Here is a 72,089-nt window from a genome sequence, read left to right on the forward strand (position 1 = left end):
TGGGCAATCTTCAAAGAGCCGAGGGAAATATGGTCACAAAGGAGTGTCAGGTGCTACAGATCGCAATATACATAATGGTCCAACAATAGTACTCGACCCAATCTTTCAGAGCACTAACTAAGGAGGATCAATCATACCGTTAGTCGTACTACCTGACTACCCTATCATACACGTCAGTAATCTCCCCGAGTGCTATTCTCAGTGTACTGTAGCAGCAAGACGACCGATGACTTATCTAAGGTGAGGTTTCAGGTGAACCTAGGGGGCTTCCGATATACCCAGAGGGTACGTGGAAGTGTAGTCCGTGCGCAGTTCTGTCTAATGCGCTACTACTCGAAGGAGTACCCACATGGGTTACAAGGGAGTCCAACAAGCGTGACCACCTCTTGTATTTCCTATGTGCATGCCTCCCCAAATCCACAGGTTTATGCGCTCAATGACAAATCCTGTGGTTTAAAGATGTCAGAACACGTCTCTAGCCTAAAAATAATTCTGCAAAAATGGAGGTACCACCAGCTCTGGAAAGTGCTCTGATACCACTTGTTATGCTCTTGACCTGCGAGAAATTCCAGAATACCAAATATGCAAAGAAATACTACCGAGAAAATAGAATAAAATGAGAAAAACAACAAGAATTTTATTATTCAAAGATAAAATCAATGTTCACTTGCTTCTTCGAGGGGGCAACCTCCAGTAGAGCAGAGCTCGATTACAAAATAAAACTCGATGATCTTTCCCTTCTAACTACGACTATTTATAGCTAAATGACCTTCAACAACTTAACGACTAGTGGTCCTTTGCATAACATGGGTTAACCACTTTATTTATTACTTATCGCTCGTTTGCAACTAACTGTGGTCCCTTTCTTAAATGTGGGTCAACCACTTACAATTATTAATACAGGTTTTATTGATTCTTTAACTAACTATGACTACGACTCGACCCTATTGGGTTTATTACATAAATAAAGGGGTTAGGGTTGGACCCTAACACAAGATGGTAAGAGATTTCCTCATTTCCAAGAACTCTGTTCGAGCCATAAATTTTGCCCAACAGATTCATCCACCGCCCTTCAAATTCCCAAGGAAAATTAGGTAGTCTTAAGGCAGGACGAAAACCTTGAATCGCAAGCCCTATGCACTGAAGAAGGAGAAGGTACTTTGCACCAATTTAACAACATTCACGAAATCCCAAGAAAAAATTAGTGGATGCTAGTGGATGTTGGAAGGGAAATATGAGAAGCTGCACGACATCCCTAACTCCCCTAAAGTCCTCTTGACTTCACTCCTTGACCCTTTTTGAATCAGTTTATAGCATATAATCCTCTGCACAATTTTTCTATATGTTTTGGCATGCATCCACGATAATATTTGCGAAGAGATCATCTGGTGCATTGCTTGCAATATTGTTACAAAAATTCTTAAAATCACCGCTCTTATTATAATAGTTGGAAAAATTATGATTGTCGTAACGTAAGATGCACAAGTCTGCTTGAATGAACCAAGAGTGAGGAAATTAAATCTCCCCTGCTCTGGACAAACCCATAAGAAATTTCAATAATCCAGCTGCACCATAGATAATGGAGCTCTGTATCACTGAAACGACAACAAAATGTGGACTCCACGTCCCTCAAAACCTTCCAAGATGGTAAGAGCTTTCCTCGTTTCCAAGAACTTTGTTAGATCCATAAATTTTACCCAACAGATGCATCCACTGCCCTTCGAATCCCTGAGGAAAATCACGTAGTCTCAAGGCAAGACAAAAAACTTGAATCACAAGCCCTAAGCAGTGAAGAAGGAAATATGGATGTTGTAAGGGAAATATGGCAAGTTGTACAACAACCCTAACTCCCCTAAAGTCAGCCCGGCTTCACTGCTTGACGCTGTACCTTGTCTTTGTCTTCGTCCTTGGAAGAGGAAGTTTCATGGTGGTTGCGTGAGACATTACCATTTACAGTGGTTGGATTATCTTGAAAATTTACATGTCCGAGTCCTAACAAGTGATGAAATGTCAGAATGACAAAACTACCCTACAGAGAAACCCTTGTGTTCACCAAAGTCATGCGAATTCTACTCTTCACTCAAACTTGTATAATATATCAGTTTCTAAAAATTAATGGGATATATAAGCTTCTAGAAATCTTGATTTTAATATTATAAAATACATACTTGCAAATTTGTTGTATACCTTGTCCAATATTAATATTAGTCTCTCGAAATCCTTATTTTAATTTTATAAAATACAAAATCACAAACTCACTAGATGCCTCAATCAATATCAATATTTTTTACATGCTTCAATCAATATTAACATCCACTTTCCATTTTATAGATTTTTTTAGGTGCCTCCCATCCATTCAATAAAAAATATATAAAGAAAAAAATTATTCTATTTATTTTTAAATTATTTCCATTCCTTCGATGTACCTTTGCAGCTGGGCAATTGATAATAATAACAATGGAGTACTGACCATGTTAAAGTGGATCTGTACTCAACGTTCCGCTGGAGGTTACAGCTCTGCGTGGACAAATCAGAACCGAAGAGCATATTAACTCAAATATTTTTAACCCTCACATTTTAATGTATCTGGTCTTCCATGGAAGCCGAAAAACCACAGCTCCCTTTTTCGTCCGTGCGGTGTTGAACACCATTTTAAGCCCCTTATCCTCTTCACCATACGAATGGCTTCATGTTTCGTGGCGAGCCCGGCCTTCTTCAGGCGTTCGGACGCCCACTACCTCACGCTTGCTTCATCAAATCTGAGTTTCTCCCATTCACTCGCTCATTCCAATCTCTCCAAAGGCCTCTGGTTCAATTCCCCTGAAGGAAAAAAACTCGGTCCCTTCTTCACGGTGAAATGTCAGAAGGAGAAGAAGCAGCGGAAACAGTCTCTGCAGAGAGGGATTATCAAGAGGGCACAAATCAAATCTCTCGATATCATACTCAGACGAGAAGCTGCCATGGCCAACATAGACAAAAAGGCAGGACCCAAAATGTCAAGGAAGCTCTTGCCAAGGACTGTCCTTGAAGCTCTCACAGGAAGGATTGATGGCAATCATTGGGAATCTGCTCTTAAGGTAGGTAAGCATTAAGGTAGGTAAGCATTATATGTTATTTTATTAAATTTATTTCTGGTTGTTGAGAGTAATGATGGAGATTTTTTTATTTAAATTTAATTCTAACAAATGACATGATAATTTTTGATGTAAACTTTGATGTAATGGCAAGACATTATTAACATGAAAACCAAAAATACTGTGCATATTTACTAAATGGTCTAGCACAACCCATATAAATCCAAGTCTGATATGAGTAGTACAGAATGATCTAAACTCGGGTCTGATATGAGTTGCAAATTTCGTCGCTGCATATCACAAATTCTGCCATTCGATACATTTGTCCTTTGTATGAATTTGATATTCATTCTTGAGCTTTGCAACCTCGTAGTGCATATCCCACCTGGGTTTACAGTGTCCATATTCAATGCACCATTATACACATTGCAACAATCAAATATTAAGTGTTGATGGATTTCCCACCTCACCCGGGCTGTAAAGAACCTGCTCGTTTACTTTATGCATAATAAATTATAATAAATTGGACGTGTAATATCAATATTATTGTAGAATCATTTTATTTGGCCTATAAACAATTTCGGATGAGGCAATGCGCCTGAAACAAGATAGAGACTCTGTTATTAAAAAAGATTATTAATCCAAATCCTCCAAGGATGATGATCTGGAGAGTCCTCCGTGTCACCGGGATTTCCATGAGTAAAATTTTTAAGTGGCTAGTTCATGTTATTGAAAATTTGTAAATTGTTGGTCCGATCACAGTAGTGCCAGTAACGTGATGGCCAAACTAAACATATTTGAGCAGGCTGGTTAATCCATGGTGATTGAAAATTTATGAGCCATTGGCACATCACATTAGTACCAGCAGAGTCGAGGCCAACCTAAATGTTGAGCTGACCAGGTTGTGAAGGAGTGCCGAGAGGCCCCTGCCACAGTTAGCCTCGACGCCCTGAACTGGTCTCTGGATGACAAGCATCCCACAGGCTGAGAAGGCACAGCAGCAGGAGTTCCATTGCCTGAATCTCCAATGGAGGGATGGAAAAGGCCTGATAAGGTTCATCCTCCATCAAGTAACTTGATCTCGGCTGCTTAATTTATTGCTCTGATCCTGTTGTTGATTTTGTGTTTTTTGTACTTGCTATGACGACACTCTTAAAATTTGGACCCTTGAACATTTCTTCTCACAGCAGGAGGCACTATAATGATTTTGGATTTGATTTGGTAGCTAGAAAGGTTTTGAGTTAGTTATTGTGGCTTTTAATGCCCTGAAGGCTAGCGTTACCGGTGGTTGCCACTGCAGTCCACTTATTTTTTTGTTTTAAAAAATGTTCATGAACATATTGTGAATTATTGATGGTTAAAGGAAGCATTTTGTACAACGCAGTCTGTGTGGACCTTCCAAACAAATACTGAGAGCATGACTACCTTGTAAACACGGACTTATATTTAAAACCTGAGTTACATCTGAACCATGAATGCACATGGTTATCAACTTTAAGGAAAATGAACATTGATACTTTGCACGAACATGTAAGTTATAAGGAACGCGTAACATTTTGGAGATATGTGCATTTATTATTTGTGTATTTCTTTGCTTGTCATTGAGTTCGCAATGGCAATCAATGAACGCCTAACTAAAATTCACGACATTAGTCAAATCATTGAGCCAAGTATGTACAGATTTCTGAACTTCAAGAGTTCACCCTTTGAAATTTGAATTTGTCTTTGTTTTTCCTTAGGTTATGCTTCATTGTTAAACCTCGCGTCTTTACGATGGATAACACTAGCTCGATCCAATTGAATAATTGCAGTTTTCCCTGAAATTCGATCTTTGTCAGAATCTAATGGTTAACAATAGAAGCTTGAGGGATGATATCATTGCCAAGTTGGGAATGAGTAACAACACACATATTTTATAACTCACAGCTGCATATATTCAATAGGAGGCGACTTTTCATTTCACGTTCTATGAGGGACTCTTGGTCTTCCTTAAGGCTCTTCGTTTCATATACCTTTGCATTATGTACAGTGATAATAATACAATAACCCCGAAGGATTATGTGTCTTCCCCCTTTTAAGTTGAAGCGGTGTTGTGAGTCTAAGCATCATTCTGAACTTTTCAATCTTTTTTCTTCCAAGTGCTTTGGTGAAGCTGTTAGTAATTTGCTTGTTTATGGAACAATGTCTTAAATGGATAGTTTTCACATCTACATGATATTGAATTAGATGGTACTTTGTGTTGATGTGCTTGGTTCGATCATGAAATCTAGGATTCTTTCCCAACTTGATTGTAGAATTATTGTCAGCCAGAAGGAGTAGAATTCAATCGTTTCTCCTACAAATCTTCAAGTATTTTCCTAAGCCACACAATCTCCTTTGTTTCTTTTGCAATTGCCACATATTTTGCCTTTGTTATGGAGTCTTCTGGAAGTTGCTGTTTGTGTGACCTCCAGGAGACAACTACTAATCCAAGATTCATGAGATAGCTTGAAGTTGATGCTCCATTTTGTTTATCCCCATCAAAGTTTAAAACAAAATATCCAATCAGGCTGAAGTCATCCATTTGTGAATACTTGAGTCCAAGGTCTTGAGTTCCCTTCAAGTATTTCAAAACTTTTTTGTAGCAAACCAATGTCCTTCACAAGGGTTTTGCATAAACTTGGAAAGAATTTGAAAAACAAATGAAATATTTGGTTTAGTGGTTGTAAGGTAGATAAGACTTCCCACAAATTGTTTGTATTTGATTGCATCCTCAAATTCATTTCCTTCTTTTATTATGAACCTCAAATTTTGTTCCATTGGAGTTGAAATGGGTTATACTTAGCCATGCCAAACCTATTTAACAATTCTCCAATGTACTTCTTTTGGGAGATGCATATGTACTTTGGTTGTTGAGTCGATTCAATGCCTAAGTAGTAGTGAAGATGTCCCAAATCTATCATCTCAAAGCCTTTCTTTAATTTTCTTTATGGATGCAATATAAATTTCATTCTTCCCTGTCATCAACAAATCATGTACATACACTACAAGATATACAACAAATTTGCCAACTTTTTTGACAAATGGAGTTGTATCATCAAGATTAAAGTGCTTGAAACTCAATTTTAAAAGACGCAAAGTGAACTTTCCATACCAAGCTTGCGGTGCTTGTTTCAAACCATATAAGGATTTGATGAGTTTACATATAAGCCCATTGCTTCATTCCTGAAGGCAAGAGTTCACCATCAAGTTGAGCAATATAGAAGTAACCAACATCTACCTTGCTATGAATCCTAATAGGAATGGGGTCCTTGTCAATCAAAACGAAATACCTACTTGGTATTCTCTTTTTGGTTTTTGGATCCATTGCCTCTTGGCAATTGTTTGTCTCTTGTTAGTGCTTTTGATATGAATGACATCAAACCCTAGAATGGAGTAAGGGATAATGAAAAACCCTAGTTTTTATACCCTAGCTATCATTTTATGAGGGAATAAAATCATTGAGGAGAGCTTAACATGAAGGATCACTCAAGGGATTGTCACACAAATCTTGAAGGGTAATGCACACAATACTTTGCCAAGATTTCATAGAAAAATATTCAATAAAAACTAGCACATAGAAACCCTAACAATAACCATTCCATGCAATAGCCATAAAAATATTCAACAACATAGAATACTTACAAGAAAATGCATGAACCAATCCTTTATTATTCCAAAATGATGTCTCCAAAGCAAGAGAATGTCTCCATAAGCAAATACTCCACAAAAGATCACATCTCCACAAGATACAAGTCTATTTCAGCTAGGTCGAAATCTTTTAAAGAGGCCGAATTGATCCACAAGTGATGATGAAAAGACAAATGAGGTGACCTCTATTTATATGAGGTCTACCTCAACTAATTTATGACTAATGAAGCCCCTAAATCAAGTTTGACATAAAATAACCTTGGGTTACAAGCCAACCCACTAGCTAAGTGACAAAATAAGCCATAAATTCCCACACGTGTGAGCCGTAGCCTCCAAAAGTGTTGATGTCATGCCCTTTTAGGGCTCCAAATGCCATGTCAAGGTGTGATGAGGTGTGAAAATGTGTCATAGTGCTAGAATCATCCAAAATTTGAGGAAGGTCCCTTAAATCCTCCTCAGGGTCCAAAATCTAGTTGGCGTGCCATCATGTCAGCTCCATGGGTCTTCAATTGTCAAAATAGGGCCTCCTCTATCCAACGTTAGGGCTTCTCCAAGTGCAACAAGCCCTCCCTAGACCCTCAATGGGAGGCCATCCTCATCGGGCTTTGAATCAAGTTCTGCCCAATAGGTTGTGTGAAGGCTAACCTGGGGGCATTCTGGGTCCAGTGGTGTCATCATGAAGAATCCTCTATTCCAAGTCAAGTAGACCAACGTCTTAGGTCATGAGGGTAATCTGCGACATGTACATCTATTCAAGTCATTAGGAGGCCCAACTCTTCCAATGTTGCATCTGCTAAGCCATCTATCTCTTTGAAGAGGCCTGGGTACCTATGGAGTGGGTGCCCTCAAGGCTTGGGTTGCTGTGGACCACTTGACAAAAACAACATGAACTCAAGTGAAAAAAACCATCCATCAAAGACTAAGATCATATATGCATCTAAGTGGACCAAACTTGAATGTTAAGGGCATATAATACTTCAAACAAGGATCACCTTCCAATATCTAACTAGACCAAGTCTCGTAAAGGTGATCCCTACCTTGATAGAGGTGGCTAATGATCAACCCTTTAGGTGATTTCAACCCTAAAGGGGAAGTGAAAGTTTGAGGTCAACCCCTCAACCAATAATGTTAGTGTAAATATATGATAATGGAGGGTAAAAGGCTTCATGGCCAAGTTCCATGGTCAAGGGGACCAACTGATGGGGTGGGTGTCCACATCCTAAATGTATAAATGAAAGGAGGGAGCAATTGCGGAGGCATGAGTTACCCTACTCAACTTGCTTTTCCACCCCTCTTGTGCACCTTTTACTTCTTCTTGATAATGCTTTGTATTACAACATATAGCTCAAGGGTTAGAGCTTGCTCTTAGTTGTAGCATTTATATTACCCTTTAGATGAGATAATTTATTGCTCATTAGGGTTGGGACATGCTAGGGTTCCTTTTGATGTGAAGGAGCATCATGTGCTCAGGAACCGGGTGATGGCTAATGAGGAGGGTAGAGCTCATGCTAGACCTTTTCCCACATGCTAGCTTATGTCCTTGGCCACCTTTTGCATTTTGATTTTACTCTTTTTCTTTTGTTGTGGCCATGATATGCTTTTTGACCCTTCTCAAAGAGTATGGACATGAGGGTGCCAAATCCCAATGAACCAATGACAAGTTAGACCCGAAGAATGGATGTGGTATATGGGGCTTGTAATGTGGCATGGAAAGTGTCAAGTATGGTATAGGGGACAATGAACACACTATCTCAATCTGGGTTTTCCAAGTAGTGCCCCTCCTATAACCCTAAGGCCTCAAGGGAGGTCCCATTGGACTAGGGCTAAAGATTAATCCCCTTGGTAAGGTGAGAGAACATATTTACAGTCAAGATCGGTCAATCTTCTAGATCACCCCTTTATCCATACTAAATGCCCAAAACAAACAAGTATAAGCACCTAATTGCAAAATGATCAAAGTACCTTTTGAATAGCAACCCACCTTCATCCAAGTGGTAATGCCAGATGGTGAGAGGCACATGGCTAATGCAAATGGCGGAGGCACATGGCATATCATCATCAAATAATGGCTGTCAGGGGATGCTAGCTGGCTTGTCCAACTGGTTGTAAATGTAGGAGAAAAAAGTTCTCCTATGGGGTTACCCATTTCGGTGGGTAACATAGCCAACATCATTATATCAATATCATACTTCTTACCCCTATGACTAATCATGAGAGAAAACAAGGAAGCATTACAATCATCTATATCATAATACTCACATGCTATATCACAAGGGTGGGAGGTGGGAAAATAAATGAACCATAGATCAATTTTGCTACCACAAGAAGGGACTGAGGGTGATGAGGGAGAATCCAAAATTTTCCTACACTTGCTAATTCTTTTTTGCAACTTGAATATGGAGTAATCGATGCTTTCAACAATTCCCAATAGCTATCTCGGGTATACAACTCTCATTAATGTCCCTAGGGACATGCTGCGAGTGGTATGAGGAGGAAGATGGCTGGAGGACAAGATGTCTACAACCATGTTGCTTGTCACAACAATCAAGTTCAAAGGGTCAACCAATGTCAGCTCATCGTGTTCAAAGCTAATGTGACCTGAACCTGACTGACGGATGACGACATGAGAATTTAAGGATGGCTCAAATACATTAACAATCATATCTTTTGAATCATTATAGAATCTTCATATTTCGAGAAGAACCATAGTCCTTTGTCTTCAAGTGGGGGAATTGGCTTTTCCTCCAAATTAGGTTGACATAAGCAAAGAAAGCACACGCTTCTTTTTCTTCGTGACTGCTCTCAATGTTACATCTAGGGTTGTCTTGGTCAAACATGAATAAAAGTCCTTTTTCAAAGAAATCAAGGGGTTGAGGATACTGTCCAATTCTTGCTATGTCATGGATGCCAACAGACTAATCAAGAAGGCCATCAAGCTCCTCCTAGGCATTGGTGAAATCTTCTCTGATACGTTGAAAATCATCATAATGAAACATGTAGAAGAGGCTCTTCCATTCATTAGGATAGCATTCATGATTTAATGCAAATAGGATTGCCTCTTGTTGATCTTCAACAATAGGCTCATCATTATTCTGGAATTTTGTGGTACTCTCCTCTTCTTTGCTACCACAGGGCACTTCATATTCATAGTCAGTCCCCTAATATGAAACCCAAAACTCCTTCATAGATTCATCATTTGCATGGCCATCTGAAGGACAATAATATTCCACATTTGTGGATTGTTTAGGATCACCCCATTCCTTCTTTGGTATTTCAAGCTCTGGAATTTCGTTGGGAGTGGAGTAACATTGTTGGTTGCTCTGAGAGTTGCAATGCCTTTCCCGCACAACATCACATAAAGTGTTCACTGCATAGTACTTGCAAATAAGTTCTTTGAGGGTGTCACTAAGATTTTCTTGATACTCATTCAACACCTCATCATATTCCTTCCTTCGCTCACTACACAAGTTTAATAGGAAATTTGCCTCAAAGCAATCCTCGGTCAATTGCCTGCAAAGCTTCTTGTATTTATTTACATTTTCTTGAAGTACTTGGAAGTTTTCTTGATTCAAAACCTCACTAATTCCTGGGTCATTATGATGAAGATCAGTTATGGCTTCTTTTTGCCAGGCTACATCTTCATTCTCAATGTTGGCTTCACCTAGGTTTATTTTCGAAGAGCTTAAATGACCATTTCCTTGCCAAGGCTAGTTTATGGCATCCGTGTACATATGAGATCCTATACCATCTTCCAACTAATGTGTTAATTTGGTAGCTTTGTGACAAATTCCAATCATTGGACTAGATTCCTCTTTCCGAGAGGACTGTTACCCACCATTTTGTGGGTGATATCCTTAGGAGAATTTTTTTCTCCAAGATGTTCCTCAGCCGACAGCCAACAACCCCTTGCAACCACCAACTAGCTCGTTGTGCCACTTCTCTACCACCTAAGCTAGCCATGTGGTCCCTCAACCATCTGTCATAAACATATGTTTGAAGGTGGGCCTCCCTAATTTAAAGGTATGCCTTGTCATTTGGTAATTGGGTATTGTAGTTTTCTTATCATGGACACTTCTGGGCATGGATTAATGGGGGAATTTGGCTAAAAGAATGGGTTAGGTATGTGCCTTTGTCCCCTAGACCCATTTTGATATTAACCTTGCATTCTAGTCCTGTGGAATCTCTTTTAACGACCATTTGGCTTTAGGGATGGTATTTCATGGAAAACCTTGATTTTGGTTGCGTGGTTCTGCTCCCTTATCCGCTTATATTACCCACTTTCCACTCATTATTACCCCATTCATCATTTCTCCCACCTGGGTCCACATTCTTCCATTGGGTCCACATAGGGTTAGCTGGCCCCTTCCCCTTGCCCACATCTTGGGTCATGGCCTGGAATGATGCCTAGAGGTTGATACAACTAAAAAGAAAGATAAAAGCATATTTGGCCACATTCATCAGGAAAATGTACCACAAAATGCAAAAGATGGCCGGGACAAACACATTTAGCACGTGGGCAAAAGCCAATACATGAGCTCTACCCCATCATCATGACCATCACCTTGGTTCCTACAGGTTCTATGAACCTCCTTCATCATATAGGAACCCATGATTGTCCCAATCCCTGGTGGGCAATGAACCACCCTACCTTAAAAGGGGGTATTCACTGCTATATCTTATGTAGCATGCTCTTACCCCTTGAGCCCTGAACAGTTAATCAAAGAAAATCATAAAAAGCAAAAGGCATATAAAGAAAGGTGGAAAAATCAAGGCCAAGGCACCTCATGTACCACAATTTCTCCCTCCTATACATTATAAACCCAAGTGTGGGCTTCCTTTTTATTAGCTACCCTTGTACCCCAACATGTGACGCAGGGTTGTCCCTTCTCATCCCCTACTTCATTCACCTATCTGTCACATGCCACCACCTTTTGAAGGATGTACCTTGAACATATTGCTCCCTTTAGAAGTATAAACCATCTAATAAGATACTTGGTTAACCCTATTTCGAGTTTAGGAGACATTGGCATATCCCGAAGCCCATTATGGAAGGGCCGACCATTATGAAGTCCCCACCTGTGGTCTATGATTGGTAAGCTCATTTACTCGATTTCTCTAATGACTTGTTGTACTGGAAGGCTAGGGGACGCATTGGATCTTATGCAGGATTGCAGATGGTCTCCATCTTGGGTTTGGTCTCCCTATACGGGGTCCTAATCCTCCAGAGGGCTACATTGGCACATGTAGGGTGTGTGTTGAGAGCCATGGGCCTCCACAGCAGTAGATAGCACTCCATGGATCCCCGAGGATGATTAGAGATGCTTGAGATACTCCCATTGGACGAGTATGATGCACCTAGTTCACCATTGCCCAACCGACCCCAGAGCTATACCATGCACTTGAGAGCTGAACCAAGACTTGTAAGATGATGTGGCATCCCCTACACCATCATCAAAGCCTTTACAGACGATCTACAAGCATCCTCGACTCATTTGGAGACTGATGAAATTATTATTGTACCCCCCCACCCATTGGGAGCACCACAGGTTTTATTGTTTGGAGAACAAGGGGCCAACCCTTGTCCATAACTTTGGAGGGTCCTACTCTTCATTATGGCACCCATGGACCTCATTAGGCCTCTTAGAGGGCCCTACGACATGCATAGATTATTATTTGACCTCTTGAGAGGCTTATTCTTTCATTTGTGAGCTAGTTTGGTGGGGTTGTCACCAAAAGTTAGAATATTATAACATTATTTTATTTTTGGGGCTTATGTAGGCCAAGGAGGCTAATTCGAACTCCTCATTAGTGCATAAATACAAGTGACATGAGTTCATTTGTTCATCATCACTTTGGATTGGATCTTTTCTCTCTCTTGAGATTTTCGCATTTTTTCTTAATGGATGAATTGGAGCTTTATGGATGAATTTTGATGTGTGGATTTTGTCTATCTTATCTTGGAGCTTCTCTCTTGTCAAATTGTGGATGGTTGGATATATTCTATTACATGTAAGTACATGATTTTAATGTTATTCTTGTTTTACTTTGTCACATACATTGGACTAAGATTTTCGCTATTCTTAGGGCTTATTACTGCATTCACTACTTTAAATTGTGGAATTTTGTCTCTATTATAGCATCTCTCAATTTATGGGCCATGTAATATGAACGAAATCTCTTAGGGGTAATTCTATCAATGAATTGATCTTGATAAGCCATCACCTTTTGCACATCAAAGTATAAAAGCTGTAAGATTGCCTCTCTTTGACCTAGAAGGCTAGCGAAGTAGTCTAGAGGCCTCCTTGACCAAGAACCAAAGTTCCTCACTCATATTCATCATAGACTCCATTCTCCCAAGGCTAAGGCACTGATCTACCAAAAGGTGGTCACCTTAAACCAACTTCTTTCACCTTTTCCTAGGTCTAGCCAAATTGGCTCACCTAGGGCATCATTTTCTCGATGAGCTAGCCCCTCGAAAAGTTCGATCTCATAGCCCCTTTTGTGCTGGTGTTTTCTCAAGCCCTCCTCCAAATTTGAGGCCATTCTGACGATGGAGTCGTGAGAAAAGCCAAGCCCTATGGAAGGGGAGAGCTATGTGCTTGCTGCCAAGGAAGGTTTGAGCGTTGCATAGCTATTATCGCCACCAACAACGAAGATTTTGTTGATCCAAGCTTCAAGAACAGTGAGACAATTTCATTTCTTCCATTAACAGGTATGTTCAAATAAACCCCTATGTTAATGAATTTTTTGTTAGTTTTAGGATTGTTCTTGCTTGCCTATTTGCCTACAACCATTTTTTTTTGTTCCATTTTAAAAGATTTTCATGCCCATGAGCAAATGCAAGGGTTTTAAGTTTTTAACTTTTCTCCATATTTGGAGAGCAAACTCCATTTTTTTTGAGTTCATAGCTGCAGAGGCTATTTATTATGTATTAGGGGTTCATCTCTATAAAATTTCTTGATCTTAGAAATTAGTTTCTTATTGTGAACAGTGAGGTAGGTTTACCGTTTGCCTATTTCTATGTATGAATTTATGAAATGATGTGCTCAATATTGGATGTTGTGTAATGCCTTCGAAGTGAAATGTATTCCTCCTCTTATTGACAAATTTCCTGAAGCATGTAGCCATTGTTGAAACTGGACTGATAGGGAATAAGCAACAATTTAACAGATTTTACGCTACTACTTTCTGTGTATTGGAAGGGCTAGAAAAATGTCTCCTTGTGGGACAACGAAGGTCACACCACTGTTATATGTAAATATTTTTGATTTGATTTTAATCGGCAAGCAAATTTTGAATTTTATCATTTCAATTTGCTGAACAGAGTTATAGTATGTTATGATATTATAGAGATATGTGCGCACAGTGTTGTTTATTCATGTAGCCATGATTATCTACTTGGTGTTTCCCTTACAGATTTCTCTGATATTCGAGAGCAAACTGCATTTTTTTTTAAACTTTCAAATACACCCTCTTATTGTCATTTATGGTTTTTCATTGAATTTTCAATTCACATTGCAAAATTGCAAATAATGTAGCAAAAAAACTGTTTTGTAAAATGATGTGGTTATTACTTATTAAGTTATTAATTCCAATTTTTTTTTTGGTGCCCTAGGTTTGAGTTAGCCCACTACAAAATACAAATATGCCAAAAGCCTTGGACCCATTTTGGGAGTATGGGAACCCTGATGGTGGGACAAATCGTGCATATCTTACATGCAAATTGTGTGGGACCAGGATGACAGGTGGGGTTACATGACTGGAATACCATCTTGCTAGACTCTGTGGACATGATGTTGGGATTTGTACAGTTTTTAGTCCGGAGCTTATACAAAAAGCTCGAGGCAATTGATGAAAAAGACAGAAAGAAGGAAGAGGCAGAAAGAAACAAAGCTGAACGTGCAAGTAGATCTTTCGGGATATCTTCTCCTGATTTTGATGTTGAGGGTAGTGGGAGGGGCTCCACAGCTGGCACATCATCACCTACTACTGCTAGTGTGAGGTCATCATTTTTTGTTCCACGAACAGGACATGGAGCACAACTTGGCATAAAATCGCTTGTTAAAAAAAAGGGAGAAGCAAGAAGCAGATAGAGTCATGGGGAGGTGTATTTTCTGGAGCGACTTACCTCTCAGCATCACCAAAACCAATCCATTTTGGTAGCCAATGTGTGATGCTATTGCTGTTGTGGGCCCAGGGTACAAAAGTGCCACATATGAGGAGTTGCGGGGGCCAATTCTTCAAGCAGAAAAGTAGGGCATCAACTCTAGATTGGCGGAGTTGAAAAAGACATGGGAAGTTATTGGATGCACAGTGATGTCTGATGGTTGAACAGATAGGAAGGGCAGGACCCTTCTAAATTTCTTGGTACATTGTCCTAAAGGTACCATGTTTATTAAATCGTTGGATGCATTAGAACATATCAAAGATGCAGCAATGATATGTGAGTTGTTAGATGGGTTCATTCGGGAGATTGGTGTGCAGAATGTGGTGCAAGTCATAACAGACAATGCAACTAATTATGTGTTTGTCGCCAAGATGCTTATGGAGAGGCATCCCACAGTGTTCTGGACTCCGTGTGTAGCACATTGTCTCGATTTGTTGCTTGAGGATATGGGGAAACTCTCCTTCATCAAGGAGGCGGTTGATATGGCTAGGAGTGTCCCCAAGTTTATTTATAACCATGCTTTTGTTCTTAGCCTCATGAGGAGGTTCACTAGAAACAAGGAATTGCGGTGTCCTGCGATCACACGTTTTGCCACAAACTTTATTACTCTTCAGTCTTTGCTTCGATGTCAATTCGAGTTGAAGCAAATGTTTGTGTCTGATGATTGGTGTAATTGTAGATACAACATGAGACATGATGGGAAATCCATTGCAAAAAATGGTGTACTCTGAGACGTTTTGGCGTGGAGTAGAAGAAGCATGCACAGTTAGTGAACCTATAGTAAAGGTTTTCAGATTGGTGGATGGGGAGAAACCTGCGATGGCTTATTTGTATGAGGGCATGGATAGGGCCAAGGAGGCCATTCGTTCTTATTATGCAGACAAGGGTTCTGTTGGCCTTGATAGGCAGATGATGTTATGGGATGTGATTGATAGTCGGTGGACAGGGATGCTTCATCGACCCATTCATGCAGCAACACTCTTCCTCAACCCCGCATTTTCATACAAATGCGGCTTTGATTTTGATGGTGAGGTGATGGAAGGGCTCCATTCCTGTATTCAGAGGATGGTACCTGATCCTGAGCTTCGTAGCAAAATCAATCACGAGATACAATATTATCGGGATTGTGTTGGCCTATTTGGCTTTGATGATGCTATTAGGGAAAGGACCCTCTTCATGCCACGTAAGTGACAAGTCATCACTCATTAGAAATTAGAATTTTCAATTTAGAATTTCCTTACTTATAATTCTATTTTTTTTTTAAATTCAATTATGTAACTTTTATTTGAAAGTTTAATTATGTTTTAAGTTTTTGAATTTTTTATTTCATTATTTTGTTGTAGATATTTAGTGGCGAAGCTATGGTGCAAGGGTTCCAAATTTTATAGAAATTGGCCATATGAATCTTGAGTCAAACATGTAGCTCTTTAGGGTGTGAGCGCAATTGGAGTGTATTTGAGAAAATACACGCAAAAAAGCGCAACGGGTATAACTTTGAGCTCCAGCCTTCAGTTGAGAAATTACACTTATTGTAATTTTTAATTTTTATTTTATGACTTTAAACTTTCAAGTGTCAAGACTCAAGAGTCAAGAGTCAAGACTTATTAGTTTTTTTGACACTCTTACAGGTTGGAGTTCGCACACCTCAATGATTTAGTATATGTGCATTACAACATCTGACTTCGAGTGAGGCAAATAGAATCACCAATGGATCTAGATGCCATTTCCTTAGACAATATTGATGTATTGTCCCAGTGGAGGGTGGAATATGAGGAGCCCATCTTGGAGGAGTCACCTTCATGGTTAGAGCCAATGGTAGATGATCCATTAGAACAGGGGCAGCAAGAGGAGGAGGACTCGGAGGAGCAGCAACACTCGGAGGAGGAGCAGGAGGAGGAGGAGGAGGACACTGTGGGAGCATCAACATCAACACCATCTGCTATAGATATAGGAGAGCATAGCCCCATACCTAGCACTCATTATTTGACATTAGGTGCAGAGGCAGGGTCAAGGCCGTCTACTGCTAGGGGCAGGCCGGGCAAACAGCTCATCATGTTTTCCCGTAAAAGGGGGAGAGGGCAGTGATTTCAGATAGATAGCTGCTAGTTTTATTTGTTATGCTACATATAACTGATGATGATGAGATACTTTTATATCTGTGATGTTATTTTGTATTGGTTCTCCACATTTGAGTCCTTGAATGGACAATTATCAGGGATCAACAGGATTTGATATCGCCTTTGATGTATCATTTCTATTTGACATCATATATATCAGTGCTTTCTTCATATTTATGTGCCAATGTGTTTATTTCATGTTGTTATTGCTTTATATGTTTAAAAATCTGAAAAAAAATGAATATATTATGCATTTTTTATGCTTGCCGATATTTTGCCGATATTTTCGCCGATAAGATATTTTCTGGACCCTCGCCGATATTTTGCCAATACCGATATTTTCAACACTAGTTGAGGTGACAGTGGGCTAAGTCTCCATTTGTTGCCCTTGGTCTAGCATTTGCCCTTTAGGGATCCCCTTTGGGTCCCTTGCTAGTTTGAGCGGTAACAAGGACCAAAATTGACATTTGAGGCACTGAATTTGGATAAGGAAAAATGTATTTTCGAAGTCAAGCCCACAATAACACATTTGATCAAGTTGGCCTAGAGGACAAATTGCCCCTCCTCCAACACCTATAAATACAAGTCAAGGAACCTCATTTGGAGACATCATGATCACATACTTCTCTTCTATTCTTGGGTTTGATACATCTAAAAATTGCAGGAGTTCTCTCACATGTTTGAGCAAGAGGAAGGAGAAAATTGCAGGAGGACGAAATCTGTTTTGACCAGCTGGCAGCACTTTGACTAAGTTTGACTTATGGAGGGCATGATTTGACTATTTTTTCCTTGGGTTTTTGGACTGTTTTGGAGGACCAAATTTCTTGGCACAAAAATCGAGATTTTTTGGGCACTTTCACTGTGGTTGACTTTAGACCTGCAACTAAGGTATCAACTGCCTTTGACTTTGACTAAGATTGAAGGAGATTTTTGGGACTGTTTTTGTGGCACTTTGACCAGCTGAGCAAGCCACATTCTTTGACTGTTGACCGAGTTCATTTGGAGGATTGTTGACCATTGACCGTTGACTACTTGCTGTTGTCGCTGACTTTGACCAGATTTGACTATTGGCTCATATTTTGGATGTTGATTGGTTGATTTGTTAGACAAGTCAAATCTTTGACTTTGATTTGTTTATGGATTTGGGTTCATTGTACTTTGCTGAACATTTTATGACAATCTAATAGAAGAAGAAATTCAAAGGGTTTTCCCCCTTGTGGGGTTTTTCCCTGGTCTTTGACCAAATCAGTGTCTCTTGTTGATGTTTTGATTGTCTCCTATTGTCATTGCATTTATTGTTCCATCTTCAGTTACTGTTGATTATTGGAAGAATTAATTATTGTTGAAAAAGATTGCTTAATGAAGGATTGAATTGGGCTAAAGTAATTGATATAGCATAGAGCAATGGAAAATTAACACAACATAGTGCGTACAAGTTTGAATATTTATGGATATCATCGTCACGACAAGCTTATATATTTCTTGCAAATTGCTTGTAACCATACAAACAAAAATGCTTCAGAACTGAAAATAAGTGCAATGTTGCACATTTTCATGATGGAGTTGCCAAGGTGAGCTTCAAATGCCTTTTCAGTGGTGCTTGCCTCAAATTGCAAGCATCAAGTCCTTAAAATATTCAAAAGAAACAAGGACTTCGTTCCTTCAATGCAGTTGTTAGATGAGCATATTTATCCTTGTTTATGGGATAAGCTCAATCAAGGAAATGAAGCTTATGTTAAATGGAGATAGAGGAGGAAGGCTTTCGTCAAATTTAGAGGTGCACTAAGTTTGGCAGAGGGATCTACAAGTGGGGCCAAGGCCCAGATTTAATTTTTTTATTATTTCTTGACTTAGGAAAATTTAAATTTTCCTATAGTCAAGAATTAGATCGATCTCAATTGTCCAAGGAGATTTAATCTCAGCCCTTCGTGGTAGTGGTGGGCCTAGGTCGACTTCTAGAGGGAAAAGGGTGCAAAACTTGGTCATTACACACTAGAGATCTTGGTGTTTAGCTCAACAAAGGAGAAGAGAGTTTTGTTTAGTGATTAGGGCTTCAGATCAATGCAGATACAGGGAGACAGTGAGGTTGTTACAGCCTCAAATCTTTTCTAGCAAGCGCAAACTTCTTCCAGGGGCTGCATTCAGTGTGCGGAAGGGGCTGTACAAGCCATACGAGTTTAGATAGTGCGCATAAGAGAGGTAAAGTTGGTGTAAAGTGCGCAGATATCTTGCACAAAGGATTAACAAAGGAAAAGGGAAGTTTTACCTTACAGTTGTAATCTGTAACAACTTTTGTCATGAAGAATCTAAATGCAGGAGCAAATTTCGGCAAACACCTCAAAAGGAGCAAACGCCATTAAATCCCAAGATATGGAGAAGGAAAGAATCTCAAACAGAAAGATGTGGTATAGCCTTGTATACAGAAGGACAAGAAAATCAGTGGTACATCGACAGTGGATGCTCCAAACACATGATAGGTGACAAAGAGAAACTTCACTAATATAATGCCTTAGAAAAGGAAGAGAATGTCTCATTTGGAAATGACGCTCCAATTGTCATAAAAGGTAAAGGTTCTGTTTTCTTGAAAGAAAAGGTTAAAGGTGGAAATGTTATGTATGTAGATGGTTTAAAGCATAACTCGTTGAGTGTCAGTCAAATGTGTGATCAAGGAAATGAAGTGGTGTTTTGATCAAACAGATGTGTTGTTCGTGAGCTTGATACAGGAGAGATCGTGATCAAAGGTACAAGAACTCCAAACAACTTATACATACTCAAAGGAGGACAACAACAGTGCTATCTAAGCAAAAATGATGAAAACTGGCTGTGGCATAAAAGATTGGGACATCTAAGCTTTTCTCAAATAAGAAACACACGCAGACTCAAGGCTATTCGTGATCTTCCAGATATCAGCATCCCAAGAAATACAATATGCAAACCATGTCAAATCGGTAAGCAAACCAAAGTTCACTTCATGGAAAAAGAAGGGTCAGCTAGTAAGCCTCTTGAACTTATCCATACTGATTTATGTGGACCAACAAGGAAAAAGTCACCTCGTGGAGAAGAATACTTTATTTTGTTCATTGATGATTTTTCCAGAATGTGTTGGATAGGTCTTCTAAAGCATAAGAATGAATCACTTGAAAAGTTCCAAGCTTTCAAAGCTTTGGTTGAAAATGAATTAGATTGAAAAATCAAATGCCTCAGATCTAATCGAGGAGGGGAATTTATATCGGATGAATTCTTTGACTTTTGTGAACAACATGGAATAAAAAGGGAATTCTCCACTGCAAGAACACCTCAGCAAAATGGTGTAGTAGAAAGGATGAACAAAACAATTCAACAAATGGCTCGAGCCATGCTAGATGAATCTGGAACTCCTGCAACCTTCTGGGGTGAAGCTGCATTTGCTGCCGTGACTATTCTCAACAAAGCAAATGTTCGGGTAAATAGCACTCAAACTCCACATGAACCTTGGTATGGTAAGCCTCCTACTGTAAAATACTTTAAAGTTTTTGGAAGCAAATCTTTTATCAAAAGCACTGATGAAAAACTTGGTAAGTTTGAACCCAGAGCAGATGAAGGTATTCTTCTTGGTTATTCTTCCAGAAGTAAAGGATATAAATGTTATAATAAAAGACTTGAGAAAATTGTTGAAAGCATTGATGTTGTAGTTGATGAAGCATGCAAAAATCCAAAACATATAAAATCAACAGAAGATTATGACAATGAGGAAGATGGGGATTACTTTCCCACATCAAATCAAAATTATATTGAAGAAGAAACCAATGAAGCACCAGAAGAAGATATAATGGTAGAAGAAAAGACTTTGTCCAGGTATGTTCAGAAAAATCATCTAGAAACTCAAATTTTAGGGGAAAAGGAGGTTGGTGTACAGACAAGAAGAACTATTACAGGGACCTCAAGCTATCTAGCATTACTATCCTCCACCGAACCTCAAAATGTAAATGAAGAATGCAAAGATGAATGTTGGGTCAAGGCCATGGATGAAGAACTTGAGCAAATTGAAAAGAATGATATTTGGGAATTAGTTCCTAGACCTCATGATAAAAATATTATAGGAACTAAATGGATATTCAAGAATAAGTTGAACGAAAATGGAGAAGTCATTAGAAACAAGGCCATACTTGTTTGTAAAGGGTATGCTCAACAAGAAGGTATAGATTTTGAAGAAACTTTTGCACTTGTTGCCAGACTTGAAGCCATAAGGATGTTTCTTGCTCTTTCCAGTTTTTAGAAATTCAAAGTATACCAAATGGATGTAAAATCAGCCTTCCTTAATGGAGATTTAGAAGAAGAAGTTTATATTGAACAACCAGAAGGATTCATTCTTGGAAATGATGCAAAACTTGTATGCAGACTCAAAAAGGCTCTCTATGGTCTGAAACAGGCTCCAAGGGCTTGGTATTACCACCTTGACAAATATCTACACCAACAAAGTTTTACAAAAGGTTCTGCAGATAGCAATTTATATACAAAGATTGAAAATGATAAATTGCTAATTATTATTGTTTATGTTGATGATATCATTTTTGGTAGCAATGAAGAATCCATGAGTTAGAATTTTGCTTCAGTAATGCAACAAGAATTTGAAATGTCCTTGCTTGGTGAACTTACCTATTTTCTTGGTCTACAAGTTCAACAAACTAAAGATGGTATTTTTCTTTCACAAACCAAATATCTCAAATAGATTTTGAAAAGGTACCGAATGGGAGATTCTAAACTTGTATGTACCCTAATGGTAACAGGATGCAGTCTCAGCTCAAATGATGAATCAGCAGATTCATCAACAGTACATCAACCAACTTACAAATCCATGATTGGCAGTTTTCTTTATCTAACAGGTACCTGACCTGACATCATGCATGCAGTAGGAATAGTTGGAAGATTCCAAGCAAATCCAAAGGAGTCACACCTTCAGGCAGTCAAAATAATTTTCAAATATCTTCAAAGAACTCAAGACTTTGGACTATGGTACCTAGAGAAGCAGATCTTACTCTTCATGCATATACATATGCAGATTGGGCAGGAAGTGTTGATGATAGAAAAAGCACTAGTGGTGGTGCATTCTATATGGGTTCCAGGTTAGTGTCTTGGTTCAGCAAGAAACAAAGTTCAATTGCTTTATCTACAGCTGAAGTAGAATATGTGGCTGCTGCATCTTGCTGCACACAACTACTTTGGATGATGCAAACTTTGCAAGACATTCAGATCACATGTACTCCACCCATCTCCATTCTATGTGATAATACAAGTGCCATCAGTGTTTCAAAGAATCCAGTCATGCACTCCAAGACCAAGCACATACCCATCAAGTACCATTTTCTACGAGAACAAGTGCTTGAACAAAAGGTCAAATTGGAGTATGTCCCCTCCAAAGAACAGGTTGCTGATATATTCACTAAACCACTGCCCAGAGAAACATTTGAATATCTCAGACAAAAGCTGGGAGTTGTTGCTGCATCATCTTGCTGTTAAATCCAGTTTTTCAGAGAAAGTTTACTACACGCTGGTTTCATTAAGTATATGCGTGGGTACACGTAGGTTCCCTTGGCTGAAAAGGCGTATATGTTTTCCTAACAAAAAAACAGTGGTTCAGACTCTGTGCTCTGTCTAATTTTTGATGACTGCAATCTGCTGACATACTTTGCTCATTAAATTCTTATCCGCTGACAAAGATGCTTTGATGAATAACTTGCTGGAAATGCACAGGTAGCACAAGTTCAGGGGGAGTGTTCACATTCCACATTGTTGGCATTATGGTTGCTGAACTCAGCTATTTCTTATTTGCATCAGTCATGGTCTATATTTCAATGAGTTCTATTGGTCATATGATGTAATTTCCCTAAAATCCTTGGGATAGATGATGTAATAATTGTTGTATTTCTGTTATGTATAAACTTTGGTATATCCCCACTTGGTTGGTAGATGAGTCAAATATGGTGTATCCCCACTTGGTTGGGTGATTGATGTATGTATGAGTTTGTGGTCATAGGGAGGTCATACTCACTTTGTTGAGTTATAGTGTCATGTTATTATATTGAATCATCTCTTTGCAGACGCGGCATGTACTCAGGGGGAGTATGGATAGCATCATGCAAAGGAGGAGAGTAGAGTGGTCCGCCCTTTGCTCTTGATGTCAAAGGGGGAGAGTATTTTGGCATTTTGGTGTTGTATGGTATCTTTAACAGTCTTTACAACTTGCAGTAGTCAACACCGTCATGGTTGCCATCAAGTCCAAAGGGCGAGATTGTTGGCATTATGATACAAGTATTGTCCTTGATGGCAACTCTATAGGTCAACTCAGTTTTGATAAGAGGTTAACAGGAATATTCAGAGGCAATAGGGCAGTGGTACAGAGGATCAGGAAGATGGAACTAAGGACTATTGATCAGAATAAAGAAGTTGAAGGAAGAAGATGATGTAAGAGCAGTTTAAGAGATACACACAGGTTCACTTAGTCCAAGCAGCATATACACGCGGGTATTCAGAACAGAAAAAGTGTATAACGTACACAAGCACTCCCACAGAAGGCAAAGCGTGTACATGTTGAAAACCATAGTTTTGGTTCGAGGTATTTGGTCCAAGGTATCTTTAGACCATGGTATTGACCCTAGGTATTTAGTCCGAGGTATTTAGTCCGTGGTATTTGATCCAAGGTATTGGTCCTAAGTGGATTCGGTCCATGGTATTGAGAAAGGCCAAAAACTATATAAAGAAGAGAGGATCATAAGGCCAGTGTGCAAGAGAATAAGATTCTAAGGAATGCTTCTATCTGAAGTATATTTTATGTTGCAGGGTTATGTTTGGAACTAGATCTGAAATATTTATGTGCACCTTGAGTTCAATATTGGATCAGGATCATGAGACCTGAAATGACTTATTCTTGAATGATCTGATATTGGTTGAGGCTAGATCTGATGTTTTGCATCTGTTTTATTCGTTATATATCATGATCTGGGTTTGTTTGAAGTCTGGAATTACAACATAGTTCTGAGTCAATATTTGCAGATCTGTACGCAGGTTTGTCTAGGCCAAAGAGCGTATACACGCAGGTTCTATTCTTTCAAGTAGCGTATACAATAGAAAGGCTTGATGTTCAGAGATGGCTGATCTATCGGATCAGTATCGCTGATTTATTGCTGCTGCTATTTTATTGTTGTTTGTCAATGAAGTCTTCTTAGATCTAAATGTAAATCTGAATGCATAAGGAGGTTGATATTTGATTGATTGTATAAGTGAGAAGAAGTGTTTTCTGATGCCTGCCTGTGTAAAGTTTTGTAAGTTGACAGTAGATGTTCAGTATACTGCTGGTTGGTACAGTTTGTGATTCAGAATCTTTAGAGGTATACGCAGGTTGGGCTGAAGGAAGTAGCATATACACGCAGGTTTTCTTCATTGAAGTAGCGTATACAGTCTGACACATGAATCTTTGAGGTTTCAGTTGGTTTTGAATGTTGATGCAGGTTTCTGGGTTCAACACAGTGTTCTGATGACAGCGATCTGATTGTCTCAGATTAACTGCATGTTGGTTGATGAAGTTTAAGTTTCTAAATTTCTAATGGGTTATTGATGAGTCAAAGTCTTCATATGTTTTGATATGTGCCAGGAGCATCCAGTCTGAAAATTCATGAAACTTGGCCCCTGGTGGAAGAGTGGAGTTTTCTGTAGGCTGGCACCTACGTACTAGTAAACATATTGGCTAGTACAAGAGCTAGGGGGTTGTAGCTCCCTTCTAGTAGAAGCTGGAGAATGAGAGAATGTTGTAACCTTCTATAGGTAGAAGCCTGCGTACTGATTTGAGTCTGCACTAGTACAAGATTATAAACAGATTTTCTTATTATTAAAAGAAGACAGAGATGACAACATCCATTGGTTTTCATCCACATTGGGTTTCCACCTTAAATCTTGGTGTTCATGTGTGTTGCTTATGTGTGATGGTTTATTATGTTTATACTACACATGGTTACTGTTTAATGATTGATGAAGTATTGATGTACTGATTAAAGATCAACATATGATGAATTAACTGAATCATAAGTTTACTGCATAAACGCTGGTTGCCTTAAAGACAGTTGCGTGTACACGCTAGTTCCCCTCTATGAAGTAGCGTATATAAATTTGATTATGAAAAAGAAAAATTCTTGATATGATAATACTGATTCAGCCCCCCTCTCAGTGTTATTTCCAACATGAGAATGGTTACATCAATCCAAGTTTTCCATGCACTACCTCTTCTATAACCCTAAGGCCTTAGAGGAGGTCTCACTGCACTAGGGCTAAAGACTAACCCCCTTGGGAAGGTGCGAGAACAAGTTTACAGTCAACATCGGTCAATCATCTAGATCACCTCTTTATCGATGTTAGAATGCCCAAAACTTTAAGTAAAAGCACTTCATTGCAAAATGGTTAAAGTACCTGCCTAGTGGTAGCTCACCCTCATCCAAGAGGAATGCTGGATGGTGAGAGGCGAATGACCCATGCAAATGGCGGAGGAACATGACATATCATCATTATTGAGCAATGTGTAGGGCTGCAAGCTGGCTGGCTGTCCAAGATAGGAGAAAAAGTTTTCTCCTGTAGGGTTACCCATTTTAGTGGGTAACAACAACTAAATACATGGAGAAAAAGTCACATAAGTTATACTTATTTGTTTCATGGACAAGAGACTAGGAGGATTGATATTGCATTTATCTTCATCACTTTAATTGTGATATCTACACTCCACAACTCCTCCAAGATAACAAAGGAACATAGCACTAGCAATGTTAATAATTCATCTCATTAAGTGAAGGGTCTCCAAGCGGTATTTCAGGATATAACAAATCTGCTGACCATCTCATTATTATATCTACAGCACTTGTGAATTCATGATATTTACACGTTTCAGTTTTGTTGATCGTTAAAAGCACACATGCTTTCTCAACATATTTGAACGATTTGTAAATCCATATTGCATTCACCAATAACAAAGTTAAAAGTCTGATAAATGTATTGATTATTATTGCTGGTTATTCTAAACATTAAATTCACGGACTGTTCAGCATTGTTGACTAATTCATTTGTTAAAGAACAGTACTCATATTTGATGGTCTTCAAAGACCCATGAGTATATCTTAAACATTTATTCAAAGTACTTATGGTGTATTGATGAGTTTTTTGAATAAATTTGATGCTTTTGGTTTCAAAACTATTTTTGGAGGTGTTACAATTTGAATCAGATTAAGTTTCCCCCATGATGGTGGATTAAATAAATCATCTTGTGACATCATTGGTTTCTTGGTTAAATGAAATTTGTCAATTTGGGTTAATTTGCACTTCCATTTCTATTTTCAACGACCTAGCTTAGATTGACCTTAGGGATTCCCCCCTTGGCTAGGGTAGCCTTTTTCCTTGCTAAGTGTGGGGCAAGGCCCTCAAGATGATAGTGGGTGGCTTGCCTATAGTGGCTCTAGGCTCTCCTGTTGAGGTTGGGACTTTTCCTCCTAGTTGGGAGTTTGAGCAATGACAAGACTATCACTGCAATATTTTTTTCAACATAAGTGCTAGTAAAGAGTTCAGTTAATGACACTGTAGTTAAACTTGCTCAACATCTGGGGTTTCCAGTTTGATGAACTATATGGTTACATGCACACTCCTATGTGGTGGCCCCGAGTGGTTGCTTAACGGGCTTTTTGCCCAGCTTCAGCACCACTTGAAAAATAAGAAAATGTCTTCTCAATAGAAGTAGAAACAAGTTGGACAGCAAGGACAATCAACCTTTCTACTTGTGGAGATCGTGCTTGAGGGATAGGATTCAAGGTACAAAATCAGATGTATCTGCGAGGTATGGAGTTAGGTGATTAAAGGTACACCTAGCCGATCAGCAGTTCTTTCTTGTACACCATGTATGAGATTTTTGAAAACTATTTATTATTTTATGCATCCGGTTTATAAAAGAATGATAAAATGCAATATTAAACTCGGAAGATACCCATGGAAATGTCTGAAGTAAAACAATCGCTAGCTTGGCACTTGTTTTCTATAATTCTGGATCCTCTAAGTTTTGGAATGTAATTTGTGAATGTGCTTTAGAGCATGGGATCCTAATTTAGAACAAGAATAACTATTCCACTCGTAAGTTTACATGGCAACAAAACCTAGAGGTTAATATAGCTTGATGCGGGTTTATCTTGAATAAAATAATGCAGGGCCTTATGGTCTCTTGGATTAACACAATTGGTTTTGAATATTTTATGAAAGAGTCAACATGAATCTGATACATCTCAATGAATTTGTCTGCCTTATCAAGTTAAATTTGAGATCATCCTGTTTGTTTACCATGGCATTATTTTACTTGTTTTAGTTCTGACATGCCATTTGTTCATAATGACAGGTATTTGAAATCATGAGGGAACAATTATGGTATAGACCAAACCCTAGAATATACACAAAGCTTTTGGTCATGCTTGGCAAGTGCAATCAATATGAGCGTGCAAATTCACTTTTTCAGCTCATGATTGAAGAAGGGTTGGAGCCAAGTATTGAGTCCTACACAGCTTTAGTCTCTGCTTACAGTAGGAGTGGTCTTCTCCACAAGGCATTTACTGTTCTAGAGGAAATGAAGAGAATTCCTCTATGCAAACCTGATGTCTACACTTATAGTATACTTATAAAATCTTGTGTTGAATATTCTCGGTTCGATCATGTTGACAGGCTACTCTCAGACATGTCGAGAAATGGAATCAAACCCAATACTGTCACCTATAATACAATTCTGGATGCATATGGTAAAGTGGGTAAATTTAAAGATATGGAAGATGTCATTTCAAAGATGTTGGAGGATCAAGATTCTAAGCCCGATGTGTGGACGATGAATGCAACCATGAAGGCCTTTGGAAACAGAGGTCATATTGGGATGATGGAAAATTGCTATGAGAAGTTTCAAGGTGTCGGAGTTCAGCCTGATGTACGAACTTTTAATATCTTAATGTATGCATATGGAAAAGAGCGTCTATATGATAAAATGACTGCAGTAATGGAATACATGCAGAAATATTTTTTCTCGTGGACAACTGTCACTTATAATATTCTGATCGATGCATTTGGAAGGGCAGGTGATATTGAGCAGATGGAATATTTGTTCAATTTAATGATGTCTGAGGGCATTAAGCCAGATTGTGTAACTCTCTGTTCTCTAGTTAGTGCTTATAGAAAAGGAGGTGCCTTTCGGAAGATCACACGTGTTATGCGAAAGTTGGAGAATTCTGATATAGCTCCAGACACTGCATTTTTCAATTCTGTTATTGATGCCTATGCAAGGGCTGGGGATCTAACTGAAATGGAAACTGTGCTGATACAAATGAAGGAAAAAGGATGCATACCTGATAAAATCACATTTACTTCCATGATCAAAGCGTACTTAAGTAAAGGCATGGTTGAAAAGGCTCAAGAACTAGAACAAAGAATGTTGAACATGGATAAATCTAGAGTCCAGTACACTCCCCCAGCAAAGCCCTTTGTAAAACGACCATGAGGGTTGTTCGAACTCTTGCTTTGACTTATTCTTGTTTGATAATCCCTGGAGCTGTTGAAAATTCCATCCGTGTTATATCCAACAGCACTGCTGTATATGGCCACAATAGATGAAATTTAGGCCTCATAAGACAAAAGCTTCCTGGAGAGCAGTCAAGAGTACATATTGCAGAAATAGATAAGAAACAAGACTTGTTCGTTCTATCTGCATAAGATGCTGTCAGGTTGGGTTTTCATCATGAAAAAAAGTTAAAACTTAAGGAGTACTCTATGTAACATTATTGTTTCAAATGCTTTCATTTAAAGCAAGTGAAAACATTGCTGTACCATATCTACAGGACCACAGCTAGGGGTCATCATTTGAGCCTTTTCATTGAGGATTTCCTCTAAAATTCGTTGTCCTCTGTAAGTTTTTCAGGTGGCTCAAGGTCTTACTGCCCATTTTGGCAGTATCTTGTTCAAGTTTTTTTTCATCTTATAGGCATTCATGAATTCAACCAGGAGGAAGGTATATTTGTTATCAAATTTAACATGTAATGTTCCTTCCAAGGAACCTTTCTGACCTGAGCTGATCTCAGATTTTATTTTTTTTGTTTTGACTGAGATTCAGACGATAACGCCCCTGGTTGGTGCTGGTTTGGGGATCCTGGTGCACTGCCGTCCTGGAGAGGAGAGCGAGTTGGATCTTGTTGCAGTAGGCACTCCATTACTTACTGCCAGACCACATTCCCGCTGATGAACTGATCTCCCAATTTTACATAACATTTCTGTTTACATCAACCTTCAAAATATGTACAAAGAATAATCTTCCTTTCATGTGAGCTATTGCGTTTATTCAAGAACTTTTAGCCACCCAAAATTAGCTTGCATGGTTCATTACTCTATGTTCATAACATGCCAATAATTTAGTTTGAAGTGTCTCCGGAACATGCCAAAACAGACAGCACCATCGAGAGTGAAAACCAGTCTCATCCATTTGAAAGCTATGCTATATGGATGGGTAGACCATCGCAGGGAGAATGTTTCTTTGCATTGTCCATCAAAGATGTTCACAATAATCTCTTTAAAGGCTCTTAAAATATTATTTACGAATTGGTTTGATAAAATTGAGCAGTGCCATGAAACTCTACAATGTGCAATGCTAGTATTTATACAAATTAACAAGGAAATGATTCCTTTTTGTTATTCAATAGTCAGTTATAGCCTTTAAATTATGTTGCATCTCCACAGGAACGTTAAATATTCCTTCATACATTGAGCTGTATTATATATCTACAGATATATTCATAATCTCATGATCATTACAATTCACATTTAAGAAAGCAGAGATATTCCATTATATGATGAGAAAATTCCATTGTTAAACATGATATACATATATCATCCTATTATCAGTGGACCTACTTGCACTTGGAGGATGTAAACTGAAGGTATAATTATATAAGATTTAGACTGCCTTTTTGGCGAGCACTCCAATAAAGCGAGTTGGTTATGGACAGAATTTCTAACCTAAGCTTAACCAAAAAATATACGCTCAATAGGGAAAGGAAAATCAAAGACCTAAGGATGTTCGCCCTTGATTCATGTAGTTAGGGAAAGGATGGAACTTTCCGGGTTTATTTGAATCCATGACTTTGTGACTGATCGTCAGCACAGATGCCAGTTTTTCCTCTAAACAAAACAAAATGTTTATTATTGTTACAGGGGACTAATAAAGATCCCTAAGCCATGCCTGAGAGTGTTACCATGATCAGCAAAATCTATTTGGAATTTTTTTCTACCACCCACCTTTTTTTCTACAACCTGCATCATATCCCGATACACCAAGAAGCCAAAACCTTATTTTTTCCACCTACAGTAGGACTGCATATTCAAGCTTACTACAAATATAGAGGGCTTGCTACTAGAAATAATTCTTGTACTTGCTGCTAAATACATAAATAACCCAAAAACATCTCAAAATTCTTTCAAATTTCTTTGCAATATTTTACTAATACCTGCTCCCTTAAACCATTGGTGTTTGTTGATTGCAAAATTGTAATCACACATTTCAACATCCCCATGAAGTCAAGTCATTGGGAAGATGTAAATATTGCCCAAGTGTTTATGGCCCCTAAGAAGAACATCGATATGCATCAAGTTGCTTAAGCACACACGTGTTTCCTCCGTGTTTGGAAATAGACCCTAAATTTAAAGCCTTTTCCTTTGATCCTGAAAGGATGCTTGTTAGAGTGGGAAATTTACTTCTTTCCAGCCTTTAAGAGCAATGGTAAAATAGATATGAACAATTAACACTTGTGCTGTGCAGATTATGTAAATAGTAAGCTGTGTGCAACCTTGCAGTTATTAGCATAAAACAATTCTTTTCTTAATTATATGCTGCTTGTTTTGTTTGATACCCATGTAGTTACTAGTAAATAATGTCAACTTCCAAATTACTTTACTATGTCAACTTCCAAATTACTGAAGTAATGAAGTAATCCTTGGCCAATTAATGATGTTATAGTTAACTATCCTAAACTAAACTATACTTATGGTTATCCTATACTAAGTTAAATACTATCTAAATTTACCAAGATATGTTAGAATAAATAAATTTAAAATAAACTAAATTAAAGAATTTTTCAAATCCTAATATGAGTAAATATAAAGAAATGGTAAAAGTTAGCTTTCTATTATGAAATCAAAACTATATTGCAACATTTACAATATAATACAAAAATAAAATAAGGCTAGGACCATGATGTAACTAGCACAATAAGAAGAAATGACACTGTTATAATAAAATGATGGTATTCTTTTTCTAAAAGAAAGAAATCAAAGTTAATCCTACTACTAACAAAAGAAATGATTAATTCTTTCCTTAATGTAATAACATTAAAACATGAAATTCATACTGTTAAGTAAACACAATATTAAACTCTATTTGTTTTACAAATCAGTTATACACTAAGAAAAGATAGATATCTACTTTAACTTACAATTAATGCTTGGCCAAGACTTATGGGCGAAAGAGTATAAAAATTAATGATATTTTTTAAAATAAAATTCAAGCCTTCATTGGTAATCAATGAACCGAGTCAATTAATCACCAAATCAAAACTGAAATGCATAACTCAGTTAGCATTCACAATGAACAATCCACTAGAGATTCATATAAAAAGAGCAAATAGTATGATTAGCTTGACAATCTTTCAAACCAACTAACTATCGAAATCAAATTGTTCTTCTTAAAATACCAGTCACTAAAGATGAACAATTGATTTGTAAAAATTAAATAAACAAATATGAGTAGATAAAATTTAAATGATAGAGAAAAGTAACTACAAGAATTCACTTGCTAGCGCACAAAGCCAATTGACAGGGACAAATATATTTCACAAATCAAAAGTATTACGAAATTATAACAATGTCTATGGAAATAAAAGGAGACCAACACCGATGGAATCAAACCACATCAGGATGTCTAAAATTATCGTTCATTCCACAGTCAAACAAAGTAATTCTTTGTTTCAAAATAATTCCTCTTTCACCCTACAGGTCCCCTCCCTCCTATGTAGTTTATATACAAATGTTTTTAAACAATCATATCCTATCAGAATTAAGACTTAAAACCATATCATTACAAAAATAGTGAAAATTGTTTTTGTTTTTGCCTCATGGCCAATCACAAACCAACAAGTAATCAGAGAAATAATTGACAAGAGAATTTTCGCTAGTAGGTTATAATTTCAGGAATATCTATTCCGCGAGTAAAGCAATAGTGTATCCGACCCACAAAATCACCTGTGATAAATATAAACAAGTAGTTAAGAAAAAGATATAGCACAAGATAAGCACATTACACAATTTAAAATTCTGTAATCGCTTTTTTAATTTTAGAAAATTGAAATGAAAACAAAATCATACCTCATCAACAATTCGCAAACAATAACAGATTAAATCTTTATTTAGTATCCCTTGGTTCCAAAGAGATTACCAACTTTACCTTGACATATTTTACTATTATCTGTGTATTTGACCCGTGTGAAATTTCAGGAATATCTATTCCGCGAGTAAAGCAATAGTGTATCCGACCCACAAAATCACCTGTGATAAATATAAACAAGTAGTTAAGAAAAAGATATAGCACAAGATAAGCACATTACACAATTTAAAATTCTGTAATCGCTTTTTTAATTTTAGAAAATTGAAATGAAAACAAAATCATACCTCATCAACAATTCGCAAACAATAACAAATTAAATCTTTATTTAGTATCCCTTGGTTCCAAAGAGATTACCAACTTTACCTTGACATATTTTACTATTATCTGTGTATTTGACCCTTGTGAAATTTCAACAGATTTAGCTGAATTTTGTTGCCTTAAATTTTCAGGATAGTTACAGGTAGCTCTGAGTTGTTCATTCTCCCTAGTTAACTGCTCAATTCAACGAGTTAGTTGTGGGACAGTTACAAGATACTGTTGGTGCCAATAAAGGTCCAACAAGGCTTCAAATGCGACTTTATTTGTCTTACTGTCTAACTCAGATGTGACATTGACATCACATGGAATGCCATGTTCATTGGTAGACTTAGGCTTGGCTTTCTTAAACTAGGATTCCTCAAGATCAACAATACTTTGATTCGAAGGGGGTTTTATCTTATTGAACTGCATTCGAAAAATTTTTCTGTTCAATAATTTATCCTTTATATGTGTATTACTATCCTGCCCTAACTGACTATCTGTGTGCTCTTCTGTAGGTTCAGGAACAAAGGAATCCAACTGGGGTTCATCCCTCATAGGCTCAGGCCTACCCCGTTGAATGTATCTCCTTCTAACCTTGTTTTGCTCTACAAGAACATTTTTATCTCTACTTTTGCTACGATGTAATTCAGTGGTTTCAAGCTCTTAAGCCTTATCCCCTTTCCCAACATAAATAACTGTTTCTAGACCAGACTCAGGGTCATTAAAATGAAAATCATCACCTGAAGGCTTTGAGGGAGTGTTATCAGGGACCAAACTAGGATCTGAAGAGACCTGGGAGTGAATTTCCTTGACAGGAGGGTTTTCATGAAAACCAATTCTTAATAGGAAAGACTCCCAGTCTAACCCCAATTTACCCAACTGATATTTAACTAATAGCAATAAGACTATGATGCATTAGAGAACGATGTGCTTCAGAGCGACATTTTTGATACGTCGAGGACATTTTAACCAAACTCATGTAAACAAAATATGAAAAATTCAATGGATACCCCAAACATACCATTAATAACCCAATATGATAAAGAAAGACAAGGCTATATTGGCCTTCACAAGTGATATAACTCTACACAAAGTCGAATGTCACCATTCTTCTTCCGAACAGGGACTAGATTAGCGACCCACTGTGTGTCATGTAATGGAAAAATAATGTTTGCTGCTAGGAGTTTATTTAGCTCTTGTTTTATCGTTGACTCAAGATTTGGGTGAATATTTCTAAGATTTTGTTGGAAAGGATTAGCCTGGGGTTTTATAGAACTAGTGTGTTGCATAATGTTTGGGTCAAAAGTTTTAAGGTCGTCGTACGTTCAAGAAAAAATATCCTTGTATTGCTTGAACAGGCTAATGAAATCAACTCTTTTTTGAGTTGAACAATTGACTCCTAAATTGACACACTAAGGATTTTCCTTGGTGTTGATGGTGCTAGACCTGCCAGCATTCACGGGATCTCCCTGGTATGAAGTCCCAACTAGACCTCACACCGTTTGGTGTAGGAGTCCCATTCGGTATGATGGTCCAATTGCCATTATCTTAAAGATATGCCTTAGCTCTTTCTTGTCAGCACATGAGAGTGGTATACTTAGTCTTCAAACAATGAGGTTCGTGTGCCTGGTGAGTGCTTAGTGTAACTTGTGTCTAAGTTATTTCACTACAGAGGGAGAGGGTGAGAGTGAGTCTCAAGTCGAAAGGGAATAGTCCCAACTTAGTTAGAGACACACAACACAACAAGATTTGCGTAGCTTCTGGTGGAGTAGTCCACACATATGCGATAGTCCACACGGATGCAGCAGTGACAAACAAAAGTGAATAGATAGCACACACAACACCCAATGGAGTAGTCCACACGACTGCCACAGTCGTTATAACAAGTTTACAAGAATGAATCTGTCTAGTGTCCGGCGAAGTAGTCCACATGGGCGAGACAACGTTGACAACTGATACAACACATTTCCAATATTATATGCACTAAAACAACCAAAATAGTTCAACTATATTAGTACAGGTTAAAGCAACATGCATTACAAGCGTCCAAAGAATAGTCTTACAAACGAATACAATACATGTGTGAAAACATGCTGGCCTATTAACAAACTTATGAATTAAGCGAAAGTTCCAAGACACATCCATACACCATACATCACTAACCCTGATTATGGGGCGTTGGAGCCACTGCTTGCTCCTCAAAGAAAAGACTACAAACTCTTAAGGCTATGTGGGAGGCGCCAAGGTGAAAAATATTTTGCATGTACAAATGAGGGGTATATATAACCAAGGGTGAACTTGACCCTTGTGACTCTTCGACTTCCCTCATGACTGTTTGACTTACATGACTCTTCAACTTCATATGTGGGTCTCTTGGGCTTCCACGTTACATTACATTGATTACAGCAGTATGACCCACAATAGTGATGTGGTCGAGATGACTCATGACATGACTCGACATGACACTGCTGGTATGCTCATGCTGATGTTGGTGTCCATGTCGAGCCGCTATGCTGTTGAGTCTTCGATGGTCTTGGTGTTCGCTTGATGTTGCATGTGCATGTATCCCCTTCGCTGGTACTTGGCATGCTTCATGTGTTCATCTGTTCCCAAACAAGTCTCCTAGCATGCGCTCCTTATTCATCCCGTTTGTCATTGCGCCATGTCTCATCCATGTACCTGTCTCTGCAATCACTCATGAAGAGACGACATCAAATCTAGAAATCCCCTAGTCTACCACGATGCATCATCTTTCATTCTCGGGGGCAAGTGACCGAGAGAGACGACAAGGCTCTGAAACTGCGTAGAGCACATATCACGCTGGGATGTGAGGCTCCGGGGCACTGTCAGGAAAAATTGTGCAGAGTTCACTGAGAGGTTGGGTTGAGCAGTTCGGGACAACAGTGACATCTGCAGGATCTGTTTTAGCTAGGAGGCAAAATTGTGTTATTTTTCCGGGGAAGGCTGTGTGGGCAGCATGAGGCACTGGCAATGAAAACTGCGCAGATTTCCAGAGGAGGCTGGGATCGGGCTGCAAGAGCTTGCTGGACAGAACTGCGCAAATCTGGGAGGCAGTCATGTAGGACATGTCTGCGTAGTTTCTAGGCTGAGTTGGGTGCCCGACATCTAGTGGACTGTCCATGAAAACTACGCAATTTTCAGTAGGAGTGGCAAGCAAGTTGGCAAGGGGACTGACTAAAAAAACTGTGCAATTTCCAGAGATAGTGCAGTGACAAGCTACAGGTGCTTGTCCCTCATGTCTGCGCAATTGCTTCAGTCAGTGCAGGCATGTAGGCTGAAATCTTCTGCACAATTTTTGGGATGAGTGTAGCTCTGGGTCACAGCCCAAGTCAAATTCTCTGGTTGACCAGAGGGAGGCTTGATAGATAGGCTTGCGGGAAGCGTAGACTAAGATAAACTCTTGGGAAACTTATGTGCTGTTTTGGGTGACAGTCCGTTAGGTTGATTCTGGGATTGCACAGTGTACACTGTCTGGAAGGCAACCTCAAGCTTTGTGCAGTTATGGGCAACAATGCTTAGTCATTGAGGGTTGAGACTGCTCAATGCAGCTTAGTGGAGGTCCGATTGATGGAGGGTGGTCCGGTCGACAAATCTTCGGCAAAATGGTTAAGTGTGTGAGCGAGTGAACTCGTGTATACATGACCTTGTGAACACACACTCAACATGACTCTACGACAAGACACCTCAAATTAACAAGACAACATGCTCAGTGTGACTGACTAAAGGGTGCGAGCGACAAGTGCGAAACTTGAGATAGATCATTAAACGACCGTGAGAACACTTGCACGACATTGCAAACAACTTCGTGTGAGACTGCGGCAGATGCTGACATAGCGTACACAACTTGTACACACAAAGACAAACCTTGAACATAGCCAAAACAAGACCACAAGCATGACATTGCAACCAACATGCTAAAAGATGACTGGTGAACGATCAAGAAAAGAGGGTGTAAAGACTCGACATGAGCTCATGGGATGAACCCGAGTGTTTGCAATCATCAAGGAAAAACCAAGGACGGCTTCGAAATTGGATGCAGGGCAAAAGTTTGGAGGGTGTTGTAGCAACTACAACAGTTGGCGATACACTAGTTGAATACCAACTTCTCTATTTCGGTTCATTGACATCATAAAGCCTTGGTCTTGTTATCACAAAATCGTGTACTAAGGGCTGCTACTTAGCAAGATCTCATGCAACTATTTCAAACCAGGCTTTAGACTAAGGCTTAGCCTCCTTAGTCAGAGAGGGCTCTCTCACAGATTTTTGATATGGATTAATAACAAGAAAAGATGGCTAACTCTTCAAACAGTACATGAAAATAAGCTGGTTGGAACAACAAAATAACACTTCTTCCATTGGGCTCATGGAGTCAAACACCTCTGCAGTGAACTATAAACTACTCAATCATGGAAGCCAAGGCATATAATGTTTAAACACTCAGAACATTTCTCAAAAAGAACCTCAACTCATAAACATACACAGGAAGTCTGAGCACTAGGTGAATTCAGAGTGATTGCATGTCTATTGAGCTGTAAAACAGAAAGGATAAAGACAAACCACATATATTCTGAGCCTTTGAACACAAGATGAATCTTGGGAAGAAAAAGTAATCTTTCTATTACTGTCAAAAGTCTTTTACATTAGCCAATATAAAACTCTGTTTCTTTTATAAATTTCCAACCCCACTTACATCAGAGTTTCTCCTATATATAGGAAAACAAAACTAAAACTACCTTGAGTCTCCTCCTCCAGCATGAGGGGAGCTCGATGGTCTATCATTAACTAACCTTATCTATTTTTAAACAAACTTATTAAATACATAAAGTATTGTGCTATAAATACATAGAGTCCTAATCACATTGAAATTCTAACTCTATCTCCTCGTATGCCTGATTCCTTTCTTGATCTTTGACAGCTGTCTTTTGTTGGTTAGGCTCAAGATGATTGAGCTACAGATGCAAGGAACGCTGACTTTGGATACCTGTAAGCACTGATGGATCATTTATCTTCAGGATCAAAACACCTATTTTTGAGGTCCCTGTCTCCTACCATCCTCCGAAAATGTAGCAGCATGTTCCCAACTCTTTAATAACTCAAAGTATGGAACGCTGCTACCAAACACCATGTCTCCAGATGAGCTGTAGGCTGTATTGATGTACAGGTGTCTCTCTTCTAACATTCCCGGTCAAACTGTTTATTCTGCATTGAAAACATCACCTACAACAGTTTCGTAGCGCGCTACGAAACTGCTGTGTGATTTAAAAAACACAGTCTTCCTCTAAACTCCTCATAAAATTGAATAGCTGCTGTTTGCTAAGCTTCACGGTTGCCATTTGAAGGATATTGCCATCATAGACAAACCCACTGGTTGCAGCTGTTGCTATTGGTCATTATGGAAAAAAAACTACCCTGTTGGTGGCTTCCTTTAGATATGCTTGTTGATGTGTTGCTTTCAGCAGATGAGTCATCACATGAGCCACTAGAAATGTCTTGAAAAGATGTTTCTGAAGCTTTCTTACAGGCTATAGTATCTGTAGGTTGGGAGGTTTTATTTTGAGAAACTTCTCCAGTTTCCAGATCTCGAAGGGAGGCAATGATTGCTTCCATGACCATCCTTTCTTCATCATTTATTGAAATTGAAACTCGAGCAAATCTATCCAAAGGACAGTCAGAAACTTGGTTGCCTGTGGGAAATGCTGCTACAATATCAATACAATTCTTGTCAAGGATGCTGTCACTGCTTTTATCGCATTTATTGGATGTACCTTCAGCATCGCTGTTTTCTTTCCTCTCCTGTCCACTTAAGTCCTCTGCGTGGATGATGCCTACAGTTTTTCTGATTTGTCTGGAAATTCAAAAGGTACCTCAGTTCTACTCATTTGCCACCTAGAGCGAAAATGATCAATGGCATCTTCGGTGGTGTCATTTTGTGTGGATCCTGGACCTCCCATAATTTCATGCAACATATTCTCATCCAGATTTCCCTCAAACTTGATGATGTTTTTATCACCAGCATATGGGTTATATATGAGATCTGAATGATGAGGCTGAATAAAAAGGTCCCCTGTGCCATGTCCAAATAATGCAGCAATAAAAAACTTTGTCGCTATCTTAACAACATGAAGATCCATGACATCAAAATGCGCCTTCCTCTGGATTACCTTTCGCATATATTGAACTACAACTTTAACAGTGAACTTTGGGAGGCGAATCTTGTACACATCAACCAGCTCCATACATCAAGCTTGTTACAGCCCAAGAGAAAGATTTTCGTTTCTTCTTTAAAGCCCTGCAAACTTCATCTGGAACCGTTTTATGGATATCCTTATAGAGTCCGCTCATAGTTGTTCACAATACCCATTCGCTTTAATGCCATAAGTCTACTGTATGGATTACTGTCGATTACTTCAGATTTCATATCCTTCACTTTTAAGTGTCACATAGCTACACCTTTTACAGTCGTGGAAATCTACTCTGCATGATGTTGCAACTTGGTAAGCTGAGGAGGCAAATGTGGAACAATATCATGGGCATGAGAGACACGTATATGTTTTGATACAAATGTATTATCAAAATCAGCAAACACCGAATTTCCAATACGAGGCTGCCCAAAGGTCACAACTTGGACACCCTTTGCTCCATAGTTTACCGTAAGATCAAGTGCGCAAAAGGAAGCCATAGCTCCACCCATTTAATGCCCTGTAATCATAATGGATAGTGCATTATTCCTCTTCTGGATTTTCTCTACCGCTTCTAAAATCCTCGGACGCGATGTTGTATTATGGTAGGCAGAATAAAATCCTTGATGTGCCATTGAACCAGACATGCCAGGGTAATTAAGATCAAGCTGCTTGAAAAGCAAATCTTCTACCCAGTTCCGAATGCTGTTCTCTTGTGTACCCCTAAATGCAATGACAATGGCCCCAAGGTCTTCTGCTACACCCACAAATGCCTGAAGGCAATGTTCTACATCCACTATGAGTTCTATCAGCTGGAAGTTCTTTGTCGAACCACTGCATCTCGAACAAGTCCAAGAGATAAGAGCATTCAGGTCACTCATATACACCGTAGATGTATATTCTGCAAGAATCTTGGCAACCGTGCGATTATAGATGTGTCCATGACGTTTGGGAACCAGAATCCCTCTCCTCAAATCTCTTCCTGCACAAAGTATAGGGCTGCACAGAACCAACAGAATGAAAATTTTGAGATTTTCCCACCGCCAAGAATGAATCATAGACCACCGCAACTTTTGCTTGTACAACTGTCAACCATCTCTTTGCAAGCACCCATATTATGATATGTTGCATTACCGCCAACTTGGAACATGAGTGATATAGAAGGCAGCTTATTTCCATTCCTTACACATAAGCAGGAAGAACATATTATGACCGTCATGCAAGACCTTACACATGCTATTCCCGTAAAATTCTTGCAGAACTATGACAGCTGGGATGAGATGTGCTATGGATCAGCACGAATTTCCCATTTCGTAGCGCAGTTAGTGCAAACTCAATGTTTTCCGCTACGAAATCACCTAAACCGAGCTGCGCTGCGAAACTGATAGAAAGTATTTATGTGCCTTTGACAAACCATTGAACTGATGTGAAAAATTTAAAATTTTTTCTTGAGTGATAACAGTGGCTCCACTTGGGATAGTGTGCTCCTGTAGTACACTAAGAACTCGTAGAACCAGTGCCTTATCCATTTATGACAAACAGAAATTTGCTTGACAAGCATGACTGTAGGAGAAAGAAAGCTACATCTACTGAAAAACGAAATGCTCAGTCAACCTTGAGCTTATTCGTATTCACCTACCTACCTACCCTAACAATTTCAAACTTCATTCAGCTCAATCAATGTGGAATTTCCAATGTAGCCAATCATTTATCTTATCTGAAATTTCCATGTTTGTCCTTTGGCTGTGCTTGAAACAAAAATAAACCAGATACTGAAGTAACCGAGGCAGCATAAGGTGTAACTGTTCTTCAACATGAAAATATAACTGGAAGCCGCCTGAACAGTAAATCTTTTCCATGTATTCAGCTATAGGGTCAAAAAACACATGGTTAGTTTGCTGATTCTCAAAACCTTCTGTATCTTTAGACAACTTATCTTCAGCCACACCAAATTTATTTGATATGCTATCCAACTGCCTTTCTAAATGATGCTCACAAACAATGTAATTTTCCTCACTACTATGATCATTATTTGAAGTAAGCTGCTGCAAGGAATTACAAAATTGAGCAAGCTTTTCCTCTGCCTGAGGGTCATAGAAAATTTCCTCCAATATTTCTTCTTGCTGAGTGCAATCAATTTCATCTCCATCATGATCTGAAGCCTGACAAGTCTGCTGCATCTCTACATCAATACCAAAGGATGAAACATGGGTTTCACAACTAAACCCCTGCTGCTCCTCATGCTGCGTTTCATGAGATGTTATACCCTCTCCTTGGTGCTGGAATGCATTGTTATGGAGAGCCTCTAAAATTTCTTCATCCATAAATTCATCATCACCATAACAATCCTCCAAGTACTGAATAAGATTTAAAGAATGCCTACAACAATCTTTGAGCAACAACAAAGAAGGATAACCTTCTTTATACATTTCACAGAATTCATCATGGAAATCAGCAAGAGAAGATAATGAACCATTCTCCAAACTTTTATACCAAGACCATGCTTTTCCTTCTAAAGTGGCCATAAACATCCTCATGAGACAATCCTCAGGGAAATGAACCTTAAGACTGCGTACATGCATATGAAACCTAACCAAATGAAGAGCAGCATTGTCCTTCTTTTCATCTTTGAATATTGGAAGATCATCTAACCAATCAACCTTTGGCATAGGATTTGGAAAACCAGAGATATGAAACCGATCCATAGGAGCATACCTGGCATTCATTCTTGCAGTAGAATCCATCTTGAAACTTCATCAAGCTACTGATCTTCTAGCAGTGGAGTCACCTTCCAATTTCTTATTCGATGTGTGGAGTCGCCAAGGTAGTTTTGCAGCCTCAAAAAGATGTCTGAGCTCCTGCTACCTTCAGAAGTTCAGCCATTGATTTCGGGAATGAATAATCTTCAGGCTCCCGGCAGACGCACCAAAATGTTATCACAAAATCGTGTACTAAGGGCTGCTACTTAGCAAGATCTCATGCAACTATTTCAAACCAGGCTTTAGACTAAGGCTTAGCCTCCTTAGTCAGAGAGGGCTCTCTCACAGATTTTTGATATGGATTAATAGCAAGAAAAGATGGCTAACTCTTCAAACAGTACATGAAAATAAGCTGGTTGGAACAACAAAATAACACTTCTTCCATTGGGCTCATGGAGTCAAACACCTCTGCAGTAAACTATAAACTACTCAATCATGGAAGCCAAGGCATATAATGTTTAAACACTCAGAACATTTCTCAAAAAGAACCTCAACTCATAAACATACACAGGAAGTCTGAGCACTAGGTGAATTCAGAGTGATTGCATGTCTATTGAGCTGTAAAACAGAAAGGATAAAGACAAACCACATATATTCTGAGCCTTTGAACACAAGATGAATCTTGGGAAGAAAAAGTAATCTTTCTATTACTGTCAAAAGTCTTTTACATTAGCCAATATAAAAACTCTGTTTCTTTTATAAATCTCCAACCCCACTTACATCAGAGTTTCTCCTATATATAGGAAAACAAAACTAAAACTACCTTGAGTCTCCTCCTCCAGCATGAGGGGAGCTCGATGGTCTATCATTAACTAACCTTATCTATTTTTAAACAAACTTATTAAATACATAAAGTATTGTGCTGTAAATACATAGAGTCCTAATCACATTGAAATTCTAACTCTATCTCCTCGTATGCCTGATTCCTTTCTTGATCTTTGACAGCTGTCTTTTGTTGGTTAGGCTCAAGATGATTGAGCTACAGATGCAAGGAACGCTGACTTTGGATACCTGTAAGCGCTGATGGATCATTTATCTTCAGGATCAAAACACCTATTTTTAAGGTCCCTGTCTCCTACCATCCTCCGAAAATGTAGCAGCATGTTCCCAACTCTTTAATAACTCAAAGTATGGAACGCTGCTACCAAACACCATGTCTCCAGATGAGCTGTAGGCTGTATTGATGTACAGGTGTCTCTCTTCTAACATTCCCGGTCAAACTGTTTATTCTGCATTGAAAACATCACCTACAGCAGTTTCGTAGCGCGCTACGAAACTGCTGTGTGATTTAAAAAACACAGTCTTCCTCTAAACTCCTCACAAAATTGAATAGCTGCTGTTTGCTAAGCTTCACGGTTGCCATTTGAAGGATACTGCCATCATAGACAAACCCACTGGTTGCAGCTGTTGCTATTGGTCATTATGGAAAAAAAACTACCCTGTTGGTGGCTTCCTTTAGATATGCTTGTTGATGTGTTGCTTTCAGCAGATGAGTCATCACATGAGCCACTAGAAATGTCTTGAAAAGATGTTTCTGAAGCTTTCTTACAGGCTATAGTATCTGTAGGTTGGGAGGTTTTATTTTGAGAAACTTCTCCAGTTTCCAGATCTCGAAGGGAGGCAATGATTGCTTCCATGACCATCCTTTCTTCATCATTTATTGAAATTGAAACTCGAGCAAATCTATCCAAAGGACAGTCAGAAACTTGGTTGCCTGTGGGAAATGTTGCTACAATATCAATACAATTCTTGTCAAGGATGCTGTCACTGCTTTTATCACATTTATTGGATGTACCTTCAGCATCGCTGTTTTCTTTCCTCTCCTGTCCACTTAAGTCCTCTGCGTGGATGATGCCTACAGTTTTTCTGATTTGTCTGGAAATTCAAAAGGTACCTCAGTTCTACTCATTTGCCACCTAGAGCGAAAATGATCAATGGCATCTTCGGTGGTGTCATTTTGTGTGGATCCTGGACCTCCCATAATTTCATGCAACACATTCTCATCCAGATTTCCCTCAAACTTGATGATGTTTTTATCACCAGCATATGGGTTATATATGAGATCTGAATGATGAGGCTGAATAAAAAGGTCCCCTGTGCCATGTCCAAATAATGCAGCAATAAAAAACTTTGTCGCTATCTTAACAACATCAAGATCCATGACATCAAAATGCGCCTTCCTCTGGATTACCTTTCGCATATATTGAACTACAACTTTAACAGTGAACTTTGGGAGGCGAATCTTGTACACATCAACCAGCTCCATACATCAAGCTTGTTACAGCCCAGAGAAAGATTTTCGTTTCTTCTTTAAAGCCCTGCAAACTTCATCTGGAACCGGTTTATGGATATCCTTATAGAGTCCGCTCATAGTTGTTCACAATACCCATTCGCTTTAATGCCATAAGTCTACTGTATGGATTACTGTCGATTACTTCAGATTTCATATCCTTCACTTTTAGGTGTCACATAGCTACACCTTTTACAGTCGTGGAAATCTGCTCTGCATGATGTTGCAACTTGGTAAGCTGAGGAGGCAAATGTGGAACAATATCATGGGCATGAGAGACACGTATATGTTTTGATACAAATGTATTATCAAAATCAGCAAACACCGAATTTCCAATACGAGGCTGCCCAAAGGTCACAACTTGGACACCCTTTGCTCCATAGTTTACCGTAAGATCAAGTGCGCAAAAGGAAGCCATAGCTCCACCCATTTAATGCCCTGTAATCATAATGGATAGTGCATTATTCCTCTTCTGGATTTTCTCTACCGCTTCTAAAATCCTCGGACGCGATGTTGTATTATGGTAGGCAGAATAAAATCCTTGATGTGCCATTGAACCAGACATGCCAGGGTAATTAAGATCAAGCTGCTTGAAAAGCAAATCTTCTACCCAGTTCCGAATGCTGTTCTCTTGTGTACCCCTAAATGCAATGACAATGGCCCCAAGGTCTTCTGCTACACCCACAAATGCCTGAAGGCAATGTTCTACATCCACTATGAGTTCTATCAGCTGGAAGTTCTTTGTCGAACCACTGCATCTCGAACAAGTCCAAGAGATAAGAGCATTCAGGTCACTCATATACACCGTAGATGTATATTCTGCAAGAATCTTGGCAACCGTGCGATTATAGATGTGTCCATGACGTTTGGGAACCAGAATCCCTGTCCTCAAATCTCTTCCTGCACAAAGTATAGGGCTGCACAGAACCAACAGAATGAAAATTTTGAGATTTTCCCACCGCCAAGAATGAATCATAGACCACCGCAACTTTTGCTTGTACAACTGTCAACCATCTCTTTGCAAGCACCCATATTATGATATGTTGCATTACCGCCAACTTGGAACATGAGTGATACAGAAGGCAGCTTATTTCCATTCCTTACACATAAGCAGGAAGAACATATTATGACCGTCATGCAAGACCTTACACATGCTATTCCCGTAAAATTCTTGCAGAACTATGACAGCTGGGATGAGATGTGCTATGGATCAGCACGAATTTCCCATTTCGTAGCGCAGTTAGTGCAAACTCAATGTTTTCCGCTACGAAATCACCTAAACCGAGCTGCGCTGCGAAACTGATAGAAAGTATTTATGTGCCTTTGAAAAACCATTGAATTGATGTGAAAAATTTAAAATTTTTTCTTGAGTGATAACAGGTCTATTGGGGAGTATTGAATTGCTGTGCAGGTTACTTCGGTTTCCCCACTTACCCCATAGACATACGTGGTTCACCTTTTTCTAACTCAGTCAAACACAACAACAAGTTTCATCTTGATCACAATGTTTCAAAACTGGGATGGGTAGTTTGGCTCGCGAGTTTAAAATTTTCAGAGTATAAGTTTTCATCTCTAGTGTTTCTCCGCTGCTAGCAGGCCTAGACAGTACCCCGACAGAGTCATGAAGGAACACATGCATTGCTCCACTGGTAGCGAGCATGGTCAGTACCCTGGTGGAGTTGCATGCTTTAGCGCTTTGCACAGGAAGCCTTTCTCTTCTTTCACCTTTGTATTTTTTTTTATAAAGAGGAATGTGCATAGGCACTTATTTATTTTTGGGGTGGAAGAGGGATCTCTACTTATTGAGAGCAGAAGAGGTTGTTCCTTCAGGGAAGCATGTAAGACCTTTGATTTATGTTTGCTCGTTTAGATTTTCCCTTCTCCATTTCTACTAGTTGGATGAGCTTGAACACACAGAGCAGAAGAATCAGTACAGGCATGGGGTTTCCCAGTGTGGACATAGGTCATGGTTGGACCAGAGCTTCCCTTATAGACGGCTCATATTTTCCGTCAAGACTTCATCGGCCAAAGGTTATAACCAAACTATAGAGAAGATGGAAACATGACTGGCCAAGTGCTGTAGTGTTACAAGGCTCTTTGGATTTCAGCCACATACTCATTCAAAATCCAGAACTCAGTAGAGGAAACACTTATTGGCAAAACAAAAAATAACATGATATTAAGAAAACAAAACAAAACGAAGCAAAAATAGCAAAGCAAAGCGAAAAGACAATAGTAAAAGTACTATGTACATAGCACGGGGCGTGGCCTCGACTTACTGAAAATAATGCTTTAAGTCTTGGCCATTGACAGGAAGGTTGTCAATCCTCCCGTCAAGTGATTGCAAACAATACGTGTGTGGGCCAAGATTTTCCTAGACAATGTATGGAACAATCCACAGGGATTGGAACTTCGTATGTTTGCCTTTGTCTTCATGGGGTTTGTCCCATTTCATGACTAAGTTACCCACATCGAAGTTAGCGTTCCTTGTAGACTTCTTGTCGAATCATCTCTTGATATGGTTATGATGGAGTGTGGATTTTTCTTTTGCTTTCATTCGTTCTTCCTACAACTTGTGAAGTGTATCCATCCTACACTGAACTAGCAAACAAGGCTTGCCTTGGGATTCTTGGGACAATTAGAGAGCAGGCAAGTAGATGTTTGGTGGGAGGATGGCTTCTTTCCCATAAACCAAGAATTATGGCGAAGTGTTTAGAGAAGGTTTGGGTGTTACATGGTCAACCCATAAGGCACTAGTCAAATCAGAGTGTCAGTTTCGCTATTCAGAGTAAATGGTTTTCTTGATAATGAAGATAATATTTTTATTTGTAGGTTCTGTGAGACCATTTCCCTGCAGGTAGTAGTTAGCCAAGTGTTTAAGCACGATACCATATTGCAATGCAAAATCATAAAGCTTTAAAGATGAAAAGTAAGTTGCATTGTAAAAAACAAGTGATACCGGAACGCCAAATCGTGAGATGATGTTCTATTGGAGGAAGTTGATGACTTCTTGGTCATTCACTTTCTTAAGAGGAACTGCTTCTGTCCACTGCATGAAGTAATTTGTAGCTGTAAAGATGTAGTGGTGCTGTTTCGACGAATGTGGGAAGATTTCCTCAATGATGTCTAATCCCCACTGTTGAAATGGTTCAGTCACTGCAATAGGGTGCAACGGGGCTGCTGACCTTTGTGCTCTTCCAGCGCATTGCTAACAGACCGGGCAGTTGTGGGCATAAGCATGTGCATCCTTGAATAATGTGGGCCAGTAGAAACTGACTCGCATGACTTTGTGCGCTGTGGTGTTTCCAGTGAAGTGGCCCCTGATTGGTCCATCATGCATATCATGCAAGACTTTCTTTGAATCATGTGCCTCCATGCACCTGAGCAAAATTCCGTTGCTGTGCTTTCTGTAAAGCACTTCGTGCACCAACCGATAAGGTAATGCTTTGAGGTGAAGTGCCCTCTTTTGTATCATAAATAAGTGAGAGGGTATGGTGCCATGCTCAAGGTATTGACACACATATTCGTACCAAGAGTTTCTGTATGAATTGGGTGGTGCTCGCTCTACATCGTACATCTCGATTTCTTGCTCCCAACTAGCGAGCTCTTGTTCTTCCAACTGTGCATGCACTGCTTCAGCTGCGAGTCTGCGAAGACCATGACCCTTGACAGTGTGAATTGCCTTGATGTCAAGATCATACTCTTGAAAGCCTATCATCTAGTTCGCACATCTTTCACCCAGCTCTTGCTGAATAAGCAATGATTTGACTGCTGGGTGTGGCACAAAGACTATGCAATGGTTCTTCAACAAGTAGGGTCTAAAGTGTTTCACTGCCTTGTATACTGCATATGCTTGTTTATCGACGACAAGGTAGTTGAGTTTGGGTCACTGCATGCTTTCACTCATGAAGGAGATGGGACATTCGTCGTTCAACTCATACTTCTGAGTGAGTACTGTAGCAAGTGAAGTGTCAGAGGCGAAGGTGTATAACAAGATATCCTTGTTAAATTATGGGCTGTAAAGTGCAGGTACATCTGCTATAGCGTGCTTGATACGAGTGAATGCATTCTTTTCCTTCTTACCCCAGCTGTAGACTGCATCCTTCTTGATCATGTCTTGCATAGGTTTCACCCTCTGTGCATAATCCGAGATGAACTTTCGAAGGAAGTTGATCTTTCCCAAGAAGGATTGCATGGCTTTCTTGTTGGCTGGGTGAGGAATCTGTGTGATTTTTTGAACTCGGTCCAGATCAAACTTGATCCCACTTCTGGCAATGATGTGATCGAGGAGGTTCCCCTCAAACACTACAAATACGCTCTTCTTGGGATTCAAGGATATCCCGTATTTTCGGCATCGATCGAATATCTTCTTCAGATGGCGTATGTGGTTTGACCATTTTCTGGAAGAGATTGTCACGTTGTCAAGGTAAACCCTTATGCTCTGTTCGATAAGTTCATGGAAGGCGATGTCCATGGCATGCTAAAAGGTTGCACCTACGTTCACAAGCCAAAATGGAATTCTCCTGAAGGTGAACGTACCCCACTTGGTACAGAAGGTAGTTTTCAGTCTATCGGGTTCTGCTACCAAAACCTGGTTGTATCTCGAAAAACCATCGAGCAAAGAAAACATTTTCGCTCCAGATACTGTCTGTAAAATATGTTCCATCAACGACATAGGGTAGTTGTCTTTGTCTGAGGCACAGTTCAGGTTTCAGAAATCAATGCATAAGTAGATCTCCTCAGACTTATTACGTACAAGAACTAGGTTAGAAACCCACGTAGAATGATGAACTCTATAAATGATCCGAGCATCCAACAACTTAGTCAGTTCTTTTTGTATGAGGGGTTCAAGTGACAGATGTACTTTTCTTAGCTTCTACTGAAATGGATTGACCACTTCTTTGATTGGAATTACATGTTGGATTATTTGCGTGTCATATTTTTTCATATCATTGTATGTCCAAGCGAACACATCCCGATACTATTTGAACAAGCGGACAAAGGCTTGCCGCTCCTGCGGTGTGCAAACGTACCGAGATTTACGAACTTCAGATCTTTATATGTTCCCAAGTTGATCTGTTCGTGCATCATGGTGGAACTGTGGGTTTTGCTGTTCCTTGGACCTTGAAAGCGGTTCTGCAATTCATAGAGCTTTTGAGAGATACCACACCCTTGGGGATGAGGTTGCCTTTCTTGTCATTAAATGCGGCTTGCAGAGACTTCTCGTGCTCATCTTCGTCAATTATTGCGTCCTTGAAGACATTAGTGTTGGCCATGAAGTGCAGTATCTGTTGATCATCGTAAAAAACATGTAAACTAGTTATGTTATTAAGGATAAAAGGCTTATACAAAATTTCAACAGTAAACCTATCCCTAAGCAGTGTCATCCTAGCAGCTGTGTTAGCTAAGGCATCGACAGCTGCATTACGCATTCTTGGCACAACAATGATATTGAAAGCTTGGAAGTTAGAGATGAGTCACCATACCTCTGGTTGATAACTTTTGAGATGAGGTGACAAAGAATGTATGGTGTTATGTACCTTTCGTACCACAATTTCTGAATCACCTACCACTTTGAGTGCAACAACATTGAGGCTATTGGCTTTGTACAAGCCCAATATGAGTGCTTCATATTCAACAGTGTTGTTCGTGCACTCGAACTCCAAATGGCTTGAGATCAAGTGTTTCCTGTGCTTTGGGTTTATCAAGGCACACCTAGCTCTAGAGCCATCACGTGTCTTTGATCCAACAAAATACATGGTCCACAAATCGTCTGTACACGGACCACTTGATGTGCTAGTACTACTACCACCTCTGCTACTAGTGTTACAATGTACTGTACATGTTTCGTTTCCATAATTTGGGCAAAGAAGGAGACCTAACTGTGTGTCTGGTTGGGTTGGAGCTCGTTGTGAGAGATAACACCCCAGTTGTGTTTCCAAGAGGAAGTTTCCAAACATGAGTTCCGTGAAAGCCAACAATTTGTTCTCACCATTGATGGAAGTGACATTATGTTTCATGTATCTCTTGGATATAAAACATATCTGATTTCTTTTTACCTAGTACGGAAGCCATAAGTGTATGTGGCGAAGTATCCATTCAACTTACCGGACCAGTCTCTGCTAAACAATAATCCATATGATTTCGGTATGTCCACAATTGTAGGTTTTAACCCCATACAGAAATTACCTGCATACAAATTCTTAAACACAAAAAATAAACAATGCGAGAGCATAACACATTAAACACATATACACAGAGATTTTCCCTTGGATCCAAAAACCGAGACTACTAGCTTGATTTTTCATTATATTCCTTACAATGTTACTATACATATTTATACATGCCGAAGCATCCAATACCATGGACTGAAAACCATAGGTAGGTTCGCGCAACCTAATATAGGGTCCCAATTTTTTTTTCCCTGGGGTGCTGCCCCAGACCTCGTAGAGGGGGGCTACCCACCCCCCTCAAACCCCCCGGATAGGAGGGGTTGCCGCCCCCCTTGTGACTCCCCTGCTACGCAATCGGCGCAACGAAGGGGGGGCTCCATCCCCCCTCTAACCCCCCGGTTCACTGCGTAGGTTAGTCGTGGAAAGAATATAACACAACCCAACATTCTCCCACTTGTTGTTTTCTTTCCACAGGGGGCCACAAGAGAGCTTAGTCATTTTTCCAGCCCTGAAATGCCCATTGTTTCTATACACCAAGAGAACTTCTCAGAGCTCACAGATTTTGTCAATGATTCTGTAGTATTCTTCAAAGTGTCCACCTTTACCAGCGACACCTTTTTGTCTTCTATCATATCCCTCACAAAGTGATACTGAACTTTAATGTGCTTTGTCTTTGAATGATAAGCAGGGTTCTTTGCCAAGAAAATTACACTTTGGGTGTCACAGTCTATCCTTATAGCTCCCTGTACTAACCCCATACTTGAACACAATCTCTGCAACCAAACTGCTTCCTTGCTTGCATGAGTGGCTGCCATGTATTCTGCCTCTGTAGTTGATAGTGCCACTACAGATTGTTTCTTACTCATCCAACTCACTGCACCTCCAAATAGGTTAAACACATACCCACTTGTAGATCTTCTCTGATCCAGATCTCCAGCCCAGTCTGCATCAACAAAGCCATGAATATCCAACACTCTGTCCAATCCTGGTCTTCCTTGGTAGTACAAACCATAATCACTAGTGCCATGCAAATACCTGAAAACTCGCTTCACTGCTGTCCAATGCTCCTTTCCTGGTTTTGACATAAACCTGCTCAATAGTCCCACTGCATGTGTAATGTCTGGTCTAGTATAGACCATTGCATACATCAGGCTACCAACTGCACTTGCATATGGAACACGGGACATGTCCTCTTCCTCTTCTTGTGTCTTGGGACACTGTTCAACAGATAAATTTACACCTATAGGAATAGGAACCTTCACCGGTTTACTATCCTGCATATTAAACTTCTGCAGTATTGTCTCGACATACTTCCTTTGGTTTAACTAGAGCTTCCTCTTTGCCCAATATCTTTTAATTTCCATGCCCAAAATATAGTTTGCAGCACCAAGATATTTCATGTCGAATTTGGAGGACAATTGGGTCTTCAAATCTTGGGTAATTTCTTTGTCATTTCCAACCAACAATATATCATACACATACAAGACCAGATAAATAACATGGTCACCAATTAATTTAAAATACACACAGTGATCTGCTTTGCTTCTGGTGAAGCAAAGTCCCCATATAAATGTATCAAATTTCTGATACCAGATCCTTGGTGACTGTTTTAACCCATACAGAGACTTCTTTAACTTGCATATCAGTTCTTTCTTACCCTTCACCGCAAAGCCTTCAGGTTGCTTCATGTATATCTCCTCTTCTAGATCCCCGTGAAAAAATGTTGTCTTCACATCCATCTGTTCTACCTTAAAATCAAAAGCAGCAGCAATAGATAAAAGTAACCTAATAGAAGTTACCTTGGCAACAGGAGAAAAAATATCATCAAAATCAATTCCCGGCACCTGGGAATAACCTTTTTCTACCAACCGAGCTTTGTATTTCTCCACCTTTCCTTCTGCATTTGTCTTCTTCTTGAACACCCATTTGCTACCAATGGGTTTCCTTCCAGCCAGCAACTCCACCAGATCCCAAGCCTCATTTTTGTGCAAAGATGCCATTTCATCAACCATGGCCTCTTTCTAGATTTTCCCATCCTTTGAATCTATTGCTTCCTTCACAGTTCTGGAATCATCATCAGTAATAGATAAAGCAAAATTTGAATAGAAAGTAGATGGACTATACCTTTCTGGCTGCCTTCTTTCTCGAACTAATCTTCTCACACCCGGAGTTTGTGGCTCTTCATCTTCTGATTCCTACTCTGCTGTAGAGTCTGACTCTTCCTCCTTTAGCTCAAACTCTATCTTCTCAGGTTCCTTTGGTTGGATTTCATGTTTAATAACATATTTCATGTTGGCATTTTGGCACAGGTGTGGCGCTACGATCCAGGTGTTGTCCTTGATGGCAACTCTCTTTGATGACAGATCTCAGTCCAGACTACAAGTATGAAGAGAAATTTCATATACGCAGGTTCATTAAGCCCAAGTTGCGTATACACGCAGGTACTCTATAAACTAAGTCGCGGATACGCTGGTTCGCTATATACGAAGTCGCGTATACACGCAGCTTCATGAACAGAAAAGGGCGTACATGTCGAGAAGCTTCCCTTTGGTCCGTGGTAGTTAGTCCTCGGTACTTGAACCTATGTCTTTGGACCAAAGTATCTCGACAGACGTGTTGATCCCTAGTTTTGAAGTTGATGGTATTGGATTTCTATGGTTTTGGCCCTTGGTATTGAGCAAGGCCTAAGGCTATATAAGGAGAAGAAGATCATTAGGCAAGCACAATTTGAAAAGTCTTGAATATCTGAAAAGAAAGAGATCTGGTATGCAGGTTCTGGGTTGCTTGATCTAAGCTGAGGAGAGATCACACCGGTTGATGGAAGACTAGATCTAGGGACAGATCGGGATCTAATGGTTTGAAATGCACTATTATGATATGGTTGATTATGCGTATTTCTAGATCTGCATACTGACGCAATGTTATGTTCTGGGTCTAACTGATGTCTGGTACAGCTGCAAGTTAAGAGAATTTACTTTTAGATCTGTACGCAGGTTGTCTTCGGTAAAAGCGCGTGTATACGCGGGTTTCTCTCATTGAAGTAGCGTATATCTTTTGAAGTTTGATTTTTGGGGTTGCAGTTGGGTCTGACTGCTATTGCAGAGTTCTGTAGTCTGCTCTGTGTTCTGGTGACTGGTGTTGACAGGGTTTCAGTGGTTCAGTGATTCAAAGATTGATGATGCTAGTATTGGTTGTTTTGTGCTTCAATGATCTGTTATGAAAATTGAATGAATTGTGCTTCAGGAATATCCAGTCTGAAAATGTATGAAAAGTGGTACCTGAAGGAAAGAAGATTGTAGGCCAGCACCTACGTACTAGTATCTTACCTAGTACAAGAGCAAAGGGGGTTGGAGCTCCCTTCCAAGGAAGTTTGGAGAACGAGAGAAGGTTGAAGCCTTCAGCAGGTTGTAGCCTGCGTACTGGTATAAGGCTGCACCAGTACAAAACGTTGTAAACTGAAGTTTCATATTAAAGAAAGATAGAGACGACTTGCAGCAGGTGGTTTTCACCCACATTGGGTTTCCACCTTATATCATGGTGTTCATGTGTGTGTTTTCTGTGTGATGATCTGTTCTGTTATACTGCACCTGTTTTACTATCATGGTTAATAATGTCCTGATGCATTTACTGAAGATAAGCTACTGAATCATAAGTTTTCTTGTTATACGCTGAATCATAAGTTTTCTTGTTATACGCTAGTTTCTTTAGACACAGTAGCATGTACACGCTGTTTCACTTAACTGAAGTAGCGTATATGTTTCTGAGCATAAAATGAAAAAGTTTTTCTGATAATACTGATTCATCCCCCCTCTCAGTATTATTTCCAACAATTGGTATCAGAGGAGGTCCTTCAGAGAAGCTTGATCGCTTGAAGGTAGATCGTTCATCATGAGCAACTACGAGAGAGAAGCATCAATCAGGCCACCGGTTTTTGATGGGACAAACTTCAATTATTGGAAAGTAAGAGTTACTGCCTATCTTCAATCTCTTGGTACAGAAGTCTGGGACATCGTAGATACAGGCTACACTTTTCCTTCAGCTACTCCTACAGATGCAGACGAGAAAAAGAAATATGAAACAAATGCGAAAGCAGTCAATACTCTATTGGGATGTATATCTCAATCGGAATTCATGAAGGTAATGCACTATAAGTCTGCAAAAGAAATATGGGACAAAATTGTCACGAGCTATGAAGGAGACGAACAGGTAAAGCGTGCTAAACTTCAAACTCTCAGGATTAAGTATGAGACTCTCAGAATGTATAATGATGAAAGTGTTGCTAACTATTTCCTTAGGGTAGATGAGATTGTTAATTGCATGAAAAACTTGGGTGAAGAAATAAAAGAGGCTATTGTGGTTGAAAAGGTTTTAAGATCTTTGTCCCCCAAATTTGAATCTAAAGTGTCTGCCATAGAAGAAAAGGAAAATCTGCAAATTCTTACTATGTCTCAGCTTCACGGAATTCTAACCGCTTATGAAATGAGAAAGGGAGGTCCATCAGACAGAAGAGAAGCTGCCTTCAAGGCTTCAGGCAAAGAAGATTATTATGAAGCAAGTCACGTGCCAGAAGATGAAGAAGAAGAATCAAATTTTGTCAAAAATCTTCAAAGGGGTTCTGGAAGGTTCAGAGGTAAGTTACCTTTTAAATGTTTTGCTTGTGGAAGAGTAGGTCATTATGCTGCCAAATGTCCTCACAAAGATAAGAATGACAAGGGAAAGGAACCTATTAAATGGAACAAGAAACAGAATGAAAAGAAGAAAAGCTATTACACTCATGAAGATAGTGATGGTCTTTCAAATAGTGACGAAGATGAACAAGGTAATAGATATAAACTTTTAATGGCTTTTGAAGATGATGACTACATGGATGCTATAGATGTAGATGGCTTTTATGAAGAAATGAATAATCTCAAAGTTTGCTTAGAAGAGAAAAGTGCTATTATTGATTCTCTACAATGTCAACTGACTGAAAAGGAAAAACATCTTGAAAAATTGGAATGTGAGATTGTTTGTCTTAGAAAGGAGATTGAGAAAACAAAAGCGATTAATCTCAAATTTGTTAAAGGATCTGAAACCTTGGATGAGATTATCAATGTGCAGCAATCTCCTCTGATCAAGACAGGTCTGGGATATAATGGAGAAACATCTCAAGCCTCTACCTCTAAAAGTTATCTTGATGCAGCAAGGAGAAGCGAGCAAAGGCCAAATAAAAGTCATCAGGTGAATCAAGGACAGTTTACCTCAAGAACAGACCATCAAGAAATTCGGGGACAAACTGCCTTAAGGACAAACAGAAGCTACAATCAGCCACAGGTAAAATCTTCCCAATTTGCTCCAAGAATGAATGTGAATAGAAGCTACAATCGGTTGGATGATAGATCTGATTATCGCAGAAGTTTCTTTAATGGCCAATGCTTTTCTTGCCATAACTTCGGTCACAAAGCAGCTCAATGTGTTGCCTACAAGACAATCATGACTAGAGAAGCTCAAAAGCAAGGGAGAATGACTGGAACCATGAAAAGGACTTATAACAACTTTTCGGTTCTTGAAAATGAAATTGAATGCTCTATTTGTAATAACTTTGGTCATGAAGACTCTTAATGCAGGAGCAGGTTCCAGAAGACAACTCAGAAGGAACAAACCTCAAATGTCAGAACATGGAGAATAAAGGAACCGCAACCAGAAAGATGTGGGATAGCATTTTATGCAGAAGGTCAAGAAAGTCTATGGTACATTGACAGCGGATGTTCGAAGCATATGACAGGGGACAAAGAAAAGCTTGAGTCATATACCGCATTAGAAAAGGGGAAGAAAGTTTCTTTTGGAAACGATATCTCTGCAGCCATAAAAGGAAAAGGTGAAGAAAAGCGGATGTTCGAAGCATATGACAAGGGACAAAGAAAAGCTTGAGTCATATACCGCATTAGAAAAGGGGAAGAAAGTTTCTTTTGGAAACGATATCTCTGCAGCCATAAAAGGAAAAGGTGTTGCTCCATTGAAAGAGAAGGTCAAAGCTGGAAATGTTTTGTATGTTGATGGATTGAAGCATAATCTTCTGAGTGTCAGTCAGATGTGCGATCAAGGAACATAGGTAATATTTAGATCAAATGGATGTTGTGTTCGTGATCTTGATACAGGTAAAACAGTGATCAAAGGAAGAAGGACTCCAAATAATCTATACATATTTGAAGAAAGACCACAACAATGCTATTTGAGCAAGGATGATGAACACTGGCTATGGCATCGGAGGTTGGGGCATCTAAGCTTTTCACAAATAAGGAAAGCATGCAAATATCAGGCAGTTCGTGGTCTTCCAGATATCAAAATTCCAGACAACACTATATGCAAATCTTGTCAGTTTGGAAAGCAAACCAGAACTAACTTTCCAGAGAAGGAAGGATCAGCCAGCATACCTCTTGAGCTAGTCCATACAGATGTATGTGGTCCATTTAGGAAAAGGACACCTCGAGGAGAAGAATATTTGATATTATTCATTGACGATTTCTCCAGGTTTGTCTGGTTAGGACTTATGAAGCACAAAGATGAAGCATTTGAAAAATTCAAATCCTTCAAAGCCTTGGTTGAAAATGAATCAGGACACAAAATTAAGTGCCTCAGATCTGACAGAGGTGGGGAGTTTACCTCAAACGAATTTTTCAATTTCTGTGAAGAACATGGGATAAGAAGAGAATTCTCTACAGCTAGAACTCCTCAGCAAAATGGGGTTGTGGAAAGAATGAACAGAACAATCCAACAAATGGCTCGTGCTATGCTTGATGAATCAGGTACTCCCGCAACTTTCTGGGGTGAAGCTGCACATGCTGCGGTTATTATTCTTAACAAAACAAATGTCCGAGTAAACAGCACTCAAACACCTCATGAGCTCTGGAGTGGTGAGACTCCTTCGGTGAAGCACTTCAAAATCTTTGGGAGCAAATGTTATATTAAGAATACTGATGAGCAACTTGGCAAACTTGAACCAAGAGCAGATGAAGGCATTCTTCTTGGTTATTCTCCACATAGCAAAGCATACAAGCGCTACAATAAAAGACTTGGCAGAATTGTTGACAGCATTGATGTAGTGGTTGATGAGAAGGGATATATTCCTAGGCAAGTTCATCATGAAGACATTGAAGAAGATGAAGGCTACCCTCAAAGGCAAAAAGATGAAGAAGAAGAACCTCAAGAAGAACTAGAGGAGCAGACAAGAATAGAAGAAAAGACTCCATCCAGATATGTTCAAAAGAATCATCCAGAATCTCAGATTGTGGGGCAGAAAGAAGCACGAGTACAAACAAGAAGAAGAATTGCAGAAGCTTCAAGCTATTTGGCATTACTCTCTTCCACTGAACCACAAAGTGTGAAAGAGGCATGCAAAGATGAATGCTGGGTCAAAGCAATGGATGAAGAACTTGAGCAGATCGAAAAGAACAACACTTGGGAATTGGTTCCTAGACCAAAAGATAAAAATGTCATAGGGACAAAATGGGTCTTCAAAAATAAATTGAATGAAAATGAAGAAGTAATTAGAAACAAGGCCAGACTTGTTTGTAAAGGGTATGCGCAGCAAGAAGGAATAGACTTTGAAGAGACCTTTGCTCCTGTTGCAAGACTTGAGGCCATCCGAATGTTCCTTGCTCTCTCAAGCTTTCAAAACTTCAAGGTATTTCAAATGGACGTGAAATCAGCCTTTCTGAATGGAGACTTAGAAGAAGAAGTATATATTGAGCAGCCAGATGGTTTCATTCTTGGGAATGATCCAAACCTTGTATGCAGATTGAAAAAGGCTCTCTATGGTCTCAAACAAGCTCCAAGGGCTTGGTACTATCGATTGGACAAATATCTTCACCAACAAGGCTTCTCAAAAGGATCAGCAGATAGCAATCTCTATATAAAAGTTGAAAATAACAAATTGCTAATACTTGTTGTTTATGTAGATGATATTATCTTTGGCAGCAATGAAGAGACTATGAGTCAAAACTTTGCCTTGGTTATGCAGAAAGAATTCGAAATGTCACTACTTGGAGAATTGACATACTTTCTTGGATTGCAAATCCAACAAAGTGAAGGAGGCATCTTCTTGTCTCAAACCAAGTACCTCAAGCAGATCTTGAAGAAGTATGGCATGGAAGATTCAAAGCCAGTATGTACACCCATGGTTACAGGATGCAGCCTCAGTGCAAATGATGAATCAGCAGCAGTTCATCAACCAACTTATAGATCCATGATTGGGAGTTTGCTTTATTTGACAGGTACACGACCAGACATCATGCATGCAGTCGGAATAGTTGGAAGATTTCAGGCAAATCCAAAGGAGACTCATCTTCAGGCAGTGAAGAGAATTTTCAAATATCTTCAAGGGACACAAAATTATGGATTATGGTATCCTAGAGATACAGATCTCACACTTCATGCTTATACAGATGCAGATTGGGCCGGAAGCGTGGATGACAGGAAGAGCACAAGTGGTGGTGCATTCTTTATGGGCTCCAGATTAGTATCTTGGTTCAGCAAGAAACAAAGTTCGATTGCCTTATCTACAGCTGAAGAAGAATATGTGGCTGCGACATCTTGTTGCACACAACTTCTTTGGATGATGCAGACCTTGCAGGATTTTCAAATCACTTGCACTTCACCAGTCTCTATCTTATGTGATAATACAAGTGCAATCAGCATTTCAAAGAATCTAGTCATGCACTCAAAGACCAAGCACATACCAATCAAGTACCATTTTCTCTGGGAACAAGTGCTTGAGCAGAAGGTCAAGTTGGAGTATGTTCCTTCTAAGGAACAAGTTGCTGATATTCTCACAAAACCACTGCCCAGGGAAACTTTTGAATATCTCAGACAAAAGCTGGGAGTAGTTGATGCTTCATCCTGCCGTTGAAGCTTGTCCGTTCTACAGAAAAGTTGGTATACGCAAGTTACGTAAGGGATATCCGCGTATATACGCCGATTTATGCTGGGAAAGTCGCGTGTATGATGTGCGCGTGTTGTAGAAAGCATATCCGCGTACATACGTTGTTTTATGCAGGAGAAGTCGCGTATATGGAGTTCTGAACAGCAAGGGCAGACTCTGGTTGGAGAAGGTCTGAGATGGGTATGCCAGAATTCTTCAGGCACAGTTTCAGGAGGTGCAGCAGGCACAGGTTCAGGGAGAACAGCTTAAAGTCTCATAAAGCATTGTTGGCATTTAGATGCTTTTGGTTCTAGTACACAACTGTTGTTGGTTTCAGGAGAAGGAGCTCAGAAGGAAATCTTGGTTGCTGATCTAAAAGATGTTTATTAGATGCTGCTTGTGACTTTCATAAGTCTTGGTCTAGATTTGTTGTCTCTATGTCATGTATCTTTTTGTGATATCTCTTTTATGGTGTCAAGGTCATGTAACGGCCTATGTTGGTTTCCCCACTATGCCTGGGATGAATGATGTAATATAATTTGTTGTTTCTGATGTATCCCCTCTTGGTTGGGAGTATGGATGTATGTATTGAGTCTTTTGGTGATAGGAAGGTCCCTTATGGTGTATAAGTCTTGGCTCTTTTGAAGAACATCTTTTGCAGATCTTGCCTACAGTCAGGGGGAGCATGTTTCAGCACAGCCAAGCAGAGATATCAGCATGTACTCAGGGGGAGCACAGCCCTTTGCCCTTGATGACAAAGGGGGAGAATGATTCTAAGGATCTTGGGGTTGCCATCAAGTCCAAAGGGGGAGATTGTTGGCATTTTGGCACAGGTGTGGCACTACGATCCAGGTGTTGTCCTTGATGGCAACTCTCTTTGATGACAGATCTCAGTCCAAACTACAAGTATGAAGAGAAATTTCATATACGCAGGTTCATTAAGCCCAAGTTGCGTATACACGCAGGTACTCTATAAACTAAGTCGCAGATACGCTGGTTCGCTATATACGAAGTCGCGTATACACGCAGCTTCATGAACAGAAAAGGGCATACATGTCGAGAAGCTTCCCTTTGGTCCCTGGTAGTTAGTCCTCGGTACTTGAACCTATGTCTTTGGACCAAAGTATCTCGACAGACGTGTTGATCCCTAGTTTTGAAGTTGATGGTATTGGATTTCTATGGTTTTGGCCCTTGGTATTGAGCAAGGCCTAAGGCTATATAAGGAGAAGAAGATCATTAGGCAAGCACAATTTGAAAAGTCTTGAATATCTGAAAAGAAAGAGATCTGGTATGCAGGTTCTGGGTTGCTTGATCTAAGCTGAGGAGAGATCACACCGGTTGATGGAAGACTAGATCTAGGGACAGATCAGGATCTAATGGTTTGAAATGCACTATTATGATATGGTTGATTATGCGTATTTCTAGATCTGCATACTGACGCAATGTTATGTTCTGGGTTTAACTGATGTCTGGTACAGATGCAAGTTAAGAGAATTTACTTTTAGATCTGTACGCAGGTTGTCTTCGGTAAAAGCGCGTGTATACGCGAGTTTCTCTCATTGAAGTAGCGTATATCTTTTGAAGTTTGATTTTTGGGGTTGCAGTTGGGTCTGACTGCTATTGCAGAGTTCTGTAGTCTGCTCTGTGTTCTGGTGACTGGTGTTGACAGGGTTTCAGTGGTTCAATGATTCAAAGATTGATGATGCTAGTATTGGTTGTTTTGTGCTTCAATGATCTGTTATAAAAATTGAATGAATTGTGCTTCAGGAATATCCAGTCTGAAAATGTATGAAAAGTGGTACCTAAAGGAAAGAAGATTGTAGGCCAGCACCTACGTACTAGTATCTTACCTAGTACAAGAGCAAAGGGGGTTGGAGCTCCCTTCCAAGGAAGTTTGGAGAACGAGAGAAGGTTGAAGCCTTCAGCAGGTTGTAGCCTGCGTACTGGTATAAGGCTGCACCAGTACAAAAGATTGTAAACTGAAGTTTCATATTAAAGAAAGATAGAGACGACTTGCAGCAGGTGGTTTTCACCCACATTGGGTTTCCACCTTATATCATGGTGTTCATGTGTGTGTTTTCTGTGTGATGATCTGTTCTGTTATACTGCACCTGTTTTACTATCATGGTTAATAATGTCCTGATGCATTTACTGAAGATAAGCTACTGAATCATAAGTTTTCTTGTTATACGCTGGTTTCTTTAGACACAGTAGCATGTACACGCTGTTTCACTTAACTGAAGTAGCGTATATGTTTCTGAGCATAAAATGAAAAAGTTTTTCTGATAATACTGATTCACCCCCCCTCTCAGTATTATTTCCAACATTTCACTTCTCTGAACACCACATCTCGGCTGTACAAAACCTTCCTTGTTACTGGGTTCCAAAGCTTATAACCCTTTAAACCATCCTTATACCCACTAAAGACGCACTTTTCAGATTTACTATCCAACTTGGTTCGTTTCTCCTTTGGAACATGTACATATGCATCACATCCAAATACCCTCAGATGTGAAAGAGAGGATTTCTTACCAGTCCATAGCTCTTGTGGAGTCTTATCCTCCAACGCTGATGAAGGTGATCTGTTGACCAGGTAACATGCTGTCTCCACCGCCTCTGCCCAGAATTCCTATCCTAACCTGGCACCATTGAGCATGCTTCTAGCTCTTTCCATCAACGTCTTGTTCATTCTTTCTGCAACTCCATTTTGCTGAGATGTATATGGAGTAGTATTCTGCTGTGCTATACCACACTTCTTACAGAATTATTCAAATTCCTTACTGCAAAACTCTCCACTATTATTTGTCCTTAGCACCTTTATCTTCTTTTCTGTCTGGTTTTCCACCAGAGCCTTAAATTCTTTAAACCTGTCAAAGACTTCATATTTCTTCTTAAGGAAATATATCCATGTATTCCTTGAGAAGTCATCTATAAATGATACATAGTACACAGACTTACCCAGTGATGGAACCTTCACAGGTCCAAACACATCAAAGTGCACGAGCTCTAATATATGTTTCGCCCTCTTACCACCAGAAGGGAAACTCACCTGATTCTGCTTCCCGTATACACAATTTTCATAGAAATCAAAATCCAGAGAGCTATTACTCATATCTTCTACTATACATTTACCATGAAGTATTCGAAGGCCCTTCTCTCCAATATGTCCAAGCCTTTGATGCCACAACATGGTCTTCTCTCCAGAGACCACTAGATTTTCTGCTCCACTTTCAGGAACCACAGGACTGTTGCACCCATCAAAACAGTGCTACCTTGCAACTTGTACAAAGCTCCAATCCGAACTGCCTTCATCAATACCAGTGCTCCCTAAACCATCTTGTAGGTATCCTTCTTGAACACTGTTTTTACACTTTCATCATCCAACTTGCTTACAGAAATAATATTTCTAGCTAATGCAAGAATATGCAGAACACCCGGAAGTGTTCTACCCTTCCACCTTGCAACTTCAACTTTACTTTTCTGCGACCAACGATTCTAGCCTTCCTATCATCCCCTAAGAAGACATCACCACCATCATATTTATCATAATCGTAGAACCACTCTCTATGGGGAGTGAAGTGAAAGGATGCACCTGAGTCAATCAACCATGCCTCATGATCTACATGTGTACTTGAAGAAGCCAAGTACACATCCCCACCTTCATCTAAGGTGGTTTTCACCTCTGCAGAAGGAGCATCATCAGATCCCTTTCCTTTATTAGGAGCTTTAGACTTATAGTCCCTTTTGTAGTGCCCTTCCTTTCCACATTTCCAGCACACCACCTTTACAGGTTTTCCGGGAGATTTAGATATCCCTCTAGATTTAGATCTCCCACTCGATGACTTATTTTTGTTTCTGTTCTGGGACCGTCCTCGTACAGACAAGGTATCACCATTCTGGCTCTCCATATTTTTCCGTCTCATCTCCTCCGTCAGCAAGGATGAGACTATTTCATCAAATTGCAAGGCAGTTGCATTGCTACCTATTGCAATAACCAGACTATCCCACGAATCTGGTAGAGAACACAACAAACTGATGCACTTATCTTCATCTGAAATTTTAATATCAATAGATGCTAACTGACTTACCACAATATTAAATGCAATCAGATGCTCTGTCACCGAGTCTCCATCTTTCATCCTCAGGTTATGCAACTTTATCTGTAGGAACAATTTATTCACCAGAGACTTAGTTTGGTACAAAGTCCCTAACTTGTCCCACAAAGCCTTCGCCGTAGCTTCCCCTGATACATTCAACAATGCTGAATCTAAGACAAACAATCATATTGCGCTCTTTGCCTTTTGATCCAACTTCTTCCATTCTTCATCAGACACTCCTGTTGGTTTAGTACTCGGATCTATCGCGATCCACTGATCTTTATCCACTAACAGATCCTCCATCTTGAGTTTCCACAACTCAAAACTCTGACCATTAAATTTCTCGATCTCTATCTTTCCACTGCTCGCCATCTTCTTTCACCACCAGAATCGATCTCGCAGATCTCCCGCTGAACAGGGTCTACCACAGGCCCGAGCGAAACCCCTCAGCAACAAAGGTGTCCCCTTGAAGCCAAAACAGCTCCGATACCAAATCTAGGTTTTAACCCCATACATAAATTACCTGCATATGGATTCTTAAACATAGAAAATAAACAATGCGAGAGTGTAACACATAAAACACATATACACAAATATTTTCCCCTGGATCCCAAAACCGGGACTACCAGCTTGATTTTTCATTATATTCCTTTCAATGTTACAATACATATTTATACATGCCGAAGCATCCAATACCATGGACCGAAAACCATCACGTCCAAAACCATGGACCAAAAACCATAGGTAGGTTTTCCCAACCTAATATAGGGTCCAATTTTTTTTTTTTCCCGGGGTGCTGCCCCGACCCCGTAGAAGGGGGCTACCCGCCCCCCTCAAACCCCCCGGACAGGGGGGCTGCCACCCCCCTGTGTCCCCCCTGCTACGCAATCGGTGCAACAAAGGGGGGGCTTCGTCCCCCCTCTAACCGCCCAGTTCACTACGTAGGTTAGTTGTGGAAAGAATATAACACAACCCAACAACAATGACAATGTTAATGAATTGGTGAACACGACCGTCATGAGATAACTGGATGATCACATCCTATAGTTCACCAATGGATGGTACACATGTTCGATATAGTTGGATGATTTGCACATATGTCTTGCTCCATTGCGCATTGATCCTCTTGGCAATGGAGAGTGACATGATGTTAGCTGATGCACTAGAGTCAACCAAACAATTTCGAACATTGTAGTTAAAGATTTCAAATGAGAGAAAGAATGGAGGGCAAACAAAGTTTTCTTCTTCCATCCAGAGTGTGTTGAACACAATTGTGAGTGAAATGGGAGATGTGCTTGCTCCCTTGCTAGTAGAGGTTGTGTTGTTTGTGGATGTTTTCCCCAGTGCGTGCAACATAATATCCCGCTGACACTTGAGCTTAGCTAACTCGAACAAATAGATGTTTGCACGAGTTTTCTTCATATCTTCAACAATATTGTAGTCAAGAGAAGGTAAACTCATCGAGGTGTCTGGGGTTAGACTTGTGTTTGTACTATGCGGTGGAGTGTTATGAAGTTTACTGCTCATGGACATACTCTTGTTTGCAGTTATCTTCCTGGGATTGCTTTGTGCTTTCTGCTTTGGGACAGTTGGTGGATCAACCTTCCTCATTAGTTCAAGCTTTTCTTGGACCTCCCCAATAGTGAGGGAGCCCCTTGAATTTTGAGATTATATCGACCATTTTTCTTTGGGGGTCACTTCTTGGTGTTCGTTTTCTGTGTTGCGCACGCGCATTGATACATGCTAATCACCTATCCAGTACTTGGTGGCTCATCAGATGCAACATCTTCTTCGTCATCTTCATCTTTCGGTTGACATTGCACATTATTTACCATGTTTCTCATACCGTTGAACATCGAGTCCGCAACTCGGTTCCATTCCGGACAAGTCCCTTTCGGGTGATGATCTTCATGGAATGAGAAAAACTTGGGGTTCGTGCACATTTTCGTCTGGAACACTAAGTTGGAGCTCTGCACAGTTTTAGCCGGGAAGTTGTTGCTTCCTGATGAAAAGCTCCTCTTTTGTTGTCTGGGAGGCCGGCTGCTAGTAGATGTCTCGACCATTCATTTCCTAAGTTCAGACTCCTCTGTTGTCAAGGTATTGACAAGACGAGTAAGGGTTTCAATGTCACTTGCTTCCTTATCTTTACCCTTACTCGCAGCAACCTGGGGCTTCCAGCTCGCATCTTTGGAGTCCTTTGCTGGTTCATCCTCCTTGATGACTCCAATCGCATGCAGGTCCTTTTCCACAATGATTGCCTCTTCGCAATTTTCAAGTAATGTTGATTTCACAGCTTGCTTAATGAACTGCACAATATCGGTTGGCAATGCAGACATGTAATAGTTGACATTGATGGAGTCATGAGGTTTTGTGTTTGCTGCAAACATGTTCAAGATGCATAAAAACCTCTGATTAAAGTCTTTCACTTTCTCTTTTGACTCCAACTTGAGAGTGCCCAACTCTTTGAGAAACATGGCAAGGGTCTCGTCATCAACAATTTTTTCCAAAAGCATTCTCTTGAACATACCCCAGTTTCGGATGGATTCAAAAGGAAGGTTGTGATACCATACTGCTGCTCGTCCATCCAAGGTACACGGAAACAATCTACATGAAATGTCGTCGTACCATACCTCGAGTGTCTGCAGTTGTAGGTAGAAGTTTTCCAAGTGGTCTTCTACCTTCACTGTTCTGTCAGAGTCATACTTTGTCAACATCCTCTCCAAACGCTTTGGAATCTTGTGCAAAGCACCCGGGAGAGCCAATGGTCCCTAAGTCATCCATTCCAAGTTTTGGTCAACCATGTCTTCTTCTTCTTCATCCTCCTCCTCTTCTTTAGAATCTGATGGTTCCACCTCTAAGTTGGTTGGTTCGTCTTCACCTCCACCCCCTTCGCTGCCTTCCCCTCCACCTCCTGTACCAAAGTCTGAGCCCAATATCACGAGGGTGTCCTATTCTCCCTTGTAGGAAGACTGGAGGTTCCTCTTCGTTCTCAACAAATTCTGCCAAACCTTCGAGAGTGGAAATAACTGCTTATTCCATTGATGAGACAACAACTCCTGAAGGAGTGGTCTTTGGCTTCTTTGATGTGTATGGAAGATATTGTATTCTGAGGATCAGTCCGACTGCTTTGAAAAACTGATGGGTGATGAGATGGACAGAGTAGAGGTGCTGATATGAAATTTCGTGTTCATGTCTGGGAGGTGAGGGGTAACCAACTTCAGAGTTGCGCGTAGGTGAAAGGGAGTGAGAGTTACTGCCTTGAAAAGATGATTGATGAGTGGGGGTGAGAGGACATTCAACCATAAACAACTAGAGTCCCTCCTTCTAGTGCCATAAATGTTAACGGTGATGGACCCGCCAACATTAAGGGGATCTCCTCGGTATGAAGTCCCAACTAGACCTCACACCGTTTGGTGTAGGAGTCCCATATGGTATGATGGCCTGGTTGCCATTATCTTAAAGATATGCCTTAGCTCTTTCTTGTCAGCACATGAGAGTGGTATAATTAGTCTTCAAACAACGAGGTTCATGTGCTTGGTGAGTGCTTAGTGTAACTTGTGTCTAAGTTCTTTCACTACAGAGGGAGAGGGTGAGAGTGAGTCTCAAGTCGAAAGGGAATAGTCCCAACTCAGTTAGAGACACACAACACAGTAGGATCTGCCCAAATTCTGGCAGAGTAGTCCACACGGATGTGACAATCACAAACACAAAGTGAACAAATAACACATACAACACCCAACAGAGTAGTCCACACGAGTGCGATGGTCGTTATAACAAGTTTACAAGAATGAATCTGTCTAGTGTCCGGCGGAGTAGTCCACACGGGCGAGACAACGTTAACAACTGATACAACACATTTCCAACAACATATGCACTAAAACAATCGAAATAGTTCAACTATATTAGTATAGGTTAAAGCAACATGCATTATAAGCATCCAAAGAATAGTCTTACAAACAAATACAATACATGTGTGAAAATGTGCTGGCGTGTTAACATGATTTTGAATTCAATGAAAGTTCCAAGACACATCCGTACACCATACATCACTAACCCTGATAGAGGGGCGTTAGAGCCACTTCTCATTCGCCAAAGAAAAGACTATAGACTCTCAAGGCTACGTGGGAGGAGCCAAGGTGAAAATTCTTTTGCATGTAAAAATGAGGCGTATATATAGCCAAGGGTGAACCTGACCCTTGTGACTCTTCGACTTCCCTCATGACTATTTGACTTACATGACTCTTCAACTTCGTATGTGGATCTATTGGACTTCCACGTTACATTACATTGATTACAACAGTATGTCCCACAATAGTGATGTGGCTGAGACAACTCATGACATGACTCGACATGACACTGCTGGTATGCTCATGCTGATGTTGGTGTCCATGTCGAGCTACTGTGCTGCTGAGTGATTGTGCTCTTGGTGTATCATAGCTTCACCTCCGCATGACAAGATGTGCAAAGTCTTTGATGGTCTTGGTGTTCACTTGATGTTGCATGTGCATGTATCCCCTTCGCTGGTACGTGGCATGCTTCATGTGATCATCCGTTCGCGAACAAGTCTCCTAGCATGCGCTCCTTATTCATCCTGTTCATCGTCACGCCATGTATCATCCATGTACCTGTCTATGCAATCAATCATGATGAGACAACATCAAGTCCATAAATCCCCTAGTCTACCATGATGCATCATATTTCGTTCTCAGGTGTAGGTGACTGGGAGAGAGGACAAGGCGTTGAAACTGTGCAGAGCACATTTCAGGCTAGGATACGAGGCTTTGGGGCACTGTCGAGAAGAACTACGCAGAGGTTACTAAGAGGCTGGGTTGAGTAGTCCGGGACAACAATGACATTTGCGGGATAACTCAGCTGGGAGGTAGAACTGCACAATTTTTCCAAGGAAGGCAGTGCAGGCAGCAGGAGGCACTGGCAGTGAAAACTGCGCATATTTTCAGAGGAGGTCGGGATCGAGATGCAGGAGCTTGCTAGCCAGAACTGCACAAATCTGGGAGGCAATCATGCAAGACACAGTTTTTAGGCTGAGCAGGGTTCCAAACAGTAGGTGGACTATCCACGAACACTGCACAATTTTCAGGAGGAGTGGCAAGCAAGCCGACAAGGGAATTGACTGACAAAACTGTGCAATTTATTTAGTCAGTGCAAGCAGGTAAGCTAACATCTTCTGCCCAATTTTTGAGATGAGTGCAGCCCTGGGTCACCGCCCAAGTCAAATTCTCTGGTTGACCAGCAGGAGGTTTGATAGATAGGCTTGCGGGAAGCGTAGACTGAGTTAGCTTCTTGGGAAACTTCTGCGCTATTCTGGGTGACAGTCAATCATGTTGATTCTAGGATTGTGCAATGCAAACTGCTTGGAGGGCAACCTCAAGCTCTGTGTAGTTCTGGGCAACACTACTTGGTCACTGAGGGGTGAGACTGAGTAGTGCAGCTCAGTGGAGGTCCGACTGATGGAGGGTGGTCCGGTCGACAAATCTTTGGAAAAATGGTTAAGTGTGTGAGTGAGTGAACTCGTGTATACATGAACTTGTAAACACACACTCAACATGACTCGACGACATGAAACCTCAAACCAACAAGACAACATGCTCAGTGTGACTGACTAAATGGCATGAGTGACAAGTGCGACACTTGATATAGATCATTGAGCGACCATGATGACACTTGCGCGACATTGAAAAAAACTTCGTGTGCAAGTGTGACAGATGCTAACATAGCGAAGACAACTTGTGCACACAAAGATAGACCTTGAACACATCTAGAACAAGACCAAAAGCATGATATTACAACCAACATGCTAAAATATGACCGGTGAACGGTCAAGCAAAGAGGGTGTAAAGACTTGACACGAGCTCATGGGATGAGCCCGAGTGTTTGAAATAATCAAGGAAACACCAAGGAAGGTTCTAAAATTGGACGCAGGCCAAAATTTTGGAAGGTGTTGCAGTCGCTACAACACTTGGTTCCCAGGTTTATGACCTCAGGTAATGACAAAACCATTATTTCTACAATTTTCTTTTTTGAATCTATCATGTAAATCATAAAAATGCTTTAGCCTTACAACAAATCTGGGAACTGGTTTTGCCATATTAAGAAGCTCATCAAATGACCACTATTTATTGTCCTGCAAAAAATATTGCAAGTTCTTTTCACGTGTGACCTCATTGATAACTAAGTCTTTGAAATTTCCCTCCATGTGCAGAAACTCGATGATCTACCTTTCGTCATCAAAGACATGCCAATTAGTAAGAGTATCTAGTATGGAAGGTCTAAAGATTAATTCAACAAAAAATGAATTAGGCTCAAAATTTTCTGCAAGAATTAATCTTGAAGCAACATTAGCCAATATATCAAGGTCATGATTAGCAATTCTAGGTACAGATTCAATATTAAAAGCTAAAAATTTTGACATCAAATCCCATACCTTGTGTTGATAAGCCTTCAAATGAGTTGAAAGGAAATGAATTGAGTTTTTTACTTGCTTGACGATAATCTCAGAATCTCCAAAATCCCTTACACACTTAACTTGCAAGTCAAGAGCTTGGCATAATCCTTGAATGAATGCTTTGTATTCTGCGACATTATTAGTGCATTGAGATTCATGACTACAAACAATGAAAATATTATTACCTTTTGGATCAATAAGTACGCAACCTGCACCAACACCTTCCTTTGATTTAGAGCCATCAAAATATACTGACCAAACTTGAGACTCATGAAAATTAAACATATTACTGATATCAATAATTTCATGGTCAGAGGTAAAAACTGTTTTGACTTTCTCTAAATCCGATTGCTGTTCTAAATCAGAAATTGCAGAAAAATCAACAGTAAGGTCGCCAAAGAAAGAGTCAACAATTGCCATATCACTTGGTTTTGCTGGTTCATTAGTATCATTGAGATCAATGATTATGTGTTTCATATAAGGTTCCCTGTTAATTATGATTTTATTAGGTTCCCCGGCAACCATAACTGATTTTATGAGTTCCCATGAATCCTTTCAAATGCTGCAGCCAATCCCTATTAAGAAATAATTTGTAGAATTCAAGGATATCTGTTATCACAATGTCAATTACTCTATTATCAACGAAGATCAGATTAAAATATCATTTAATTCACCAACAACTTTGACAAAGGATCGATCTAATTGCATGATTTTTATATCTGATGGTTTCATTTGAGCATTTATTTTTTTACAGATAGATAGTGGCATTACATTTGAAGATGCTCCGGTGTCTATCATGCAATTATAAATGTTTTTGTTGAAAATGTGCAAAGTTAACAGGAATGGTGGAGGCTTATTTTTCTTCATAGAAGGATCATCAACAAAACGTTTCAGAATTTTAACATTTTCGAGAACAGATTTATCATAAGCACATATATCCTTAGCAGCTGGAGCTTTTAAGTTAGCGATATGCTATTGATTTTTATTTTTATTTATTTTTTAATTTAATTTAATTTTTATTTATTTTATTTATTATTTTTTAATTATTTATTAAGAAATATCATGTGATTTATCCCGAAAAATTCTCTCAAACTTGATATGTATCACAGAAGCCTCAATTTAATTATTTATTTATTATTTTATTTATTTATTTATTTTTTAATTTTTAATTTAATTTAATTTTAATTTTAATTTATTTTATTAATTAATTAATTAATTTTATTTATTTTAATTTTATTTTTTATTTTAATTTTATTTATTTTATTTTATTTTTTATTATTTTATTATTTTATTTTATTTTTTATTATTTTATTTTATTTATTTATTTTTATTTTTATTTATTTATTTATTATTATTATTATTATTATTATTATTTATTTTTATTTTTATTTATTTATTATTATTATTATTATTTATTTTATTTATTTTTATTTATTTATTTTTCTAATTTAATTTAATTTTTAATTTTTTTATTTATTTTGGATTATAGGAATTTTCTAGAGTTCATATAGGGATATATTGGCTTTGATATTTTTTAGATCATCTATGGGGTCATACTCTATTTCTAGAAGTGAATTTTATGAGTATTTGAGCTTTACTTCATGTGTAGGCACAAACAAAACCAAAATCTTCCTCATAGACATTAAGTGAAAAATAAGGAGTTTGGGCTTCATCCTTGTCTTCATAGTTAGATTCTTCCTCCCTTTCTTCACTGTTATTAGGATTCAAATCATATTTAATGTTAAAGCTTTCAAAATGTTCTCCAATCCCTCAATATTTAGGCCTTTATTTAGGGGAGGGGGTTTATTAGTGAATTGTCTCCTAAAAGACTGTTTGAAGTTTACCCTATCTGAAGACCTTTTAGTTTTACCTTTCTTAAGATAAATTATTTCATTTGACAATTTATTAATGACCTTCTGAAGGCATTCTAAATCTAAGGAGGATTGATCTTTCTTAGTAGTGGACTCCTTAGAAGTCTCTGCTTTCTCCCTAGAGGTAGAAGCAGAGTCTTGTTGCTTATCAGAGGTTTGTTTTAGGCCTTGGATGTCCTTTTCTATAGATAAGGCCTCATCAAAATCTGCCTATAGAGTGGCAATTTTAGCCCTCTTAACCCATACAACTATATCATGATGAAGAGCTTTATTGTAGTAAGCAATCATTAGGTTCTGTGGGGGTAGAGAATCAACAAGAATTTTGTTCTTTAAATACATAAACCTAACATTGAAAACTTTTACTTGCTCCTTATTTGCATCTTCTTGTTAGACAACTCATCAACCAATATTTTGGGTGGTTTATCATATCCGAATTTCTCTAGAAATGTTGTGTCAATTTGGGTCCAAGAGATTATACTTTGAGGGGGATGAACATAATACCAGGTAGCAACCTTGCCATCGAAAGTATATGAAAACAAGTGGCAAATAA

General features: G+C 39.4%; 1 protein-coding gene and 2 pseudogenes across 1 annotated transcript; 1 reads left to right on the forward strand and 2 right to left on the reverse strand.

Annotated features, from left to right (window-relative positions):
- Positions 1 to 2,432: 2,432 nt before the first annotated feature.
- On the forward strand, positions 2,433 to 28,964 carry LOC149172066 (uncharacterized). The gene is made up of 2 exons (XM_089424192.1): positions 2,433 to 3,077; positions 27,421 to 28,964. Exons 1-2 carry the CDS (start codon positions 2,682 to 2,684, stop codon positions 28,558 to 28,560), a joined length of 1,536 nt encoding a protein of 511 aa, XP_089280318.1. The 5' UTR covers positions 2,433 to 2,681; the 3' UTR covers positions 28,561 to 28,964.
- A 10,313-nt stretch (positions 28,965 to 39,277) lies between these two features.
- On the reverse strand, positions 39,278 to 40,045 carry LOC149172067 (lipase-like; annotated as a pseudogene).
- Positions 40,046 to 44,211: 4,166 nt separating this feature from the next.
- On the reverse strand, positions 44,212 to 45,012 carry LOC149172068 (lipase-like; annotated as a pseudogene).
- Between the last annotated feature and the right edge of the window lie 27,077 nt (positions 45,013 to 72,089).

The sequence above is a fragment of the Pinus tabuliformis genome, chromosome 4_2, assembly GCF_031772625.1.
Source record: "Pinus tabuliformis cultivar Carrire ecotype Pingquan chromosome 4_2, CPIR1, whole genome shotgun sequence".
In the NCBI taxonomy this organism is placed as follows: Eukaryota; Viridiplantae; Streptophyta; class Pinopsida; order Pinales; family Pinaceae; genus Pinus; species Pinus tabuliformis.

Bases quoted from the DNA above. Each gene is read 5' to 3' on its own strand.
- LOC149172066 (XM_089424192.1), top strand. From the start codon at position 2,682: ATGGCTTCATGTTTCGTGGCGAGCCCGGCCTTCTTCAGGCGTTCGGAC. The intron at 3,078-27,420 runs GTAGGTAAGCAT...TCATAATGACAG, and splicing joins ATTGGGAATCTGCTCTTAAG to GTATTTGAAATCATGAGGGA.